The sequence below is a fragment of the Dysidea avara genome, chromosome 2 (genome assembly GCF_963678975.1).
Source record: "Dysidea avara chromosome 2, odDysAvar1.4, whole genome shotgun sequence".
NCBI classification, from domain to species: domain Eukaryota; kingdom Metazoa; phylum Porifera; class Demospongiae; order Dictyoceratida; family Dysideidae; genus Dysidea; species Dysidea avara.
Genome location: NC_089273.1, coordinates 51,135,111 through 51,207,199, shown reverse-complemented (window position 1 = coordinate 51,207,199; position 72,089 = coordinate 51,135,111). Strand labels below are relative to the sequence as shown.

Below are 72,089 nucleotides of genomic sequence, written 5' to 3'. Positions count from 1 at the left end.
GGCACCAGTATTAATGCCCAATGCTGCTGCTCAAGCTTTTTTGAAGGTACAGGTCACTCAAAAGTAGTAAGGTATGCTTCTATGTCATCTGCTGCTGTTAACTTCCTAAAACAGATATTAGGTTGTGATTGTGTCTGGGAATAGGGTTCGAGGTTGCTCCTTCAAGTAGGGCTTTCATCATAATTATCTATTTGTACTTAACCTCTCTTCCTGGCACTGAGCCAATTCTTACTCCTGGCACGCCCTTTCCCAATGTTTCTCATTGTTAACAGAGCCTTTAACAGCTGGACCAGACCAGGTTCTTCGCTGATCTTATTGGCTTGCTCTGTCTCACTCATGGTTTGTCCATAAATTGATTACTCTCAACCAGAATGCGTTGTCATAGAATACAATTAACTATCTCTCTAGAGCACTCACAGATTTAATACTCAGGATCCTTACGTGGGTCTCTGTGCTTTCCTTGTAAATATGTGTCCAAAGCACTCCTGTCACCAATTGTGATAGATTGGTCATAATATCACTCAAAGTTCAAGTTTTTGAACTGATATAACAAAGTACATCATTGTACTTATACAGTCAGGATCTAGAACCAGTAAGACTGTTTTTACAAGTTACTATAATTAGTTTTACAAAAATCAATGAACATGAATAACTGCTTTCCTAGGTATTAAATACCTAAAAGAGTATTATTGCTATTGTCAGCTGTTGCTACAGTAGTTCTCTTAGTCTGTCACACACGAGGAAGCTTACACAGCATTCAGAAATGGTTAAATACTAGTATTTTAAAAATTGTTAATTTTAAAAATGAAGTAGGGATCCAGTGTGATAAAAAGTAGTGAAACAAGAGATGAATGATGGTGTTACAGCATACAGTAGCTCAGTGGGAAATCCCTACTTTGGCAAAATAGTAATAGCTAATTTGCCAAAGTAGGGACTTTCCTACTGAGCTATGCTGTAACACCATCATTCATCTCTTGTTTCTCTACTTTTTATTGCACTGGATCCCTACTTCATTTTTAAATTAACAATTTTTAAAATACTATTTTGTTTAGTCTTTTTTCTTATGGCACAGCTAGCTACAGTGTAACTTGTATTAGTCCACTTGTTCTCCACATCTGTAGGTATGGGAAAGGCAGATACCATCACTTATAAACATCTTGCCCATTTGCTCGGTGAGAAGTGGAGTTACTCATATTCTGTGGTTATGCTGTAGCTTGGGATTCTCCTTGCTGCACTCTTCAATAATGAGCATCAGGGGATTGCTTATTCTGGATGCAAGCATCCCTGTATGCCTCCAGCCGTCGACCTTGCTGTTGCTGAGGGGTACCTATCTCATATATTATACTAATTTTATATTGTGTTTGCTTCTTTTTCTTATAAAAATAACTATGTCTTCCAGAGCAATATAACTTGTAATTGTTCCATCATACATGGCTGTGTGTATTAGAGTGACTGTTGTATTAGAGTATATCTGCAGTCAGCCGAGGGGTATGCAGCTAGCTAGATGAATAAGGAGTGAGGTGATCTTGTTTATTGTTAAGTAAACAGCTAGATTGTTAAGTGATCGGCTATTCTTTTGCTATTATCTTTATTTGGGGCGTGGTCACGGACCGGATCCCAATTGTGAAGTTGCAGATATCTAGCAACTGTAACTCTTATAGTAGTGCTGGCACTGAAGTGCTTCTGAATCCAGTTCTGAAATAATTCTGTAGCATCTAAATATGTGACCAGGCCTGCACAAACAGGGAATGTGGGCACGAACTACACCCTGTTACACTACAGGTCATATCTCAGTACTGGAACAGAATATTTACACTCTGTAAATTGAATCATAAAGCCAATTAAATGCTGATTAAGAGCTGAAATTGCATTTCCATAGCATAATGATATAAAATGTAATGAGTGATGGAAGTTTGAAAAAGTAGGCAAAAATCATGTGCCCACATGCCCTATATTTGCAGGCCCGGTCACATATGCTGTTGAAAGAAAGTGTTAATGCGGAAAATTAATGCCTCGATATGGTTTCGTTGGATGAAGAAGAGGACAAGCAGTCTGATTGAAGATAAAAGAAAAGATAAGTTGCAGAGGGCCTACACTGATTCGTCACAACCCCAAAAGGCACATCCCACTGGTGAGTTTGTTATCATGGCGTAAAATGGTGGCCTTGTGCTGCTTCGTTTGACCTCTAGCCTTGCGACTGTATTCAGTGAGGCAGTCAGGTAGTCAGTGAGACTAAACTTTGAATTTTGGTAATTTTTAAAATTTTATATCTGGCCACCTGTAAATGTTTTTTTTTTCATAGTTAATGCTGTAGTATGTATTATATGGACTAGTACTATTCTGTAAAGGTGGTTTTTGTCACGTAAAATGCCTCTAGGGTGATTTTTGAAAGTGGAATTTTGGGTAGCGCATGAAAGTTTCACCACAATCCTTACTTAAACGGTATGACCGTACCATTTGATACTGTTTAAGCACTATGGAGCTACGGATACATGAATTTTTTTATTTTAGATTTTTTTTATTCCTGGGTTTACCAGCACCCCTTGCCACCACCCCAGCACTAAAGATATTAAAGGTGCTAGATAACTACAAAGATCAAATTTTCAATCAATGAGCTGGAGCCACTTGACCCTCATAATACAAGGTCAAGTGCTCCTAGTTAAAGTGGACAGCCCTGATGTGATTTCGCTCTTCTCAAATACATAACAGTGGGACGTAACAAAGAATAACTAATCCTGCAATGCAGCCATGATATCACAGAACTATAACAACTCCTTCTGAACACAGATAAGGAAAGCAAGTCTTCTGTGAAATACAGCAGCAGCATTACTCATACCACCCTTAATATTGTTAATAAAAATGGGTTAAAAGAACCCATCTCAACTTCCCTAATACATTATTCATACTTCTGTTGTTTCTCACATTCCAAATGTCAATAAAGTGAGGATATTTGGATACCACGATAAGGAGTGTGCATTAATAGCATTAAACACTTTTACATCAAAAATGTCTTCTGATGTTTACTTCCCCAGAATCATGAAGCAGAAAAATCTATCTACACAAGCTCCATCCTCATTATTACTGTAGCTGTTGCATTTCGAAGGGTCTTACCTGTAAGAGGCTGAAACAGATGCATAAAACTTGTTCCATATAACGAGCATGTCGTCCGCCTACTTGGCTGCCTATACACTTGATATATGTAGGCTATTTTCACAATTTTTGTAGTACTCTATTAGAACACACATTTTTTCTGAGTACTTCAATACAATGCATATAGAATGCTCTAGAATATCTATGGATAGTTCTACGAGTTATCATTCTAGTGTAAAGCCAAAACTTTCATCTATTACGTAGAAATTAAGTGAGGTGAGCAACTGCAGCAGTGGCATAGGGCTTGGGTATTTAGGTGTAGCAGTCCCTGGTTCAAACCCTCCTATTTTTTTTTACACATGTTTTTTACTTCTCAGTGACTATTCTACAAGAGTATCTCAATCACGTACTGTACATGTACTGCATTATGCTCTTACTGCCTTCTTAAGAAGAAAAATACAAAAAAAATAAGACAAACTTTGAAGGCACATATCTCAGTGATGGCTGGCCATATTCAGTTCAAATTTGGAATAAGAGGTATTCTTCTCCTGGGGAATTTTTGCAACAAAATTTGTTAATCTCTGTTTAGTCACAATTGAGCTAAAAATACATGAAAACAGCATTTTCTTGGTTCCTGTAAAATACTTACTTCTCTTTTGTGTGTCCACACTTGCTGCACTTGGCCGCATGACACACTATTGTGTGTCCTGATAACAATAAAGTGCAGAATCGCTGATAGATATACTTGAAGATTTTGATGATGATCAGCAGCAGTGAACATTTTTACTAACTTTTGTTCACCTAAATGGACTAGTTCTACATATATATTAAAAATATATGACTATTTCCTGTATTGGAGAGGATTTAGCTGGTTGTTGGAACCTGGAGCATGTGTATATGCTGGATGCAAAATAAACTGCTACATTAACATACTTGTTTATATGTAAAGTGGCCTCTGACTCTCCTACAATCACTCCATGGATGGTCACTATTCTTCTCATTCGCGTTATCTGGAATTAGCATGTAGAATTACACATCCATTAAAGTCATCAGCATTAAAAGGCATAATCGCTGTACATTTGTGCTCAGTGAATTCATCTCCAGTAAGCCCTACCCTACATGTCTGTAGGGTAGGGCTTGCAGTTTCGAGAACATTATTTACAGTACCACTCTAATAAAACTTCACCACACGTAGTGCAAAAATGCATAGTAATAACCATAACACATGTGAGCTTCTAAAATCCACATGTGTGAGTAAAAATACATGTGGCTAGCTGCTGCATGTGAGTATGCTAGGTTGCAATTCGCATGTACAAACGTGTATGCAAGATAGCAACCCGTGTGTAGCTACACACATGTAAGCTGGCACAGCAGTGATGGATTGTCCAACAACCTATAGCTAAGTTTACTTGTTAAACCATTTCTTACATTAGCTATGTACATTTTTTTTAATTTTATTTTTATTGTGAGTATATGTTCATCTCACTGGAGCCATGGAAGTAATGATCCAGATTTTGCAAAGTGCTATCATCGCTAGACTTCAGTTGTAGCTACAATAGAATATCACTAGAGCGTGCTGCAGTCAAGCATTATACACTCTCCACTGTTACTAAAAGTTTTGTCACCAAGCAGTCAGCATAGTGGTTACATGATAGAAAAGATTTGGAAAGGTGTGAAAAACAGCTTTGATGGGATGAACCAATAATTCTTTAGAAAGATGGGTTGCTTTACAGAATGGTTGATGCCACTACAGAAGAATTCTAATGAGATGGAAATCGAACAAGTGGTGCTGTCTGAAGAATGTCACCCAGGAGTGCTAAAATTGGCTCATACCATACCCTTAGTGGGTCATCTGGTAAAGACAAGACAACACAGTGAATATTACATCGGTTCTACTGACCATCAATTTACAAAGATGTAGCAGAATACTGCCGCCAGTGTGATATTTGTCAAAAATTGTCCCGTCATCATGGCCAACAAGTACCACTGATACCTTTGCCAATTTTGTCTGAACTATTCAATACATATTGCAATCATAGATATCGTTGGACTAGGGATATACCAATTTTGCCAGCAAATTTTTGGAAAAATATGTTGGTAAAAGTGAACAGCAAAATGCTGGAAAAATAGGTGGAAAGTTGGAGAAATGGGCACCTAGGAATGGCAACTTAGCACATTTTGTATGAAAAAGATTGAGATACTGTAATAGATAGTATAGTATTAGGACAACATATGCTAATAGGAAATGGTGACTAAAGATTGAGGTACTCTAATAGAGCAGTCACTATGTACGAAATGTTCTAATAGAGCAGTCACACATGCTTGTAAGCTTGAGATATTGCAGTTAATTTTTACTGATGCTCAGCAAAATAGAAAATATATTGAGCAAATTAGGTAAGAAATAAAAGAATTGCTGGAAAGAAAAATAGGTGGAAAAAAAGTAAATTGCATTGGACGATTACCTCACAGTTGCTCAGGTAAGAGGTATGTGCTAGTAATTTGTGGCTATGCCACCAGATACCCAGAGGCCATGCCACTGCATTCAACTGATCTCACATTGCAGAAGCAGTGATTAGTATGTTTTCAAGGGTGGGAATACTTGGGGCAAAATACTTACCGATCAATGCAGTAACTTTTTACATCACAAGTTCAGCTACAAATAAATCACTCTATAGAGATCAGCCAGAAACAAATCACCCTGTAGAGAGTTCAGCTATGAACAGATCACCCTATAGAGAATTCAGCTAGATACAAGTCAACCTGTAGAGAGATCAGTTTATCCTGTAGGATCATCTAGAACACGTCACCTTGTAGAGAGTTCAGCTACAAACAAGTTACCCTATACAGAGATCAGCTAGAAACAAATCACCCTGTAGAGAATTCAGCTACAAACAAATCACCCTGTAGATATTTCAACTACAAACAGATCACCCTGTAGAAGGGTCAGCTAGAAATCAGTGATCTGTAGAGAGTTCAGCTACAAAAAAAAAATTAAAAAATCACCCTTTAGAGAGATCAGCCAGACTAAGTAACCCTGTAGAGAGATCAGCTAGAAACAAATCTCCTTGTTGAGAACAACAAAAATCACCCTGTAGAGTTCAGTTACAAACAAATCGCCCAGATGTCATCTACAAACAAATCACCCTGTAGAGAATTCAACTACAAACAGATAACCCTGTAAAACAAGTCACCTTGTAGAGAGAATCCTGCAGAGAGTTCAGCTACATTTCAAGTCACCCAGTAGAGAGACCACCTGCAAACAAGTTATCCTGTAGTGAATAATTTTTCATGTAGTGAATAATTTTTCATGTAATAAATGTATGTATTACTAGTATTTTAATTTTTTTTACAGGTTTTGGCAATTGAATTTGTCGCTTTGGCAATTGAATTTGTCCCTTTGGCAATTGAATTCATCGCTTTGGCAATTGAATTTGTCATGTTGGCACAAGAATCCGTTATGCTTAAATTGTCTTCAAGAAAATAACCACTCATTATGAAATGAATCATTTTCACCATGGAGAATTATGCTTAGGACACTAGAAGGTAATTGAAGCTGGTTGTACATGAAGCTGTAGCTGCCTGGTAAATTTATTAGCTTGTTCATGAATTACCACACTCATTAATATTGGCGTAGTACAGTTGCGAATGTTGCTGAAGATGTTGCAATGGAAGAATTATCACCTTATAAAGAGTTGTTTACGACAGTTTTACCTGAACAAGATCTTATAGCAGCTGCTACATTTGGTTTTCATGTTTTCTCCAGCTGCCACTTTTGTTACGAATGAATTTTCATGCCATAGCAACGAATTCATTTGCCAAAGTGACGAATTCAATAGCTTAAGTGACGAATTCAGTAGCCAAAGCGACGAATTCGTTTGCCAACAGGATGAATTCAATTGCAAAAGCAACGAATTCAATGCCAAAACCTGTAATTTAAAAATGAAGAGGGGATATATGCAAAAGAAAGTAGTGAAACAAGAGATGAATAATGGTATTACCGCATAGCTCAGTGGGAAATTCCCTGCTTTGACGTTGAGCAAAATTCTAGCCAAAGTAGGGACTTTCCCATCAAGCTGTACTGTAATACCATCGTTCATCTCTTGTTTCACTACTTTTTATTGCATAGATCCCTACTTCATTTTTAAATTAACAATTTTTTAAATTAGTAGTTTTTTGTTGTAGCACAGTTAGCTAGTTACAGCTTATTAAAGTACACACTGCACCAAAATTAGAAGCACATAGGCCCTTAGTAGCGTGCATAGCTTATGTACCTTTGATCGTAGTAGCAGTAGTGCTCAGATCTATGACCTGTCTCAGTGCGATGGTCCACGTTCTATTCACTCTGGCCAGAAGTTGTTTGAACCAACAGGCCCTTTCAGTTGTCTGGAGCTTAGTCTCGACTAACAGGATGAAGTAACACAATTTCCACTCGAGTACTCGCATGAATCACTCATTGATCTCACCGTCCGGCAGTGAGTGACTGAGTCAGTGAGTTCAGAGGAACAAGCCATTGAGTATCAGTCCATCTCAAATTTCTTCGTCGATTACAGTCCAAATGTTGGCAAAAAGTCGAAGTGACAACTCGGCAGCCTTAATGTTTCATGTGCAACACTTGAATTTTTATTTTATTTTTTTATGAGCACCCCGCTTTTTCAGCAGCATAAGCACTTTCTGAAATAATTTTGTGGTGTCTACAGAAAAGTGTTGATATGGAAAATTAATGCCTCAGTATGGTTTTGATGCTTGAAGAAGAAGACAACCAACCTGATTGAAGATAAAAGGAAAGATAAGGTGCACAGGGCGTACACTTGTCGGAACCCCAAAAGGCACATCTCACTGGTGAGTCTGTTGTTGTGGCGTAAAATGGTGACCGTGCACTGTTTCGTTTGGGCTCTAGGCTTGTGACTGTGGTCAGGCAGTGTGTGAGGCAGTGAGGCTGTGAGACTAAAATTGGAGTTTTTGACAATCTTTAAAACTTTATATCCGGCCACCTGTAAGTGTTTTGTTGTATTTAATACAGTTTTATGTATTATATGGACTAGTACTACAGTAGGACCTCCATTATCTGAACACCTTTGTGTCACAAAAGTGTTTGGATAACTGAATTTGTTTGGATAACTGAAGCCCATACATTTATATACAGAGCACTATTGAAATACTCTAATAGAACATACACCTGTTGACAAAATACCCTAATAGAACAGTCACTGCTACTGTTCGGATTATCAAGAGTTTGGATAATCGAGGTCCTACTGTATTCTGTAAAGGTGATTTTCACTGTGTAAAATGTCTGTAGGATGATTTTTAAAGGCAAAAATTTGGGCGGCACGCAAAAATTCACCACAATCCCTACTTAAATGGTACCACTGTACCATTTGATATACACATATATATATATATATATACTACACTTGTGGTTGAGATCAAAAGTGCCGTGCTGTGGTATATAACTGAATATACCACGGAAAACTGTGGTATATAATTGATATACTGTACCACACTTTGTGGCTACGCTTACCATATATGGTGTAACTTCACACATTTGGCAAAATCCTATCTAAATGGTAACAAGTCTCTAACAACAATTATTCACCTCAAGAATTAGAACAAGTTTTGATGAACTCTTGTCTCCTTCATGGATAACTCACTAATCGTGACTATGTGGGAGTGGCACCATTAAAAGTGTAATACGTCTGATCCATCAAGAATTTATATTGATTTCCATCTCCAGGAGGTGCTGTTTCATACTATCTATAATCGTTTTTATCTACTGGGGTGTAGAATACAACAGTTATAACACGAGTACTCGGGATATGACTAAATATACGCACTCTCACTTGAGCGCTGCGCGCTCTCATGAATCATGTGTATATTTTAGTCATATCCCTCGTAAGTGTGTTATAACTATAATTTATAGGACTTTACGTGGGCGAGATAAAAGGAAAAGTGCACTTCAAATTTTATTATTATGATTAAAGTACCTGGTAAAGGCAGAGCCTTTATACCAGAAGGCCTTATAAGGGCCTAAGATGTTTATATTAACTGCACTAAGTATGTTTGAAAAGTAGGAGAAAGAAGAAAAAAATCCATGACTGGACCTGGGCAGCCTCGAACCTGCAGCCATCCGTTAACGCTTGAACGCTTACAGGAGTCTGTCAGGCGGTCAAGATATTTTCTTCTTACTATTTTCATGTATTTGTATCCATAGGAACCCTAGAGAGTGACTTATTATCTCTAAGTACCCCAAGTGGAACCAAATGGACATTGTTTTATTATGATTAAAGGACCTGGTAAATGCAGAGCCTGTATACCAGAAGGCCTTATAATGGCCTAAGATGTTTATATTAACTGCACTAAGTATGTTTGAAAAGTATGACTGGACCTGGGCAGCCTCGAACCTGCAGCCATCCAATTAAATTTTATAAAGTACACTCTCAACCGGTCAACTACTTCATCAACCACAAAGAGTGCTTTATTGCACTGCAAAGAGTGCTTTATTCATTCAATCTAATCCAAAACAGCCAAGCTGTAAAACAAGAGTGCGGCCCTCAGAAAGGCAATGGTGAAAAAAGATGTGAAATCCAAGGTGGCGGCCAAGAAATGGCTGTGATGGTAGGTTAATGGTAAAAATTTTAATAACAACAATTCAGGTGAATTTAGTGCCGCTTGGTCTTGGCACAAAATTCACCTGAATTGTCATTATTAAAATTTTTGCCATTAACCTACCATCACAGCCATTTCTTGGCCGCCACCTTGGATTTCACATCTTTTTTCACCATAGCCTTTTTGAGGGCCACACTCTTTTTTTACAGCTTGGCTGTTTTGGATTAGATTTCACTTCTTTTTGTATTTGTATACCCCAAAGCCGGCCTGTGGCCGGCTTTGGGGCATTTTTAACCTATGTTTTTTTCTTTACCACAGGAAGAGGAGAAAGATGAAGAAGTTTTTAAATACTTTAACTAATTCTGATTTTATCAGTAAATGTTCAAATTATATATGTGACCTGGCCTGCAAAAATAGGGCATGTGGGCACACAATTTTTGCCAACTTTTTCAAACTTTCATTACTCATAACATTTTACAACATTATGCTATTACAATGTAATTTTCAGCTCTTGTCAAGTATTTAATTGGCTATATGATGCAAGTTACAGAGTGCAGATATTATGTTCCACTACTGAGATATAATCTGTTGTGTGATGGAGTGTAGTTTGTGCCCACATGCCCTATTTTTGTAGGCCCAGTCACATATATAATAATACACTCATTATATGTTAATTATTCCCTACAGATAACTTGTTTGCAACTCTCTACAAGGTGGTTTGTTTGTAGCTAAACTCCCTACAAGGTAACTTCTTCTAGCTGATCTTTCTACAGGGCGATTTGTTTGTAGCTGAGTACTCTACAGGGTGATTTGTTTGCAGCTGAACTCTCTACATGGTAGTTTCTTTGTAGCTGAACTCTCTACAATGTGACTTCTTCTAGCTGAACTCTCTACAGGGTGACTTGTATCTAGCTGATCTCTCTACAGGGTGACTTGTTTCTAGCTGAATTCTCTACAGGTGATTTGTTTGCAGCTGAACTCTGTACATGGTGGTTTCTTTATAGCTGAACTCTCTACAAGGTGACTTCTTCTAGCTAATCTCTCTACAGGGTGATTTGTTTGTAGCTGAACTCTCTACAAGGTGATACTTCTAGCTGATCTCTCTACAGGATGACTTGTTTCTACCTGAACTCTCTACAGGGTGATCTGTCCATAGCTGAACTTTCTACTGGGTGATTTGTTTGCAGCTGAACTCTCTACATGGTGGTTTCTTTGTAGCTGAACTATCTACAAGGTAATTTCTTCTAGCTGATCTCTCTACAGGGTGATTTGTTTGCAGCTGAGCTCTTTACAGAATGGTTTCTTTGTAGTTGAACTCTCTACAAGGTAACTTGATGTATCTACAGGGTCACTAGTTTGTAGCTGAATTCTCTACATGGTGATTTCTTTGTAACTGAACTATCTACAATGTGACTACTTCTAGCTGATCTTTCTACAGGGTGATTTGTTTGTAGCTGAACTCTCTACAAGAAAACTTCTTCTAACTGATCTCTGAACAGGGTGAATTGTTTGTAGCTGAACTCTCTACAAGGTAATTTCTTCCAGCTGATGTCTCTACAAGGTCACTAGTTTGTAGCTGAACTCTCTACATGGTGGTTTCTTTTTAACCGAACTCTCTACAAGGTGACTTCTTCTAGCTGATCTCTCTACAAGGAGATTTGTTTGTAGCTGAACTCTCTAGAGGTGATTTGCTTGCAGCTGAACTCTCTACATGATGGTTTCTTTGTAGCTGAACTCTCTACAAGGTAACTTCTTCTAGCTGACATCTCTACAAGGCGATTTGTTTGTAGCTGAACTCTCACATGATGGTTTCTTTGGAGCTGAACTCTCTACAAGGAAACTTCTTGTAGCTGATCTCTCTACAGGGAGATTTGTTTGTAGCCGATCTCTCTACAGGGTGATTTGGTTGTAGTTGATCTCTCTACAGTGGGTGATTTGTTTGTAACTGAAATCTCTACAGGTTGATTTGTTTGTAGCTGAAGTCTCTACATGGTGTTTTGTTTGTAGCTGAACTCACTGCAAGGTGATTTGTTTGTAGCTGATCTCTTTACAGGGTGATTTGCTTGTAACCAAATTCCCTATATTGTGTCTAGTTTCTAGCTGATCTCTCTACAGGTTGATTTGTTTGTAGCTGAACTCTCTACAGGGTGATTTGTTTGTAGCTGAACTCTCTACAGGATTGTTTCTTTATCACTGAACTCTCTACAAGGTGACTTGTTTCTAGCTGATCTCTCTACAGGGTGACTTGTATAGCTGAACTCTCTACAGGGTGATCTGTTCATAGCTGAACTCCCTACAGGGTGATTGTTTGTAGCTGAAATCTCTTGTTTCAAACTGATTTCACTGTAGGGTAACTTTTTTGTAGCTGAACTCTCTACGGGATGGTTTCTTTGTAGCTAAACTCTACATAGGGTGATTGGTATGTACCTGAACTTTCTACATGGTAATTTGTTTTTAGCTGAACACTCTGCAGGGTGATTTGTTTGTAGTTGATCTCTCTACAGGGTTTCTTTGCAGCTGAGATCTCTACAGGGCAACTTCTTCTAACTGAGTTCTCTCTTGTTTCTACAGAGTAACTTGTTTGTATAGCTGAACTCTTTACAGGTGGTTTTTTGGTTGCTGAACTCTCTACACTGTGACTTGTTTGTAGCAAAATTCTCTACAGAGCGACTTGTGTGTAGCTGAATTCTCTACAGAGTGACTTACTTGTAGCTGAGCATTGTATAAACTATAAAGTGACTTGTCTGTAGCTGAAATCTCTACAGGGTTACTTGTTTGCAGCTGGTCTCTATAGGTTAACTTGTTTGTATAGATGAACTCTCTACAGGGTAGTTTCTTTGTAGCTGAACTCTCTCCACAGTGACTTGTTTGTAGCTGAACTCTCTAGAGAGTGTAGCCGAACTCTCCACAGGATGCATGACTTGTTTATAGCTGAACTCTCTTCAGTGTGACTTGTAATGTTCTGATTCTTCTGAATCACTACAGCGATATATCTGTAGCTGAACTCTCTATAGTGTGACTTGCTTCTTGCTGAATTGTCTATAAGATTAACTGTTTGCAGCTAAACTTCCTACAGAATAACTTGCAATGTAATAGAATTCTATAATAGAGTAAATAAATTAACTGAATGCTCTATTAGGGTGACTGTTCTATTAGAGTATCTCGATCTCGCATATGTTACACGTAGTTGGCTTTGGAATCATAACTCAGTGGTTTGTAATCCGATTCTTCTGTACTACTGCACGGTTTGCCTAGTAGGCGTGAAAACTAATAGTTTTTTATTCATAAAAATCGATCGCGTAATTGTGACACAGGTTGGATTTTGTGGCATATCTCGATGGCCTTTAACTGGATTCCTTTCAAACCACAAAAAGGCACTCCTACAATAGTTACTCCATCTACATAGCAATTTTCAGCTCATTCCTTCAAGCAAAATAATCGGTCATAACTCCGTGAACGTTTATTGGATTCCTACCGAACTTGGTACTGAGATTCGCCTTAATGAGCCCTTTAAGTGTGCCAAATTTCAGCCCGATTGGAGCACGCATTTGTGTTTTATGGCGGATTTTGCAAAGTGTGCGAAAAGAAGAAGTAGAAGAAGAAGAAAAAACGAAGAAAAAAACCCAAACTTTGACCGCTTGTATCTCGGAAATGGATGGAGCGATGTTCTTCAAATTTGAAATGTGGACTCCCCTACCTAGCCGGCACTTGTGTAGCAACTTTGGTTTCAATTGGACAAGGAATCACGGAGCTACAAAGGTGTGAAAATCGCGTTTACTTTCTTCCTGTAAATATACTCACGGTGTGGCGCGCCGGCTTCTTGGGCCGCACGACACACTACCGTGTGTCTTGATAAAGCATTCTTTGCGGTGCAATAAAGCACTCTTTGTGGGCAATACAGCACAGTTGCCCACGTGCCTTAATGCAGGCTAATATCCTGCTGGGTTCACGCTAGTACCACTAATCACCCATGCCGGTGAAGGCTGATAGCCTCGCCACGCTGAGTGATCAATCACCCCAGCAGATACGAGTTCCACCACTGGATTGCTTTTATAGACATACCTAAATGCTTCGATGATGGGTGGGAGAAGATAACGTTGCTGTTATGTTTGTTAATGTAAACGGACAAGTCCTGGAGATATCACGGAAATACTTCACCATGTGACTCACAATAGAATCGATTGTGGGTTGCGAGCAAAACCTGCTAAAAGATGCGATGAACGTCTACCATGCCAAACTATGGTGAACTACACGTGAGTTACTTTGTTAAACTGGTTTGTGTGTGTTCAGGCTGCTAATAGTTCGTGCGATGTGTGTTAATTACAAGTCTTAGTGTATGGTGAAGCTACACGAGTAGAAAGTTCCATAAATCATTTAAAGTACAGCCTTGCTCGTGCTGTATGAAAAATAAAGTACTTGGCCGCACGCCTCGAACTTTATTTTTCATATAGCACTCACGGCTATGCTTTAACATATGTATATATATAACTTGTATATTTACCAAGAAATATTAAAAATTTGCTTTTATCTTTTCCTTCTTCCTGTGGTAAAGAAAAAAAAAAGATAGGTTAAAAAATCCAAAGCAGGTCTATATTTGGAGAATACAATGTGGGTCTATTTGGGGAATACAAATACAAAAGGAAGTGACCAAAACAGCCAAGCTGTAAAATAAAGAGTGTGGCCCTCAAAAAGGAGATGTGAAATCCAAGGTGGCGGCCAGGAAATAGCTGTGATGGTAGGTTAATGGTAAAAATTTTAATAACTATTCAGGTGAATTTTGTGCCAAGAACAAGCAGCACCCAATTCACCTGAAATGTTGTTATTAAAATTTTTACCATCAACCTACCATCACAGCCATTTCTTGGCAGCCAACTTGGATTTCACATCTTTTTTCACCATAGCCTTTCTGAGGGCCACACTCTTTTCTTACAGCTTGGCTGTTTTGGATTAGTCTAAGATATAAAATACTAGCACATTTTGACTGCTATATAGCAATACTACACAGGTGGTAATCAATCCTGTACATTGTGAATTAACATATTTATTATAGTTCTATGAAGATAATCCACACTTCAATAAGTATGTGCATTTTCTGTTTTAGCTGCACATGAAGAAAGCAGATCAAAATTACTTAACTCTGTTGTGACCAATTTTGCATCCAAGTGGAGAATATTTGGTACTTTGCTTGGATTAAGTAATGAAAAACTTTGTACAATTGAGCATGACAACCAACATCAAGCTGAAAATTGCTGTCATGCTATGTTAGCTGAGTGGAACAAATATGACCCCACAGCATCTCATGAAGAGATACAAAGGACAAAGGGATTGCTTTCAAGGATTGCAAAGCTTCAACCATTTGTACAAAGGAGATCTCTGGATGAAGTAGGAGCTGTAAAACCAAGCTTATTTTACAAACCAAGCTTACCTCGCAAACCTGGTTCAACACATCAAGCATCTCCATCTGCTAAACCGCACCAATTTATAAAGTTAGTATTAATGCTTCACAAAAGTAATGACATCACTAAAGAAGATGCATTATCTGTAGCTAGTGTAATGTACACTGGCAATATAGCCATGACCTATGCTAATAATATACAACCAGTAGCTGCACAGGTTTTGCCTGACGCTCAGACCTCTAGTAACTATTATTCAAGGTGTAATAAATACACAGATATCATGGATATATTTGTAGAATTACACCATTCTGAAACTCAAAAGCCACTTACATTACTATTGGAGGGAGGTCCTGGAATGGGAAAAACAACTCTTTGCAAAGAAGCATATTACAAGCTAAGTGAGGGCAATAAATATGAACTGGCTTTTCTGGTGTCTTTGCATAATCCAAAATTTCAAGAAATCAATTCATTTGAAGCATTTTTTGAGTTGTATTGCTGTAAAACCTCCCAAAAGTCACTACAAGATGTTAAGAACTATCTTGATAAGACAAATGGTAAAAATGTTTTGATTGTAGTAGATGGTTATGATGAGTTAGTCAATGGCCAACACGCAAACACTAGTTCATTTACAGATGATATTGTGTATCGTAGATATTATCCACTAGTATCATGTGATCTGATAATATCTTCACGCCAACCTGAATCAGCTCAACTCTCACAGTACCACTGCACTAATTGTACCAGAGTGGAAATACTAGGGTTTACTGATGATCTTAAGCACCGGTACATTACACAATGCTGTGCAGAAAAAGATAATGTTCTAAGAGAGTTTCTTAAAAAAAGGTCCTTCCTACACTCTGTTTGTTGTTTTCCATTTTTTTTAGCAAATCTGGTATCTTTGTTTAAAGCATCAAAACTGCCAAGTAGTGAAACAGAAGTAATTGACAGGTTAGTTTGCTCAATGATCTCATGGTGTTTGCAAGTACAACCTCCCAGTAATAACGTATCCATCACTACATGGTATGAGGAGTTGCCATCTGAGTGTCAGTGTCTACTAAAAGAGGTGAGCAAGTGTGCCTATACTGCATACCAAAACAATACCTTTATTTTGGATCTTGATGGTTTGTCATGCAACCTCCAATACAATGGATTAGGATTGTTAAGGGCATTTGATTTTGTATTTTCTGATGTGTATGAAAAGTGTTTTGCATTTGCCCATCATTCAATCCAAGAATTTCTTGTTTCATTTCATCTTTTTACATTACCTAATGGTGAACAAGAATATTTTAGGGACCAGAACATGTGGAGTAGCAAATATATGAACATTTGGTTTCATTATTGTGGTTTAGTTATAGACAACCACAATATTATTAAAATGTTGTTTACTGGTAGTTGGTATGGCAGACTCTTTGGAGGAGATGCTTTGGCTATGAGTGACATTCTGCAGGATAGGATCAAATGTTTATACCTAGCATATTGTTTTATGCAATCACCAGATGATTCAATATATCGGAAAGTTTCAACCATAGTCAAGGTAGATGATAAAGTTTTGGATGTTTCTAACAGCAATTTGGCCATTGAAGATTTAACAATAATATATTTGTTTTTGTCCAGATGTTCACTTAAAGAGTGGAAATGTTTTAATCTTTCCAAATGTAATCTGGATAATAACAAATTAACTGAAGTCTTACTAAAGCTGCCAGATTTATGTAATGGCAACACAGTACATGTTGCTGAACTAAATTTTGCAGAAAACAACATTAAACTAAGTAACGGTACTTTTTTCACTTTCATGTCCATGCACAGTGCCCATCACTGTATCTTAACACACAACAACATCACTAATGATCAGATTACTACTGCTATACTGTCCATGACAGAAAAGCAGAGGAGAATATTGGTTGATCAACACCTACAGAGCATTCAAAACTCTAATAGTCAGTTTCTGTTTCACACATGTGTTCTGACATATCTTGACAATTCTTGGGCAACTATTCCTCTTGTAGAATTGTATCTCATCAGGTGTCAGTTTAGTGGTGAGGTAGTAGATCATCTTTGTAGTGCTTTAAGAAGACATTTTACACTTTCTCTACTTTTCCTTTATGACAATGGACTACTTTGCAGTTATTTGGTTAAAATAGTTGATAGCTTAAAGGTGTCTAGCAAATTAAGTAGTTTCTTACTTCATGAGAAGTCTTTGCTAGATAAAGTCTTAGATGATATAAACCAAACCTTGTCTATCATGTCCTCCATTTCTCAACTGTTGTTGGTAAATGCTGGCAAACTTATAGCACTCCAGATGACTGACTATCAAATAATTCTTGCCTTAAAGTATAGTAATTCGATAGTATGTTTTCAATTGGGGAAGTGTCACATTACACACAAAGTGATGGCAGAAGTTGCTACTCTGTTCAACAACTCTTCTACTCCATGTAATGTACTTGACATGTCTGATAGTAGAGTGGATGATTCTCATTTGGAGATTCTCGTTAATGTATTAGATCCTGAAGTTACAATCACTTCATTGTCTTTGCCAGTAACTGTGTCTTCATTGACTCTTGCTGAGTTGATCTGCTGTGTCTACCCATCATCAGTTAATATTTCTAGTTCACTGACTGATGATAACAACCAGTCAGTTGGTATGGTAGTAGCTGAGAACTTGTTCACTTCACAGAGACAGTCAACTGTGATGTTGTCATGTGACAATGAGAAGGTTGGTATTTTCCATAAACTAGACTACTCATCTTGTATAGTAGAGAACACTTCACAGTTGACTCAGTTGTTCATCGACAATTGTACTATTGATGGTGAAGTGTTAGCTAACTCACTGGATAATAGTGAATCAGTTGTGTTGTTACATTTATCAAATATAAAATGGGATGCGGAAGTGTTCTATACTACTAACAGCTTTATCAAGAATAAGAGGGTTACAATATCTGTGTGTGAAAACAGTTTACCAGGGATTGTAAAACAGAACCTTCTGAACACTATTGATGCAGATGGTAACCTATCCCGGATCATATCTACTGATGATATTTTCATAGCTCATAGTTGTAGTTATGAACTAGTAAGGTGGCACCTCACCCAAGAGGTATCATGTGATCCACAAGAATTATTCTACATGTGTAACTGCCTAATGAAACCTGATCCTGAATTGTTTGAAAATTATTTCAATTACAAAGGGAAAATAAATGAAGTTATTTTGAACAACAATGGGTTTTCAAAACAAACGCTTAATAATATGTTAAGCATCATCAACCAATTATCATTGAAGCAAATCTGTATTTGTGAAAATACATTGAACTGCAATTGGGCAGTAAATCTGCTGTCCAACATTCCCTACTTCACCATAGTTGGCAGTAACATGGTTATATCTGTCAGGGATAGTAGTGAGCATATCACTAGAGCAATAAATCTTATATCAGAGGCGTCGCGTGTAATCAGATTGATCAATTGTGAGATTGATTTACAATGTCTTGAATCATTAGCTGATGCGATCTGTAAATGTAAAAAACTTCAGCAATTTACTTTAAGTGGTGGAATATTTAGTGCAATTCATGGATCAATTTGTGCCACATTACTGGAGGCTTTATCAAAGATTGAGTCACTTACGCATCTCAGTTTTGATAATCATAAGCTAACTTTTGAATTAATGAAAAACTTACGCACAGTTATTAGCAACAATTCTCAACTTGAAGAAGTCAGGTTGAATAACCTTGATCTTAAAGCAGCCATTGTTTTGAACATCTGTCCAGCAATAGCTAGTTTAAACAATATAAAAATACTCAGTTTAAATGGCAATATCATGTCAGAGAAAGCAGCAGTACATTTAGCAGCTGCATTAAGCAAAAAGCTATCTCTTCATTCCTTGTGTCTTGCAAACACCAACCTACGAACTGAAGGTGCCATTAAAATTGCAAATGCATTGCAAACCATCAAAACACTGAAAATATTAATGTTAAATAATAACGAAATAACTGAAGCAGCATCAGAAAGTATTGCTGCTGCTATTGCCAGCAATACCGGACTGGAGAAGTTGTACTTAGACAATAATTTTCTGGGAGCACAAGGCTATACAAATATTGTTAGTGCTTTGAAACACCTAGAAAACTTAAAAGTGTTGCATTTAAAGAACAACAAACTCCAGTATCAAATAGAAGATATTATGCAGGATGTAATTTGCACTAACGTACATCTTGAAACAATGTGTTTTGATAGCAATTATTTGTATACAAAAGGTGGGGAAAAAATGACGTACAGTTCTGTAAAAACACAGATTAAATCAATTGGTCTAAGTGGCAATAAACTTACCAGTGAGGCAGCAGACCACATTGCAGATATCATCTCTAAAAGTACTAAGATAGAGAAAGTACAAGTATATGATAATTACCTAGGAACTGAAGGTTGCAATATTATTACAGTTGCACTAAAGAACATTTCTACTTTGACCAAACTTTACATCAGTAATAATAATATTACTGAACAAGCAGCAGACGGTATAGCAGAAGTGATTAGTAGAAATATGTCATTACAAGTTCTTGATATTGGTAGTAATTTTTTGCTTACTACTGGCATTGTTAAAATAGCAAAAGTGTTAAGGATATTACACAATGTGAAGGAATTATGTGTAAATAAAAACTTTATCACTGAAGAAGCGGCAGATGATATTGCAGCTGTTATTACTAGTAATGCCAAACTGGAGAAACTGCAATTGAGTGATAACCTTTTAAAGACAGCAGGTGCTAATAAAATTTGTAGTGCATTGAAGCAAATCTCTTGTGTTAGGGTTTTTCTATTTTGCAATAATAACATTTCTCAGCATTCAGCTGGTTCCATAGCATCAGTCATCATGAATAATCCATTTATCGAGACTCTAGCACTAGGACACAATAAATTACAGTCTGCAGGAGCAACTATTATTGCAAAAGCTCTTCAACACAATTGTAACTTAAAATCATTACATTTGGAGAAGAATCAAATTGATTTTGAAGCTGCAAGTGATATAGCAGCAGCAATTACTTGTAATTCTGGTTTGGAGAAGCTATGGCTACATGATAATATCCTGAGAACAGAAGGAGTTATTTGTGTTAACGAATCACTGGAAAAGGTTACAAAGCTGAAACTGTACCAGATTGAGAACAACAACATTACAGATGAAGTTGTTAATTCAATGATTATGGTGATTAGTAAACACTCTTCTTTTCTTGAAACTGTATGGATCAGTGAGGACAGTATTTCACCATCTGTCATAGGGAAATTTACAAGCCAACTTAAATCGCTTTCGACATTAAAGACATTGACATTAAATAATAATCACATTAGTTATGAAGCTGCAGGAAATATAGCAAATGCAATTGCCAACAACACTGGGCTAGAGAAATTAAGGCTGCATAACACAGATTTAATGGACAGTGGTTTGACTAGGATTGCCAAAGTTTTCAATTGTATCAGTTCACTGAGAATTCTGCATTTAGGGAACAATCACATCACTGCATCATCAGCAGATAATTTGGCTGTACTGATAGCGAGCAACCCTCTGCTTGAGTGTGTGCATCTAGGTAACAATAAATTGCAATCAGCTGGAGTAAAGGAACTAGTATGTGCTTTTAAGAAATTGTATTATTTAAAGGAATTGAAATTAAATGATAATTATCTTAGAGAAAATGCAGCCTCAGATATAGCAGAAATAGTAAATTGCAAAACTAAATTAGAGAAATTATGGGTAAACAACAACAACTTAAAATCTGTTGGAATTAAGGAAATGTGCAAGGTTTTAAATGAACTTTCAAGCTTAAAACTTCTCCACCTGGAAAATAATCACATTTGTGATGATGCAGCCAGTGATATAGCCAGTGTTATTAGGAATAATATGTTGCTAGAAAATGTGTATTTGAGAAGCAATAATTTTCAAATGGCTGGTGTACTTGTGTTTGCCAAGGAATTTGCACAATTATATTGCCTGAAAGATTTCAGCTTACATAATGAACAGGTAACTGATGAAACTGCTGCAAAAATAGCTGACATTTATACTAATAACACAAGATTGAACAAATTTAGCTTGTTCAATTCTATTTTGACAAATAAAGGTGTTAATAAAGCCACATCTGCTCTCTGTCTGCAAAGAATTAATCTTTTAAAATGTCTTCATTTAGGAGGCTATTGCATCACTGAAAGTGTAGTAGATACTATAAGTGCTGCAATTATTTGTAATCCATTGCTTGAGGAAATTGCTGTGATAAGTAGCAAATTAGGTACTGTAGGAATTACTGCACTGATGAATGCCCTGAAAAGATTATTTTATCTTAAAGTATTAACTTTAAATGATAATGAAATTGAAGAAGATGCAGGAAAGAATATTGCAGAAGTGATAAATAATAACACTGGATTAGAAAAATTATATTTGAACAACAATAACCTTAAAGGAGTTGGAGTGAAACAACTTTGTGAGGGTATCACACAACATACAAGTTTTAAACTGCTACAATTAGAGGACAATGATATTACCGGAGAAGCAGCAGATGCCCTCGGATCTTTAATTAGAAAAAGTAAACTTCTTGAAATAATTTGTTTGGGAAATAATCGTCTGGAAACTGCTGACGTAGACAAGCTGTCTAATGCATTGAAGTGTTTAAGAAATTTGAAAATTTTAACTATGTTTAATAATCATTTTAGTGAACTTGCTTCTAATGGGATGGCAGAAGTTTGTATGAAGAACTCATCATTGCAGATGTTATGGCTATGGAATAACAGTTTAAATGACACAGGTATATGCAGAATAGCTTGTGCATTAAGAACAATTCATACACTAAATGTACTCTATATGAGTGACAATAATTTTACTGACAAAACAGCAGATGATATAACAGCAGTAATTGCTAGCAATCCATTACTGGAACATATCAATTTGGGAGATAACAGACTGGGTAGTAGAGGTGTTATTAAACTAGCAGGTTATTTGAAAATATTACATTACCTGAAAACCTTAAGTTTAACTGGCACTGAAATTAAAAAAGATACAGCCAGGCACATTGCAGAAGTGATTTGTAACAATCCTGGATTAGAGAAGTTATATTTGAATAATAATCAACTCCGAGGACTTGGAATGAAACGACTTTGTGAGGGTATAAAACAGCACTCAAGCTTTAAAGTTCTGCAGTTAGAAAATAATGATATAACTGAAGAAGCTGCAAATGGTCTAGCAGTGGTAATTAGCAATAATCGATTACTTGAAGAACTATATTTAGGGAAAAATCTATTACAAACCTCAGGACTTAAGATGCTAAAAAATGGAATATAATACCTCAACCATTTGCAAGTTTTTAGCATCAATGACAACCATTTAACTGAAGATGCTGGAGATGTTATAGCAGATATTGTTACAAATTGTACACAGCTCCAAAAACTTCTATTACAAAATAATTGTCTTAACGATGCAGGAATTGTTCAACTATCCAATGGACTAATAAATCTGAATAGTTTAAAAATTCTTTGTTTAGGTAATAATGATATTACTAAAGAAGCAGCAGATTATATAGCAAAAGCAATTGCTAACAATCCGTTACTGGAATATATTGATTTGGGAGGTAACAAACTGGGTAGTAAGGGTAGTATAAAAATCTTATTGCAATTGAAACAGCTACACTGTTTGAAAAGTTTGGCATTAAATGGCAATCAGATCAGAGAAGATGCAGCTAGATATATTGCAGAAGTCATCAACAGCAATGCTGGATTGGAAAAATTATATTTGAATAACAATGAACTTAAAGGAGGTGGAGTACGCCATCTATGTGAAGGCTTAACTCAACATTCAAACTTTAGAATTATGCAGCTAGAGGGTAATAATATCACTGAAGAAGCAGCAGATTATCTAGCAGCAATAATCAATAATAATATGTCACTGGAGGTATTCTGTCTAGGACATAACAAGCTGTTAACAAAAGGTATGAACAAAGTGGCAAATGCTCTTAAAAATCTAAATCAGTTAAAGACATTAAGCATTCACAGCAATCTAATCACACAAGAAGCAGCTGATGGTTTAAGTGCTGTCATAGCGAACAACACAAAGTTAGAAACAGTGTTAATGTATAACAATGATTTAAGTGATGAAGGAATATGTAAAGTCACTAATGCATTGACACATTCTTCTATAAAACGTTTGCATTTAAGTGCTACCAGTTTAACTGAGGAAAGAATAGGAGAATTAATAAAAGCAATTACTAGGAGTCAGTCATTGGAAGTAATTGATTTTGGGGATAATAGACTAGGTAGCAAGTTACTAGGCGCTCTGAAGTCATTGCATAAAATTAAAGTATTAGGATTGTACAATAATAATTTCAGGGAAGATTCAGCAAAGGATATTGCAGATGTTATTATTTCTAATCCCAAATTAGGTATACTATATTTAGCTAATAACAGTCTTAAAGGAATTGGTATGAAAAAACTTTGTGAGAGAATAAAACAGCATACAGGTTTTGAAATTCTAAGATTGGAAAATAATGATATTACTGTAGAAGCTGCAGATGGCTTAGCATCAGTGATTAGTAGTAATAAACATCTAATCAATCTCAATTTGGGAAACAATAAATTAAGAACAGAAGGCACAATCATAATAACCAGTGGACTAAAGACTTTGAATAATTTGAAAGTGTTGTGTATTTCAAGTAATGGTATAACTGAAGAAGCAGCTGATGACTTAGCAGGAGCAATTGCTAACAATTCACTACTGGAAAATGTTGCCTTGGGAGATAACAGACTGGGTAGTAGAGGTGTTGTTAAACTAGCAGATGGTCTCAAAAGTTTACATCATCTTAAAATACTAAGATTGAATGATAATGAAATTGAAGAAGATGCAGCCATACATATTGCAGAAGTGATTAATAACAATACTGGATTAGAAGAGTTATATTTAAGTGATAACAGACTAAAAGGAGCTGGAGTAAAGAAACTTTGTGAGGGTATAAAGGGGCACTTCAGTTTTAAAGTCATACGATTGAATAAAAATGGTATTACTAAAGATGCAGTAGATAGCCTAGTATCTGTAATTAATAAAAATATACTACTTGAAGACATTTCTTTTGGAAAGAATATCCTGACCACGGAAGGTGTTATTGAACTATCACTGGCACTCAAAAACTTACGCAGTTTAAAGGTTTTGAACCTTAATGATACATGTGCTACTGAAGAAGCTGCTGATAGCATTGCTGATGTTATTTCCAGGAACATTCATTTAGAGAAATTGTGTTTACAGTGTAATTATTTCAAAGACAAGGGTATTATAAAGATTTCTCATGCCATAAAAAAATTAAATTTTTTAAAAGTTCTACACTTAGAAGATAATGACATTACTGAAGATGCATTGGATAGTTTAGTTGAAGTGATTACCAGCAATCCATTGCTTGAAATTGTATCAGTTGGAAGTGACAGCCTAGGTGACAAAGGTTTGCTCAAGATGACCTGTGCTCTTAAAGGATTGCATAAACTTAAACAGTTAGATTTAGATAATAATAACGTTATTAAACAAATTGCTGCTACGCACATTGCAGAGGTGATTAATAACAATGCTGAATTGCAAACATTGGTTTTGAATAATACCTTGTTTCAGTTAGCTGAAATTAAACAACTTTTTGATTGCATAAAGTACCATTCAAAATTTAAAATACTGTATTTAGAGTATAATGATATCACTGAAGAGGCTGCAGAAGATCTGGCAGCAGTAGTCAAAACTAATAAGTCACTTGAGGAGTTGCATTTAAGCAGTAATCTTTTACATGATGTAGGTGCTAATATATTTTCAAAGGCAGTAAGCACATTGCGAAATTTGAAGGTACTAAAGCTAGACAATAACCAATTACAGAACATGCTGCTGATGGTGTAGCTGAAATAATAATCAGCAACAAAGGATTAGAAGTGTTATCATTAGATAATAATTCTATTAAAAATAAAGGGGTTGACGAAATTGCATGTGCATTAAAGGAGCTTCATACTCTAAAATTCCTTTCACTGCAGAATAATAATATCACTGAAGAAGCCGCTGATAATCTAGGATCTATTATAACTAGCAACAATCTAATTAAAGTGGTTCAGTTGGGTGACAATAGGTTACAAGATGTTAGTGTCATTAGTCTGGTAAATGCCTTTAAACAAACTCATTATTTGGATACTTTGAACTTCGATCACAATCATATTACTGAACATGGAACTGATGCATTAGTGGAAATAATTGTTTCTAATAACAAATTGAGAGTTTTATCTTTGCATAATAACTACTTGAAAGCGGCAGCAGCCACAAAACTTGCCAAAGCAGTAAATCACCATGGTTCAATTGAGTTATTGTTTATGCTAAGTATTTACTTGTCCATCACTGATGAAATAGAGATAAAGCAAATTATTGAACAAAACACTGGACTTGTCAACTCTCATATCAGCTTTGTTAAACCATCTTGTCATAGGGATGTTACTGATTATATACCTAAACACGTCATCGATATTTCATTTGGTGCTTCTCCAACTACAGTAAATGAAATTGCTTTGCTTTTAACTCCAAGTGCATCACATGATAGAATCCTTTGTGTAAGTCCCACTGCTCATTTAGCAAGTGTAGATTTTAAATTTTTGCAAAGCTATCATACTCTAATGTTACATAAAGAAAAATCATCTATGTTACAAATTTATGTAACAGATGATGTAAAAGATGCTATCAATCTGTCTTGGTCAAAACCCAGTCAAATAGAGCAATTGCAATACGTTATGCATACTCTATTCAGCAACATATCTACTGTTATGGTGGATTTTAACAAAAATTCACAGATCACTATATCTGATATTGGTTTTGTTACAAGTCTGATTACTCACTGTGGCAATTTAGAGTTTTTACGTTTTGGTCGCTTAGATGCAGGACTGTTAACACATGCAATGATAAAAGAATACAGAAGTACTAGAAAAATTGCTTACCTTGAAATGACAGCAACATTCTATCCTCAGTTATCATCTCAACAGTTGTTAAATATTGTTACATCATTGAGGCAGGTTTCCACCATTAAATCAATAAACTTATCTGGTAATCTTTTCACTTTTGAAATAGCACAGGCATTAGCAGTTGCACTAAAAAACTTCACTGCCTTAAATACACTGCTGTTAGAAAGCTGCTCCTTGCAAAATACAATGGTGCAAGCTATTACTAGTGGTTGTCATAGAGCTAAATTGTGGACACTTGATTTATCTTTAAACAGTATTACATCAAAAGTTCTTAATAACATAGCTCTTTTGATTAATACAAACAGCAGTTTATATTTAGATGGAAATGATATGAAGGCATTATCAAATGTGAACTCTAGCATTGCATTAGCAGGTCTAGCAGTTCTTAGCATTGACAGTAATATATTTCAAGATGTGATGTATCTGTATGAAACAGCATCAGCTAATGGGATACAGCCTTGTCTTGAACTGATGATAGTGTGCAATCATTCATTTAAGGTGAAAGCAGAAATATATTTAAAATCTCCTCTACAAGGAAACAATATAAAACTAAATAAGTGCACTTACTTTTTAGAACCTCCTGACATATATATTCCACTGCGTTTACACCTATTAACTCTTGCAGTATTAATGCAGATGGATTCCGAAACAACTAGTGTATCATGGCAGCATGGTAACACATTGCATGAGACAGGAATGTTTAACTACCTTGGCTCCATAAATAATATGGAAACAATTCAATTCTCTAACATGACTAATAATTCTGTAACTCAAGTGGAAGCTGATTTTATTTCAGTTGTCATTAAACATAATAGCAAACTCAAGATGATTTGTCTCAGTAATCACAATTTCCTAATGCCTTTATGTGAAGAATTCACAGTGTTTCAACAGCAAATTAACTCTTGTAATATATCATCTGCAAAAATGAAACAAATATTATGTTCTTTAGAGAGTACAGTATGCCTAACAGTTCTCAATTTATCTGGTAACAGTATTGGTGAGGAGACAGCTGAAATTTTATCTAATGCAATTACTTATTGTGCCACTTTAGAAACAGTATTGTTGCAAAGTTGTTCTTTACAGGCAAAATGCATGCAAATATTTGGTGATTCATTAGCCCAAATTAAAACTTTGAGAATCCTGAATTTATCAGATAACAAATTAACTGATGAAGCAGCTGAATCTATAATAAGTATCATTAATGGCATCACAGTGCTAAAAGAATTGCATCTTGATAACAATATGCTTTCACATCAAACATTGAATAGAATTGGTATAGGTTCTAAGTTTACCAGTTTGTCATTCTTGGTTATTGACGCTGTTATGGTGACCAAGAATGCAGTAAAATGTCTAGAAAACTCAGCTGTTAATGGAAGCAAAATAAATTGTTTGACTCTGAAAAATCACACTTTGAAGTTGGCTGGGTTGATATACCTTCGTAAATGTATGTCATGCTTCTCTTTGGTATTGCTAAAAGCATCTTGCTGTGAAGCTTCACCAGTAATTACAGATGTAAAAGATGGACACATAAAAGTGAATTGGAACTCCCATGATAAGCTAGCTGCAACTGGTATGCTAAATTTGATTAGTGCCTTTACACATGTAACAAATTTACAGTGTTATAATTTAACTAACAGATATATCAGTGAGCAAGATGTTGATACAATTGCTACATTAGTTGCTAATTTTAGTAGGCTGGAGCAAGTTACTTTTCACTGTATGAGTTCTGAAGCTATGTTAAGTGTACTTAATTCATTGAAGAATTGTACTGTACTAAAAGTACTCAATGTGTACTGTTCCAACTTTACTGTGGTAGTGTCTAGATCTCTAGCTTTGTTTCTGAATGGAAGAAAAGAAATTTCCCACCTGTCATTATTCAGTTGTTTGCTTGTGGCGTCTGATATAACTCACATTTTATCAAGTTTGAACTACACAGTAACAGTTTATGAGATATAATTAATAAGAAGCTAAATTAAGTGCTCCGAGTAACTCCAAGGATTTGCAAACACTTCGTGTTGGTGATAACCATTTTCAATCAAATGGAGTTAACATAATAGCCAAAGCACTTTGTACTTTAGAAGGATTAAAAGAACTTGATATGATGAATACTGGCATCTCCTCTCAAGTAGGAAACAGCATTGCTGATGTCATAAAGAGGAACGCTTTATTAGAGACACTGCAAATTGGGGCGGATGTGTAAAAGCAACAACTAAAGAACCAGAAAGGTTGTTTATGGAGGAATACATATTACAAGATAAGTAGCTTATTAAAATGATGGTAAAATATTGTTACTTTTACAGCGTGGATAAAACTTCAGTCATCATAAAATGTTGTAAACTTTTAAATCAAAAAATGGCCACTAAGATTTCTAAACTGCAAACATACAGCAGCAACAAACTGCAAACAGAAGGAATTATTAATGTTTGCTTAGCTTTTAAATGCAACAATAATTTACAATGCTTTAACATAGAGAATAATGATGTGGGTAATGAAGCAGCAGATGCTATAGCTGAAGTGCTTGCTAGTAATACTACAGTCAAGCAGCTGTGGATTGGAAGTAACAAGTTTTCACCTACTGCAATAACAAAAATATTGAAGCCAATTGAAAAGTTTTCAAGTTTAGAAGTGCTGGATTTGAGTTACAGCGATTTGTCAATGGATGTAGCATCCAGTATGGAAAAAGTTAAACATAACAATAAAATAAAATAACGACAACTGTGGTTGGAAGGTATTGACATTCCTAATGATGGAATTGTAAAAATAATTCATTCACTTTGGATTTGCCCTCTATTTGCTGTACTTAATTTGCAAAGTAATAATCTTACTGAACAATTAGCTAACAACCTATCTCAGGTTTTATCAAACAAAACTAATGTAGAGCAACTTTTTCTTGGTAATAACAATTTAACTGATAATGGTGTAATGCAGATAATGTTGTCACTCACAAAAGCACATGGCCTACAAACTCTTGACTTATCCAATACTAATATTACTGAAGTATCAGTTGATAGTATAGTAGAAGTGATTACTAGTAGTAGTCAACTACAACAACTATTCCTTGGTGACAACAAGTTGTGCTCATCAGCACTATGAAAAAAGAGGAATATAAGATGGTATATCTAATGGCTTAAACTATACAAATAATCTCAGTATAGTCTTGCATTATACTAACTATCTTATACTTTAGTATCAACCCCATCTTATATTGTGGGAAACAGATTATACTTTAGTTTAATACACATTCTTTATATGGCTTTGTTTACTTAACTAAATGTGATAACTTTTTAGAATCACTATCAGATCTCATTTTTAGCTTCACCATCTCATGCGACTTAAGATTTTTTCTACTGTACCAAACAAAGTCATGATGATTTTACAATAAGTAACTACACTTCTGTTAATCACTATAGCTAGCTAACTAGCTTCAGTTTGTTGTGATAATTTCATACGCACACATTTTCATACGGTAATGCATATAATACCAGAAAAAATAATTATTCAATCTAAGAGTCATACAAATCTAGATTTTCTTGCACAGTTAGCACACCTGCAAAAGTTCGTAGTAATGCCTGTTTAAAATTGAAGGGGTCAGTGGTGTGCGCATGCGTATTAGATGCAATTAAGTCGCCATCTTTGTCGCTATTGTTGTACAGCAGTTGTAAATGTGAGTGATATGACGGTGTATCTCGCGGAAAGAGTGTGCGCGATCGGCGCCATCGGCGCCATCGTCCAATGAGCCACGATGATAGTTATGGACCACAATTGTACATCCCTGCTGGCTGTAGTGGTGAAGTGGCGCGGCCAAGTGGACAATTCCTTCGATGGCAGCAATCAAAAACAGCTCTAGATGAGTAAGTATTAGACTAAAATGATAGCTTGTACGATAGGTTTAGCCGTATTAAATTGTTTATTGTGTATTGTATGACAATGGCCTGCATATGCCGGATTCAACTTTGGTGTTGCTGTGTACGTATTACATGTTTTATATCCTGTTATCTCAGCTTATGGCGGATGACGAGTGGACACAGTTCATCAGCCATCAATGGTAAGAGTATGCATGGTCCGCTGTTATGATTTTGTATATTATATAACTCTTCAGAGGTACAGTTTCTTGTCAGACCTCTTAGTTCTACAGGATGTCAGTGTACAACATCTGCAGTGTTAGTTTCCTTCAATGGCAGCTGCTTCCTTTAAAGAATCTGGTAGCGACCATATGTGGACAGTTTTGTTCTTTTTTCATGGAGTTGTTCAACGTCATCTTCTAATTACTTACAGCTGTAAGTGCATTAAGCCTGATTGTGTTTTTATTCATTTTCTTTTCAATAGGGTAGGAATTATAGACTTTGTCTCAGTTCTAGGAGATTCTTCTTATTGCTAACATCTGTAAGTAAGTACACTGAGAGTGTCCAGTATACAATTTATATTTACCCGTTTAGGTTTGTGGAAACTGGTCTCATTTCTTCTGGGAACCGGTCTCATTTCTTCATGTTTTTCACTACTTTTTATCAACAGCTGACGGCTGCTACCTTGTCTGGCACTGTAAATGAGTTGAGTGCTTTCAAGAACCTGTTCCGTCTTGTTTGTCCTTATTTCACTGACCATGCTCGTATTGCAAACAAAAGTAATTTCACTGAGAGTACGTTAATTATATTATATTTAGTCTTGTTTCAGTTGTACTTAGTGATTACAAGATTCTTGGACTTGGTTATCAGTGTATCAGATGCTTCTTGTGAGCTTACGTAACACGTTAGCCCAACAAGTCACATACTAAGTGGCTGTTTTATGTCTGGTTAGACTCACTGATAACACCTGTAAGTACACCAAATAATCCAGAATATGAATTATGTTTGCCTCCATTTAGGGTTGTGAGACCTAGTCTTATCAGACTTGTCTTAGTTGTACATGGATTGTCGGTCTCAGACTCGGTTTCAGTTTTAAAAGATTGTTACAAACTGTAAGTACAATGATTGTTCAGTATACGCATTATATTTACCATCTTTAATAGAGTTGTGGGACCTAGCTGCCGTTCTACGTGGTAATACTAGGTTTCCAGGCAAGGTCTCGGTTTTATGAGATTCATATTGTTACAAACTGTAAGTCCAACGATTGTCCAGAATACAAATTATATTTACTATCTTTGTATTAGAGCTGTGGGACAGTTCTACCAGACGACTAACAGATTGTCACAGAGTTCTACATAGTGATGATAATACTGGTAATTTGTAATGGAACTTGTGAATTGTATTTACTGTCTTACCTGCTGCAGTTGGATAAAGACTGATATATGACGAAATTGATTTGATACTGTCATGGCCAAGGAGACATTGATTTACTAGCTGTACCTATTGTGGTTTTAACATATTTACAGAATTAAATTCATTACAAATATAATTATAGAAAAATATTTAATTAAGGTTATGGAAAGTAAAAAAGTACAGTAGTATAGTAGCCAATATATGGTTGAAATAGGTTTAGTATAGTCTGATAATACACCGCACTATACTAGTGATTTAATCTCTAATATATGACTGTCTTAAATGTATTCAATAAGCTTGTTATAGTAAAGTCCTAATCTATTAATATATGCTGTACTATTTCATTCCAGTACTAACATAATAAGACTGTTATAGACCTTATTATTCTGGGCTTTTTTCACAGTGCAGGAGCCATAAAGATAGTCACAGCTCTACAAGGCTCCCACACTATATAGGTACTGGGATTAAGCCATAATCATATCATATGTGAGGCAGCTGGTGAAATATCTACACAGTGTCCAGTATGCCATATTTATCCACCTTGATGTTGGATGGTAATATACTAGAAGTGGATGGAGTATGTACCATCATAGAAGGTGTACAGGAGCTGAACTGGTTGATGATACTGATTGTGACTGATAATGTGAACAGTGAAGAGGAGGAAGAATCTGTGAGGAAGAAGTTTATTCACAAGACCAAGTTCACGTTATATGTGTAGTAATGTTAGGTAGTTATTTTTGTAGTTTTAGGTACATATAAGATTTGCTCACAGTATTAAAGTCATTTAGATGCTGTATAGGTATAATAGTTAGCTACTTTGACAATAATATTCTTTTATCAATACCTTGCTTATTCCCCCCTTTGATCTATGTTAAGTTAATGCTGTTTATTGAGTAGGTTAGGTTACTTACAAACTTCTGTTGTATATACGTTTTACTAGTTTGCTCACACCCTTGATTTTTGTTCTATTATTTCACACAAAATTGTGAATTGTATGGCACTTTAATATGTGACCCGGTCTGCGAAAAGGGGTCTTATAGCCTTTCCAATTATCCATGTTTGGCTAATCATAACTCCTAATCTACTAAAGCTATTACCATGTAATTACACCCACAGCTACTGCCAGGTTAGGGTTGTTGAGTGACTAAATTGTAGGTTTGTACCATATTCACCAGTCAAGTTATGGGTTACCATATATATGCAATTGAAAAGGCTATAAGACCCCTTTTTGCAGACCGGGTCACATATTATATTTGCTGTTGATCTTTATGCTGATGTACTTTTAATCTTTCCTTATTTTATATTTTATACAATTTTTGTGCAATTTCAGCTTGTAAATAAGACTGGGCCTATGAAAACATGGCATGTTGGTGCATAACATCTGCCTACTTTATCATACTTTTATTGTTGTTGTGCTATGGTAATGCAATTTTCAGCCTTTAAAAACATTAATTGGCAAGTTAAAATTCCAATACTAAGATATGACATGCGTATCGTGGTGTAGTTTGCATACTGATGCACTGTTTTAAAGGCTTGGTCACGTATATATTTCTTATAGTTATGAAGTACCATTTGCAACTCAGATTTTATAGCTAGCTACCTTAATTAATTTACTGATAATTACTATCTAATCCAAAACAGCCAAGCTGTAAAAAAGTGTGCGGCCCTCAAAAAGGCTATGGTGAAAAAAGATGTGACATCCAAGGTGGCGGCCAAGAAATGGCTGTGATGATAGGTTAATGGTAAAAATTTTAATAACAACAATTCAGGTGAATTTTTGTGCCGCTTGGTCTTGGCACAAAATTCACCTGAATTGTCATCATTAAAATTTTTACCATTAACCTACCATCACAGCCATTTCTTGGCCGCCACCTTGGATTTCACATCTTCTTTCACCATAGCCTTTTTGAGGGCTGCACACTTTTTTTTACAGCTTGGTTGTTTTGGATTAGATTTCATTTCTTTTTGTATTTGTATACTCCAAAGCCAGCCTATGGCCGACTTTGGGACATTTTTAACCTATCTTTTTTTCTTTACCATAGGAAGAAGAAAAGATGAAGTAAATGTACTTTAAATATTTTATCAGTAAATGTACAAATTATATATATAATACATATATTGATTACAGAAATCTCCATGGTGGTTTTTTTTGTAACTGAACACTCTACAAGGTGACTTCTTCTAGATGTTCTCTCTACAGGGTGAATTGTTTGTAGCTGAACAATCTACAAGGTAACTTCTTCTAGATGATCTCTCTACAGGGTGATTTGTGTGTAGCTGAATTCTGTACAGGTGATTTGTTTGCAGCTGAGCTCATTACAGGATGATTAGATTTCTTTGTAGCTGAATGCTCTACAAGGTAACTTCTTCTAACTGATCTTTCTACAGGGCAATTTGTTTGTGGCAGAATTTTATACAGGGTGATTGCATTGCAGCTGAACTCTCTACATGGTGGTTTCTTTGTAGCTGAACTCTCTACAAGGTAACTTCTTCTAGCTGATCTCTCTACAGTGTGATTTGTTCGTAGCTGAATTCTGTACAGGTGATTTGTATGCAGCTGAGCTCTTTACAAAATGGTTTCTTTGTAGCTGAACTCTCTACAAGGTAACTTCTTCTAATTGATCTTTCTACAAGGTAATTTGTTTGTAGCTATACTATCTGCAAGGTAATTTTTTCTAGCTGATCTCTCTACAGGGTGATTTGTTTGTAGCTGAATTCTGTACAGTTGATTTGTTTGCAGCTGAGCTCTTTACAGGATGGTTTCTTTGTAGCTGAACTCTCTACAAGGTAACTTTTCTAGCTGATGTCTCTACAAGGTCACTAGTTTGTAGCTGAATTCTCTACATGGTGGTTTCTTTGTAGCTGAACTCTCTACAAGGTAACTTCTTCTAGCTGATCTTTCTGCAAGGTGATTTGTTTGTAGCTGAATTCTGTACAGGTGATTTGTTTGCAGCTGAGCTCTTTAAAGAATGTTTTCTTTGTAGCTGAACTCTCTACAAGGTAACTTCTTCTAGCTGATGTCTCTACAAGGACATTAGTTTGTAGCTGAGCTCTCTACATGGTGGTTTCTTTGTAACTGAAGTCTCTACAAGGTGACTTCTTCTAACTGATCTTTCTACAGGGTGATTTGTTTGAAGCTGAACTCTCTACAAGGAAATTTCTTCTAGCTGATCTCTCTACAGGGAGATTTGTTTGTAGCTGAACTCTCTACAGGTGATTTGTTTGCAGCTGAGTTCTTTAAAGAATGTTTTCTTTGTAGCTGAACTCTCTACAAGGTAACTTCTTCTAGTTGATGTCTCTACAAGGTCATTAGTTTGTAGCTGAGCTCTCTACATGGTGGTTTCTTTGTAACTGAACTCTCTACAAGGTGACTTCTTCTAGCTGATCTTTCTACACAGTGATTTGTTTGAAGCTGAACTCTCTACAAGGAAATTTCTTCTAGCTGATCTCTCGACAGAGAGATTTGTTTGTACCTGAACTCTCTACATGATGGTTTCTTTGTAGCTGAACTCTTTGCTAGGTAACTGCTTCTATTGATCTCTCTACAGGGTGATTTGTTTGTAGCTGAACTCTCTACATGGTGGTTTCTTTGTAGCTGAACTCATGCGCCTTTATACCCCACTTCTGTGTGCCAAATGTCAAGGCAATCGGATATGGCGTTCGTGTTTTATAGCAGTTTTTGTAAGTGTGCGTCAAGAGGAAGAAAAATACACCTGTAAGAAGGAAAAAAATGAAGAAACTAAGCCAATTATTTTTTTTTTATTAAATATATTAAATACAAAATTCTAACTAGCTTAACTACCAAACTAAGTGCTTTAACTATTTACCTTAACTACAAAACAACCTTAATTAATAACTTAGTTCAACAAGTCTATACCATCTTCTGGGCATAAGCCATAATGCCTCAGGATCATTTTGGCATTATATCGCCAGAGAGTAACTGACAATCGCTGAAGCAATTGTTTCCTTGCAAACTGTCTTGGAATACCACTTTTAACAGTGGTACGGTCGGAAATCGTGGATAAGGTTGATAAAGCAAAGGGTGTCCAAACACCAAACGACTCGAAAACCAGGGGAAAAAATTCACCACTATGGTTAGTAACAGTTTCCAAATAATGGTCATCCTTAGCCTCCTCACCGGCAGCAGCAGCTACCCCAGCCTTAGATGCAGCAGCGGAATAAAGGAAGGCTGAGTTGTGCACCTGACGGTGGGGACTATTCTACGGAACGGAACGGAACGGAACGGAACGGAACGGAACGGAACGGAATGATGGACTAAACCACGGAACGGAACGCTTTCTCAAATTGAAGCTTGCAACTTACCATTGCTGAAACTTCCCTTATAAGTTAGCAGTGGCATCTCCAGTGGGTGATTAAACATAAGATAAAAAGAATTAACGGATCGATTGTGGGTTTTTGTTGGTTGTCATTAGTAACGAAGTATTATTGTGGGATGAGCTGTATCAGTGATGTTCATCCATACGGAAGGGAACTTTATGCGAGCTGTTTTTCTTATTTAGACTTTAGAAAACAGTCTGGGCCGGTCTTTCAAGTCATAAGTCAGTGTGTAAATAAAGCAAGCAGGAAGATACTGTTAAGCAAGCAGGAAGATACTGTTAATGTTACGGGACGTATCAGCAGAAATGCTCATCGCTTGTTTGTTCCACAGCTACGGACTAATTATGGGAAAAGAAGCCTATATTACAGAGGTACTATATTGTGGAACGCTCTGCCAGCTGCTTTGTATCACGTATCAACTTTATTTCAATTCAGGAGTAGCTATTTAGAACAATATAATTGTAGTTAATATTAATTTGTAAATGTATGTAATTTTATACATGTATGCTGTATACAGGGCGTAGCTGAAAAACAGCTTTGCTGATGCTACCTTCCCTGTTTAAATAAATTAAAAAAAAAACAAAAAACAGGAAAGAGCCAGCTGAATTAAAACTTGAAGAATTTTGTGCAGTGTGTGAGGAGCAAATATTTTGGCAGACCGCAAGGAAGGTATATTCTGAAAACATCACTGAAGTGTATGCATGGAGTTATTTATATATTAACAGCTGGTGCAATGGACTAATGCCGTATTCAATAGTGAGCTGATTTTACCTGTTGCACAATTCAAGGATGTGTATGACTGCTAGCCTTGAATCAGGCTAAATGCCAAAACTCCAAGATCAGCCAAATCTCTATTATAAGCCGCATGTGAAACCATGCCCGTAGCCACCAGGCAAACGTGATTTGGACCAGGATGTGTGTGTAATTTCAATGTATCTAGTCAGACCTGAAATGGAACACTCACATTAATTACATGCCACCTAAGAATCCTAGGATTTCTTAAGTGTAACATTTCACATGCTTCACTTCAAACAAAACAGGTTAAATTTGTTCGTCTATTTTCAAGTGATTCCCAGTCCAGCTGGTCCATGAAATTACAATGGGATCACATGTATTTGTTACAGTGCGGGCTGTCCTGTGTTGGATCTACTCTAGAGTTGAGATTTCAAGGTAGACTCACTGCCAATGTACTGACACTAGTACTGTTGTAGCATGTTTAAGTGGAGGACAAATGAAATAGTAATGCTAGATTATTTATGTATACAAATTTTTCATAATGAAATTGATATCCCATTTTGATTTGTACTTCCACTTAGCAACATATTCAAGAACAAGAAGCTACCACACTTAATCTCCAACCACTGTCATTAATTAACCAAGATCTCACTAGTCTGTAATTCACCTTACTGTAGTGATTTTATTGATTCATCTGTATGTTTTCTTCATTTTCCTTTGAAGTTGTACCAAGAGTTCATAATAAGGTGGAGAGTGTCTAACTTGAACGCATTCACCAAACACCCTGCTTAAAGTAACACCTCGGTCTTATTTCAGAACAAAGGCTTTACCTTCTTCAGCAACACTAATCAACAGTTTTCTATCCCCCAGTAAAGGTGTTGATTTGATGAAAGGTGAACTTTACGCAGGGTGTTTGTACAGGCCATACTGAGAGTTAGACACTCTCCCCCATACAAATCAGTATTACGAACTCTTGGTTGTACAGTATAGGTAAACAAAGATAAGTTTCTCTCCCATCTTATTCTAGGATTTCTATTGACAAGGAAAATTCAATTATTTGTATACAGGCTCAAAATTGAGAAAATATAAAGAAAGTGAATTAATATTAATATTATACAGTCAGTTTGCTTTTGGATATTTAATGCCTCCAACCACAACAAAAATTCGATGAATCCATGCATCTCATCACTGGTCGTCTGAACATTCTGAAAGTGATACCTCACTCAATCAACCATATATTCTGTTTATTAGACTGAATAAAGTCATGATTACCTAAACAATCACTTAATTAATGTTTTATAATTATCCTATTCCATTTTTTCCTGGAGGTTCCACTGATAAAATGCAATTTCAGCAATGATAGCAGCTAGCCAAGCTGCAAGTTGATTCAGAAAGCATTCCATTCTGTAAAATAGACCCCATCCAGAATTCAACTCAGTACTCAGGCTGAGATATCTGACAATAGTCCACTACTCTGTTAATGAATCATTGATGTTCACACAATATAGCCTCCTTGATGTATCTGAATGTTTGCTCCTCACACACTGCACAAAATTCCTTTAGATTCTGCTTAGACTGAGCTTGTCACCATACTTGTTTCCTTTGTAGTGTAGCTATACACATACTGATTTATGCCGATTAGAAAGGCTGGGCCTCAGACTGTACATTCTAAAGTCAAGTAAGTAAAATTAACTCACATACTAGTAAAAAAAAGTCATGCATTAAGTTCCCTACTTGATATATCCGAAGATGAACACACTGAGTCAGCTATTCCCACAATTAGTACTTCGTTACTAATGACAACCAACAAGAACCCACAATCGATCCTTTAATTCGTTTTATCTTTCTTGGGGTACGTTTGATTACCTGCTGGAAGTGCCACTGATAACTTGTACAGCAATGGTAAGCTGCAAGCTTCAATCTGAGAAAGCATTCCGTTCCGCAGTTTAGTCCATCGTTCCGTTCCGTTCCGTTCCGTTCCGTAGAATAGTCCCCACCGCACCTGACAGAGAGGTCAAAGTAAGCAGGACGGCTTAGAGTAAAATCAGGATGGTAAATGTCCCCAGGACGAGATTGATCAGAGGCAATGCTTTGCTCACGGAGAACACCAGGGTGATCTTGCAGTAGAGCATGATATACTATAGAAACAAGAGCATCATGGCGTTGGATACGTAGTGGGCCATGAGAGCAACCAAGAAGATGGTCGCCAAACTGATCTATGACAGACAAATATGTACAAAGTGGTAACAATGGGAAAAGAGGAACACCCAACCATAAACGGACAGCGATAACAAACTCATGTGGAGAAAAGGCCAAACCCAATGTTGGTTGAGGGATGGCCTTCAGCCAGCCACTGCTGACACCAGAGGAGTGAGCAACAGCACGTAAACGAGCGTGGTCACGGATTGTGGAGGTGTTGAAAATGCTTGCAAATAATTGATCATCTAGGGAAGCCTGTAAGTCATTTTGGGAAGATAAGTTAGAAGGCAAGATGGATAGACTTTGGAAATAGGAGATAGCACAATTTTCACCTGGAAAAAGGAAGTCACATCAAAATTTGGTGCTAAACGGGACACCAAAATCTGGGCTGAGTTACAGGAACCCAAAAAGGCTGGATGTGAAGAGCATTGGGACTCACGCAAACCCAAGCCTCCTAAACGGAATGGCAAAGTAGCTTGAGACCAAGCATTATCGGAGATGCTACAGCACAAAATTCTACTAAGACAGTTGCGTAGGTTAGAGTCAAACACAGATGGAAAGCAGCCTAATGATGAAGAAGGGACACAGCGCAATATGTGAGTGATCTTACAAACACTGAGACAGCTCCTAAGCAAATTCAATTCAATTTGAGGATCTCCAAGTTCTGCAAGCTTATCCTGAATAGATGCAGTTTTTTCAAGTTTACTAGACAAAAAAGAATCAAAAAAAGTAGGTGGTCCCCACACAGGAGACCCTAAAAGCTCCAAACCACTGCTTTCAGCGTTTTATTGCATGAGGAAATTCAGGGAAAGAGCTATCTCCGGAAGGCCAATACAACTCACATTTGGATAGATTGATATGCAAGCCAAAACTTGGCCCAGACTGAGTAAAGCATGATAGTAAAGCAAGGAGAGAAGACCTAGACCCAATAAAAGTGCCATCATCTAAATACCACAAACTTAGGAGACAATTTTCACTAAGAGGATTGGAACCAAGAAACTGAAGCAAAACTGATGAGAATAAAAGAGGACCAAGTGGATCACCCTGCTGTACACCTGTGGAAGCAAGAATACGACAGTGGCCAAAACGTAATTCTGCAGGCTGGTTATAACACCAGTACACCCAACGAGATATTTCAGGAAAATCCTTATAAACACGGCTGAGAAAAGCAGTGCGGCTGCATTCATTAAAAGCATTTTTCATACGTATCTTCAGAAGAGCTAGTGATTCATCACTGTTCTTATCGCCCAAGACAGGAAGTTTGATTTTTTCACACAAACACAAGGCTTAAGGCCAATGAAACTTGATTACCAGTTTCTTGCTCAGATTTTTTAAAATTTGATGAGGGCGGGCGGTTATTATTCATTATTTTCCAAAAGCACAACACACATCCCAAACATGAAAATTTCTGCCAAAAAAAAACAGTGAGATCTACATTGGTTACTCTTAAAGTACGTTACTAATCCATATAAGATTATTTAGCTATTTTTGTAACTCCTAAACAAGTGATTTTTCCATTAGAGTATAGCTGATTGCTCTATTAGAATAAAAGTGACTGCTCTATTAGAGTATTTCGATCTGAAATACCAATAATGAAATTCCATGCGGGTATACCAAAAGCATGCTGGTGATGACGCGAAACTGCTAATCAAGTTTCATTGGCCTAATGAATGCACTATCAAGTTTCACTGCCACAGTCGACCAGAGTAAAGTGGTCTGCTTTTGCTGGCTGCTTTTTTAGAGCACAGTGGCGAGCCGTACGAGTGGTCTGGGGTTTTGATGGAATCCTGGCCAACCAGGTGATGCCTGTGTGTGGCTGTATAGCTCCGTGGTGTTGGACAATGACCTGTGCTGCAAATTTCCTTTCATTTTAGCCAGTTCTGAGCCCTGAATGGCCTATAACGTGGCCTAATTCATCTTAACACGTTTCTTTTCAATTTTTGAAGACCATCTTGCCCGCCTTCCAGGGCCCCGCCTCCCACCCTTCTGGAGCTCGCCTGATGCAGAAACTATCTAAAATGGCGGGAAACTTAGCTGTTGACTACTTCTTCAGTGGATGATCAGGAAGGTAAGAAATTGTTGTGAAACGTGTGAAAATTTGGTATGCACCATTGGCCAGCTACAACACACTGAATATCTAAAACCGACGTTTCTCGATACTTTTAAATGGGCAATAAGACCGGTTTTCCCAGAGACAGTCACAATTATGCTAGCATTTTGAGGTGATTATAAAGCTTTGAAGTTGGAAAAACTGTAGATTGCACAATGCTGTTAAAAAAGATCGAAATAATATTATTCTAATAGAGCAATCAGAAACTCTAATAGAACGGTCACTGAATACCACTTACTCTAGTAAAGCAGTCATATTGAATGAAATACTCTAATACAGCAACCAGCTAAAGAATTTAAGACTATCTGAAGCTTAAACATCAATGAAAATGGCCTGATACAGCAATAAACTGGCATTATTAGCCAATTATGGTGGCATAATGTGGAAATAATTGGCAATTCTCAAAAGCATAATAGGTGATTTTTTGAGCATTACTCAAAAGCACAATGCTCAAATTTTGGAGCATAATAGCCTCATGCCTAATATTGCTTCATGTCTGAAATTAGGACTGATTTCCCAAAATCTGGTCAGTCTTGCCCTTATGAACTTTTCAGATATCCAAGTTTGACAACATAACTCCCCATGTCTTAACAGATCTACATGAAACAAACTGTTTCATGTGACCCAGTCTGACAAAACCAGTTTTATAGCCTTTACAGACATTTACGTTTAGATACCAACCTATTATGCTGGCATAATAGGGGTCTGAAGTATGAAGCATAATAAGCAGATTAATAACTGTATTATTGTAAGTTCTAGCCATGAAACAATGCTTGGTATGGAAAAAATTAATATGGATAATAGAGAGAACAGTCAGTGACCAGTTGACATAGAATAGTTGTAACGTGGGAATCTTTGGAGATATAGTGCAAAGACTGTCCTCCACTATTGGGCCCTTCATCCAGTTGTGGAGGAAGATATTAGACTTGTGTGTTTTTGTGTGTGTATATAATCATTAATAGATTGAGCCATTTGTGGTGAAGTGGTAATTAAAACATTAAACTCGCGTAACCGAAATTCTCCGTGATACAGTATCTCTATAGGATATGTCCGCTCATCGTAACTGAATGTAACTAGAATGTACTTGCTGCTGAACCATAATCAAAATTTTAGGTATGCATACCTGTATAAATACAATGGCTGCACTCTATTGGCTTGGGTGATTGATCACCCTGTACAGGCTATCAGCCTGATGAGTGTACATATTAGCTGTAACACGGGACATTCGGGCTTTGCCTGATATGTAAATCACCGCATTTGTAAGTTGATTGGTGTCCCACTTATTGTTAAATCACTACATGGTCTGATAAAATCATCCATATCTCCTAGCAGAAAGACGTTTTGGATGTGAAAATTTACAGCAAGAAGGTTTAATAGTTGCTTTACCAAATGTGCAAAAACTATAATTTTAAAAAAAATTGATGAAACTTTCAATTGAGTTTTCCTGCAATTTTTGCATGTGCCTGAACGGATGGTTTTCCAAAATTGGGTCGCATATGGACTGTTGTTGTAAACCTTAGCTATGAATAAACCATTTCTTTGGCAGCATTATAATGATTATGTAACACTTTCACACCTCAGATCAAAGGAGCCGCCCGGGTTACATATCATATGTAGCCCAGCTATCTCCAAAAAGGCTTTCAGGAATCAAATCCAGCAACTTTAGCGCTTCCAAAGAAATAGTTTATCCATAGCTAAGTTTTACAACAACAGTTTGAAAGTTACTGATATCTTTTCACATAAATTATATAGTACAAATTATTAACAAACCATAGAAACTTAGGCATAAATATTGAGCATAATCATGAACATATCAAGTTAAATTTTTGAGCACTGCAGCATAACATAATTGGTGAAGTTAAAACATAATACATTGGTGCCTATCCCGGTTTGAAAATCCCATGACTTTTTCATGCCTTCAATCAATCTATTTGAAACTTTGTCACATTATTGTGCTAAGAAACAGCTTTAGATGACAAAGTTTTTAAGTTGCTACTTTCCTCACAAGATAAGTTACGATTTACAAAGTCAAGAAAGGCTATAATACTGCTTTTATCAGACAGAGTCACATAATACAGTATGTACCACTCTGCGTGGGCAGTTCAAAGGCACCGCCAGTGCCATAATTTGTATATTGCACTGCTGCAGATCGCAGCGAGTGCATTATAAATTATAACGCACTGGTTGCGGTTTTGTAGACCACAACGAGTGCATTATAAGTTATAATGCACCAACCGCAGTGCAATATACAGATATTGCACTGGCTGCAGTTTTGTGCAGCATAGCACAAGTGCCAGTGGCGAAGACCACTACAACACCTCACCTAATAGGTGGAAAGACGCTTCACAGATCACTCGAATTCTTTTATAGCCTGACATGTAAAGGTCGATTGTGGGCCATAACGTCACCAATACGTATAATGTTTACAAGCAACCAATGGCGATCGAAAAAGCCAACGCGGGTGGCCACAACTCTAGTCTGCATATATATAAACGTACTTATACACCTTACTAGTCTGGTGCCATCTTAGCTCAGATTAAACTGTAGTCCACTTCAACAATGACTCAATAAAACAAATATATTCTAAATAATACTAACCTTTACGTTCGATTGTGGTAACCAGTTTTGTCATGCCAACAGATTCGAGTTTAGCCAGTGTGAATAGTAAGAATTAGACTAGTATCGTTTATTAGTTAGGTTTTGTTTACTTAAACCGTCTATTTAGCTGCTTTTTTTCGCTCGAGAGAATCACTATGGCGATTAGTCTGGTGCTTAGTCTATATGGCACGCTGGCATGCTGAGCACTACATGATGAGAGTCGAATAGCGAATGCAGGTTAGTGATATAACCCATAACGTACTAGCTTTCAATATCTCAGGTGGCTGCAGTACTGCAGGGGGGACGTCATCGCAACGTCCGGCTTGGTTACCCACAATCGATGTTAGAAACCTGGCCTTTATAAGTGTTACAGCTGTCTTGTGAGACTCTCCCCACCTATTAGGTGAGTGGTACATAACAGTTATACAACGTGTACTCGTGCTCTGCCTGTATAAACGCACTTGCCTTCGGGCCTAACGGCCCTCAGGCTCGTGCGTTTATATCAGGCAGAGCACTTGTGGCCGTTGTATAACTATATAATAAATTCAACCTTATATAATTTATATTAATTACTTTAATTATGCCCACTCATATTATACAAATTACTACATATTATTACAGTTATATATACAAGAAAAAGTCAGTATCTAAATAAAATTTTATTTACTCAACTAGTCCAACACTAGCTACTATGATATTAATAAATGAAATGCTGCATGCATTTATATAGTACATCTTTAGTAGTAAATACAAAATCAAAGTTATGTCAGTAACAAAAATGTGGTCACTTCACATCAACTAATTATAATACATACCAACCTAGATAACAAGCCCTAATTCAAACTAAGTAGCTACAACTATACACACTATTTGCTGTGTCAAAACAATGTATTGTACGTTACACACAAGTTAAACGCTAGTCACTATGATACACTATAAGTTATAATAGTTACTGTATCACACAATAATATTGTTGATCACTGTTCTCATTAGCTGAAGTATCATCATATATATAAACCACATCTGGTTTTGAACTTCCTGAAATAAACACCATAATAATAATAATAATGAAAAATCACATAACACATCTATAAAATAACACCAAATTGTCACAGGGATATTGTACTCAATAATTAGTAAATGTATCAGGATAATTTCAGCAAATTGAACACTTTGAAAAATGGGTTTGCACAACAATAATTACAGAGAAGATAGTTCTCTTAACTGGGTATGAGCAACTAATGATTAAGGTACTCTAATTTATCAGTCACTATCATTCTATAATAGGAGAAATATCCTAATAAGACAGTCACACTACACATTTAATGTGACTGTCTTATTATGATAATGTATTTTGGATAATGTCTAATAAAGCAGTTCAGTCTAGGAAAATTTTTTGATAGGTAATAATAGCTCCTCCGTAAGAAATATTATCTGGGTTGATGGAGCATATAATTATTTTGAGTACAGTAGTGTACCTTTGCTTATCCGAACCCCAATGTGTCTCAGGCAATGGTAAATGTGTTCAGATAAGTGAGCCACACAAAAATAGCCAAGCTATGAAAAAATGGTGTGGGAAAAGCCTGGCTGAGAAAAGTTGTGAAATCAAAGGTAGTGGCCAAGGAATGGCTGCAATGATGTTAATGCTAATAAATTTTAACAATGCATACAGCCACTAGTAAAATTTTTTAGCATTAACATCATTGCAGCCATTTCTTGGCCGCCACCTTTGATTTCACAACTTTTTCACCCAAGATTTTTAAAGCCGCACCATTTTTCACAGCTTTACTGTTTTTGTGTGGATTTCACTTCTTTTTGTACTTTATAAGGCCCCAAAACCAGCTTATGGCTGACTTTGAGGTTTGTTTTCACTAATTTCTTCTTTTCTATGCAAATAAAATGATGATTATTGAAGACAGATGTATTTCATTGCATGATTTAATTCATATTTGATAATACTATTGTAATACTCTAATAGAGTGCACATTTTTTGAGGGCTTCTAGTATAACATACATAGAATGTTCTAGAGCAATCTAGATCTATGAAATTACAAACGTTTGATTATAAGTAGATTTCAACTAGAAATTTCATTTGTAAAGTAGAAATTAAGTGAGGTGATCAGTCAAGGGAGGAGTGGTTCATTGGTTAAGGATGCAGGTGTTAGGTATGGAGGTCCCTGGTTCGAACTCTGGTAATGTTTTTTTCGACATTTCTGTAGCCCGTGGTGACTGCTCTATTAGAGTATCTCGCGATTTTACATTTGTTTGGTTTTTGCTTTATAAGGATTCATTGTTTCCTGTCACCACCTGCATCAATTTTTTGGTGCCCATACCAAATTTTAATTATTTGTGACCGGATCTGCGAAAACCCGACATAATGGCGCATTTTTCAAATCCTTTATTGTTGAATATTTATAATCTACTTAGCCGAGTGTATGCTCTGGCCAAGTTTCAGCCTTGTATGCCAACAACTTTTGGAGTTACAGCCCTACAAAGTAGCAGCAACAGAAAGATCGATTTGTACATCAAGTATTGGGAAAAAAATTTTTTTTTCATTTACGCAAATAGCTATTTTACCCATTGCAATCAATAGCCTATACTGAAAATTTAGGCTTGCGCCATTATGTCGGGTTTTCGTCACATTTGGTTATAGATCACGTGAATGCACCATTTATTGATAGAAGGATGCACAGAGTGACCAAGCTTTAAGGTAAAATTGTACAATCATTACAATTTCTATATTTGTACAATCATTTTAATTCTGTAATCTTGAATCTGGTGCTGTAAAGCAATAATAAATAAATAAATAAATAAATGCATTAACTGTACATCTTGCTGTGCATATGAACACAGCAGACGGGTAGAAGTTCCTCCACTCTTGTTCAACAGGCTGCATGGCTGGCAGCCTTCAAGATCAAGATACTCTAATAGAGCAGTCAGAGACTTATTTAAGTGTATAATTATTAATCAATAATCACCTCCCGCCCGCATCCATTGGGTGACGGGAAACAAGGAATATAATAATGATTTGTTGCTGTAACTATATTGCTATTCTAACTATCAAGAGGCACTGCTACGATGATCAGTCTATCTACACACCAACTTTCAAGTTATTCCTATACTCGGTTTACCCTGTAGCCGCGACAAGTTTGATCCTTTTTTACTTGGATAAACGTTCATAACTCCTTGAATATTCCTCAGATACACAGCAAACTTGGTGCATGAATCCACCGTTAAAATAAAATGCTCTTCATTTTTGCCAATGATCAAGGCAATCGAGTTAGAAATTTGCATTTTATAGCAATTTTTGCAAAGTGTGCAAAACGAAATTGAAGCACCCATAGCCCCCCATACGGCATAACAAGAAGAAAAAAACGAAGAAAATAAAATGAAACTTTGAATGTCCATATCTCGCAAATGGCTGTTGCATTCTAATTTGCTGTGTGGGCGTACCCTATAGCTACCTGGCAGACAGCTATAATGCAAAAATGGTGTGCTTTGGAGAAGGGACCATGGAACTATGCACTTGTGAAAAAGCTGTTTTCTTTCTTCCTGTCAATATACTCACAGTGGTGTGCCGGCTTTCTTGGCAGCACGACACACTACCATGTGTCTTGATTGTTTAGATAACTGAAGCCCTTAAGATTATTTATATACAAAGTTCTGTTGAAATACTGTAATAGAACATACATTTTTACTCAAACTACTCTAATAAAACAGTCATTTCCAATTTCGGATAAACGAGGGTACGGATAAACGATAGTCGGATAGCTGAGGGTCTACTGTATATGACGTCCTGGAGAATCACTATAATTATTATATTAAAAGCATATAAATTATAATAACCCAGGCCAGTATACTGCGGTAAGGAATAAGAAGCACTTAAAATAATTTTATATGTACTAGGTATTAAATGAATATGTGACCCGGTTAGTTTTATATATCTAAGTATATATGATAACTCAAACCTTCCCATATCTGTATGAATTTACTTGAAACTTTGCCACACTATTGAACAGCAATTAAGCTGACCAAAGTTCAAGTTGTTACCTTGTTCACAAGTCAACTTACGATTTGTTTAGTTGTATGTACATTTCATTCTATAATCATGTGATTAATTCTTTGAAGTTTACAGTATACAGCCACAATGAAGTGTTATTCACATTCAGTACAGTTCATACTTACCTGTATTATTTACCACGACTAATGCTTTACTAGATTCAATAGGATTGTGACCATTAATACTGGCCACACAATAGTACTCTCCTGCATCACTACTTAGGATTTTATTAATTACAAGAGTGTTGGTATCTTTTCCTTCAACATCATCCCTGATAACACCTCCTTCTCTTCTCCACTCATACTTTGATGCTCCCTTGGCATCACACTTTAGTGTTACACTTTCATTGGTGTTCACTGTCACATCCATTGGATGGGTAACAAAACATGGTTTCACATCTAAATAGAAGAATGTTATTAAGAAAATGTAGTAAAATCCTTAATTATTTTGTTTGTAGATGTGGGTAAGATTATGTAAGCACATTTAAGTAGGCATTAAATTGACAACTTAAAATGATTTTTCAACAAAATAATATTATTATGCTTTAAGATACAGTATGATGAAAGTTGTGTATAGAGGTTACAAATATGTGTTCTATCTTTACATGTGGCAATCACAAAGGACAACCAGTATAACACAGTTTGCAGTTGTTTCAGAGGTTAAGCGTTGCCATGGTAAATTCATATAAACATAACATTATTATGTAAGGACTCTTTCTGGTCTGAATACACAGCAAAATAATTTTAACATCACAAATTTGTACATATTAAACTTAGATACCAGCTATAGGTTCCTTAGTAGTTATCAAACACTAGGATGAGGTTTTTGCTCGGACATTGTTAATGACCAAGGAGGAGCAGAGATCATTAAATAATCACTGTGCATCTTCTGTAGGGAGGTAAGTACCATGATAATTTGATCCACAGTCAAGCTGTGAAAAAATGGTGCAGTCTTAAAACACCTGGGTGCAAAAAGTTGTGAAATCAAAGGTGATCATGATGTTAATGCTAATAAATGTTTAACAATGCACACAGCCATTATTAATTTTTTTTAGCATTAACATCACTGCAGCCATTTCTTGGCCGCCACCTTTGATTTCACAACTTTTTCACCCAGGCTTTTTACGGCCACACCATTTTTCACAGCTTGGCTGTTTTGTGTGGATTTCACTTCTTTTTGCACCTTATAAGACCCCAAACCAGCCTATGGCTGACTTTGAGGTTTGTTTTTACTCACTTTTCTTCTTTTATATGCAGATACAATGATGATTATTGAAGACAGACTTATAAATGTATCGCATTGCATAATTTATTTTATAATATTATTGTAATACTCCAATAGAGTGCACATTTTTTGAGGACTTCTAATTGAACATACATAGAATGTTCTAGAACAATCTAGAACTTCTATTGGTAGATCTATGAAATTACAAACGTTTGATTATAAGCAGATTTAATAAAGCAGAAATTAAGTGAGGTGACCAGCCAAGGTAGCAGTGGTTCAGTGGTTAAGGATGCAGGTATTAGATATGGAGGTCCCTGGCTCAAAGAATTTTTCTCGACATTTTTGTACACCTTTTTTACCCCGTGAGACTGCAATAGTAGTCTAAGAGTAACACTCATAACTCCTTGGATATTCCTCAGATTCACAGCAAACGTGGTACGTCAATCCACCATTACATGCTCTTCATTTGTGCCAGTGATCAAGGCAATTAAGTTACAAGTTTGTGTTTTATAGTGATTTTGGCAAAGTGTATGAAAATAAATCAAAGCCCCCATAGCCCCCCGTAAGGCATAAGAAAAAACGAAGAAATTACAAATGAAACTTTGAATGCCCATATCTCGCAAATAGCCATTGCAAATTTAATCAAATTTGGTGTGTGGCCTACCCTACCTGGTGGACAGCTATATAATGCAAAAATGGTGTGCTTTGGAGAAGGGGCCATGGAGCTATGCAAAGCTGTTTTCTTTCTTCCTGTCAATATACTCACGTTGTGGTTCACCGGCTTTCTTGCATGGCCGCACGACACACTACCATGTGTCTTGATTGTTGCCATGAAAAAATTATGTTGAAAACTTTCATGTAGTAATATTGTTGTACAGTTTTATTCTAAAATGAACTTATTTGTGATTGGATCTGCAAAAGGGGTCTTATAACTTTTGTACATGGTAACCCATTAATTTGACTGATGACTTGTGAATGAGGTACCATCCTGAAATTTGGTCACATTATACTTCTAACATAACAACATTGCTTGTGGCACACTTTTAAGATGATAGGTCAGAACAGGAGGAGAAAGGCTATAAGGCCAATTTTCCTGACTTGGCCACATTTAATGTGACTGTTCTATTAGAGTATCAGCTGCTTTCTTGATGTCTTTTGTAGCTGAAAGGTATCCATTTTAGCTACTGTACAGTATCAGCTAAATCCAGTGGTAACTATCAAGTCACACAGCTAATTCACACTAGCAGGATTCTACTGAGTAACTTATCAGCATAAATAGCTAATCACTGACTCAGAATAAGCTGTTACATAAGTCAATTTGTGTGCACACTCTCAGTTCTTTTTTGCTTTAGTCAGCTGAATCAGTGTTTTAGTATGGTCATGTTAGTGATCATGCAGGGAGACTACTATTGATCTCAAATCTGGTTCCTTTCAAGTGTACAGTAAATGTGACCTGGTCTGCACAAAAGGGTCTTATAACCTTTTCAAATTGTCAATTGTGACTAATCATAACTCCTCATGTTTTCAACCTATCACCTTCATATTACACCATGTTAGTGGTATAAGGGAACCAAATTTCAGGGTGATACCACATTTACAAGTCAAGTGACAGGTTGCCAAGTACATGCAATTGAAAAGACTATAATACCCCTTTTCGCAGACTGGGTCACAAATAATCATATTGCAGGTAAATTGACATAACATGCATTTTGCAGAAAACATAGTCGACCTATACCATTGCATTTACAAAATATTCTTTTACTAAATTTAAGTCTTCACCTATTTTGGGTTAGACGCATTTTCTGAAAATATTTTGAACATCCAATTCACTAACCTAGTTTAGAATCATTAGAGGTAGTCCAATCTCCATACTGATTGCATACTGTACAGCTATACAGTCCACTGCTGTTCTCAGCAGCAGAAAGAATAGTAAGATTGCTGCCTGTCATGTCATCAATATCCACTCCATTGTGTCTCCACTGGTAACTGAAGTTCTCCTTCCCTACACCATTTACTGTGGTAGTGAACGTGACAGTTTGTGTAACCTCTACACTTTGATTGGGTGGATCCACAGTCACCTCTGGTAGACCTTTAGACCAAATACACATTATTACACAGCTAACTTAATATACATACATACATACCAGTAACTGTTAGTTGAGCTGGATTTGATGTGAGTGTACCAAACTCATTACTAATTGTACAAGTGTAGGTGTTGTCATCAGATGATCTCACGTCTGGGATCACAAGACGTTTGGTGTTTATACCAGTAACTTTACTAGGAAATGATCTTGATCCGATTGCCCACTTGTACTTTACATCAGAATCAGCAGCAACAGCAGCACATGTGAGTGTGGCAGATTGTGAAAGATCAACTGCTAGTGGTGAGGGCTTTGTAGTGAAATATGGTGCTGTGAGTAAAGAAAAAATATATGATAAAACTGCTATCGTGGTAATATTATAAAGGCTATTTCTGTTCAAAAATATCACTCATTTGCAAAATGCCAACCTCACTTCATTAACAAAAACAAACAAACAGATGCTAATATTACATAATTTATCCAGGAAATTAAGAAGGCTGATTATGAACTGTACATGTGCTATTGATGTAGTACATTATCACATTAGCTATATATACCACATTAGCTATATATACCACATGTACCATGACAAGTAGACACTAATTACTCAAAGTACAAATGTGACTGAGTCTGTGAAAATGGGGCATTTTTGGCAACATATTAGGCATTGGATAACAAAGAATTAAAGTTGTACAGTAATGAAAAGATCGGGGTATGTTTGCATAATTTTCCAATATTGTATAATATTATTATGTTGAATTCCTAGAATCATTGTGGAATGTGTCATATAGTAAGAAAACAGATGAGATTTCATCCACAAGATCTAATAATAATAGATGCACTATCTACTGTTACAGTAGATACGTAACTAGCATTGTGTTAAAGACCTGATTTTGTCATTGCCATTGCTATAATTCCTAGCTGTTGGCTGTGCACAAAATTGAGTGTTGTTTTAGGTAACTAAAACTAAAACTAAAAGTGGTTTTAGTTGAGGCTTTTACTTCTAATTATCTAAAACTAAAACTAAAACTGATTTTTTTATGATTTTTCAAAAGACTAAAACTAAAGCTCAAAGTGCCTCAAATTTTAAAACTTATGCTAGACTAAAACATTACTTAATGTTGAAACTAAACTAAAAGTCCTTACCACGAATATAACTAAAAGTACTTACACCTACAATTATAAAACTTGTTGTTTATTTAAAACTAAAGGTACTGTACTTTACTATGCTGTATTGTAGTAACAGTACATGCATAATAGCTAATTATTCACAATACACATACTATCAATATAAAAGCAACTAAAAAGTGTTTTGTTATGAAGATATCTAGTAATCATCAACTTTAATACTAAAAAGTTACTACTACGATGTTTTTAAGCAGAGCATAGCTAACTTAAACTATCACATAATCTAAATCATACAGTACAGTAGTACTGTATATTAGGGATCATGGAGGTTTGAGTTTGACCAAAATATATCACCCAAAAACCAGCTTCACTAGTAATACTATCCTGGCACCTTGGCAGGTATAAACAGTGTTGGGGGTAATGTGTTACTTATGTAACGCATTATATAATACTTCTTACTTTTGTGGTAACAAAGTAATAAAACAAAATATGCTATAAAAACTGGTGACAACTTACAAATATAATGCATTACCTAAGTAATAAAGCTACTCATCACTTTTAAGTCAGTAATTGATAGCTGGGGTGCATGTTCAGATGAAACCGTGTTACATTCTAGGATTTTTCCTTTTGGGGGAATCAAGAATTTTGGGGTCACCAGGTGAAAGTCTGCTACCTGTATAGTTCACAACTTTGTAAAACAGTTGAAATTGTCACTGTTGCCGAACACTGGTTAGTAATTTAAGGCTGTGTCATGAGCGTTGATTTTGAGTTTTGTGATTGGATGAAGCCAGATTGTATGGTTGTTAGAACTTAATGCATCAACGTATATCAATGTAATATCTAGTACACTTGAGTATTGAATCTTTTGAATAAACAATTTGTGTGTATGTATGATAACAAATAACCACTAACATATTAAAAGATCTGCATAGTTGGGTATCTTTGAAGAAAATAATATGTAATTTAAAACCTAGGGTGTTTGAAATTGAATACTATGCATTTCATGGTTTTAGCATAACAAGAAGTTTTTAAAATCAGGCTTTCTGAAATTAAATTTGGGGATATTAGTTCTGGCTGTGCATGCCATTTTGAAAGTGGAAAATTACACTTTCTGAGATTGAATTTAAGACAATTTTGAGTTTTGTTCCATTTGCTAGACATTTTGGTAACACCTTTTTTGAATTGTAAAACAGTGTGGTGCTGATCAACATGTTCGTAATATGGTGAGTTAAGATGCTATTTAGAAAAAAAACTGAGTAAACTGGGGCTCTCAGACATACTATATGGCATATGCATGAAATTTTGTTAGTTGTATATGTACCCTAGGAGATTTTTAAAAATTAATTGATCTGATGCTGATTGAATCTGTAAGGTTGCATTTGTGATTTAACTGGGAAATTTTTACATATTAACCACTGTGAGATTGAATCTGAGAGCATTTTTGATAAGTTTAGTGTGTGCCATTTTAAAAATAAGCTTACATGTAACCTAACGTTCACAATTTTAGGGGGTGAGTCTGAGATTGTAGGGGGGGGAAGTTCCCCTTAGAATAAGCACTGCCGCATTACCTCTGGTGCATCCTTTCTTTTGAAGCAGTATGCACGGGTTCACCAGTCATAATGAAGTTGCAAAAAAGTACACAAATAAATTTAAGGAAAATTAGGAATTTTTAGGTCAAGTAGGGATCATAGAAAACAGTAGGGAAACAAGGGAGGTCGCCTACACCTGCAGGTATACTAGAATCCCTAATTCAGTGCTGGGTATAGACTGAAGTGGGGATTAATTTAATGTTTACTAGTATATGTGTAGGCAACCTCCCTCTTGTTTCTCTTTCTATGATCCCTAATCAACCTTAACATTCCTAATTTATAGCTCTTTATAGTGAAATCATATGTACTGTATTTTACTTTGAAAAAGAATCATTTAGGTACATAGCTACATTCATTGTTCATGAACCAAACATGGTGGGTTGAAAGTATGTAACTGTGCATCAAATTATTGAAGGGTTACATGCACTGACTGCTAAATTGGCCTTCATATTCACTGCAATTGTTTTGGCACTTGAACTTTTGATTTTGGTGCATTCTGTTGGTCTTGTGTTTACTATATTATCTTGGCAACTTAATTGTCACATTGTGTGTCTTGTAAATGCTAATTGAAACATTTAGTATACGTTTTGCCACAACAATTAAACAATGTAATTGTGACCGGGCCTGCGAGAATAGGGCATGTGGGCACATATATTTGCCTAATTTTTCAGGTTTTCATGGCTCATACCTTTTGATACCATTAAGTTATGGCCATGAAAAGTTTAGCACATATTACTCATTTAATTGGCTTTATCATACAAGTTATAGAATGCAGATATTCTATTCCAATACTGAGATATGACTCGTTGTGTGACAGGGTATAGTTTGTGCTCATACCGTAGAGTCAGGTTGTTAAATGCATGCATCTATTAAGTGCATATTATCTGTTAAGCACATACAAATTTCTTGTAATTAACCATGGATGATAAGCGCACATGGCCAAATGTAACGATAAAGCTACACACAGCAAGAAATGACAAGAAGGGTTGAAAGTACTGAAACATGTCTCCTCAAGTGCTTACGTCTCTCTTGAGGTCTCCCTTCGCTATGTATACAGCAAATCAGCCATGTGGATAGTGACAATCTTGTGTATCATGAGGATTTCACTCAGAAATGGAGTAAAATATTCTTACACACTGGTGTGGTGACTATTAACTACTCTCACAATGAGGTGATACTGTGTAACACTCACTACAATTATTTATTAGGCATATTCGCCTAACAGATATTATGACTTTTACAAAGTTTTCTCCGAAAATTATTAGCATATACGCTTAACAACCCAACCTAATGATATTCCCTATTTTTGAAGGCCTGGTCACAATTATGGTTTTCAACCTGCAGCTGTGTAACTTGTAGCGCTTATATTACATGCAACTATACCACATGGCTTTAGGATCTAATTAGAGTTAAGGTGTAAATATGTAAGTTGAATTTTAGTTGCAATGGAGCAATTTTGTTGCTAGAGAATCCCAAATGTTCATCCCTATTACACAATACTATCATAACTGAAACTAAAACTCTTGAAATGTAACATCTAAAATTATAGCTAAGTAAAATGTATTAAAGATGGCAACCATAACTAAAACTTTTAAACATCTAGCATCTAAAACTATAACTAAAATATAGTAATTATGGTAACTAAAACTAAAACTTTAACTAAAGAATTTTTCTCTTTACAGCTATAACTAAAACTAAAAGTCAAATCCATTACTACAACAACACTACACAAAATGCTATTCTATAATGCTGGAAAATGTAGAGGGTTAATCTTGTTTAGAAATGTTATAAGTGAAAATTCAATTCTGTAAATGGCTACTGAACCACATTAATTATATATATATATCAAGACACACGGTAGTGTGTCGTGCGGCCCAAGAAGCCGGCGCGCAACCCCCGTGAGTATATTGACCTGAAGAAAGAAAACGCAATTTTCGTACATCCGTAGCTCTGTGCTGCCTTGATGAAACAAGACGATTTGTGCTGTGGACACTCCCTCCAACTTCAGCACTCCACATTCCAAATTTGAGCGAAATCGCTTCTGGCGTTCCCGAGATATGCGACTTCAAAAATTGGCTTAGTTTCTTCGTTTTCTTCTTCTTATTTCTCTTCCTCTTTTCGCACACTTACAAAAACTGCTATAAAACGCGAACGCCATATCCGATTGCCTTGAAATTTGGCACACAGAAGAGGGGGTATAAAGGCGCATCTCGGCACCAACTTTGGCTGGAATACGATAAACAGGCAAAGAGTTATGAGCGATTATTCACTAAAAATAACACCAATATGTTGTCACGCCTACAGGGTAAACCGCGTATGGGAAGAAGCTGAAAATCGGTGGGTGAATAGGTTAACTATTAAACCTCAAACCTTTTGTGGTTTGAAAGGAATCGAGCTAAAAACCAGGAAGATACAACGAAAAAACCAACAGTGTGTAACAATTACGCCATCGAGATTAGCTAACAAAAAACGACTGTTTGCCACGCCTACCAGATAAACCGCTTGGGCTAATGCTTTGAAAATTGCTGTACAGATGGAGTAATCATCTTAGAAAGGATTTTCAATGGTGTAGAAGAATTAGACTTAAAGCCACGGAGTTATAATATGAAATCCAACTTGGTGTAGCAAGTGAGAGATCGATATACTCTAATAGAGCAGTCATCCTAATAGAGCAGTTACCCTGAAGAGAATTCAAGAGATCAGCTAGAAACAAGTAACCTGTATAGAGATCAGCTACAAACAAGTCACCCTGTAGAGAGATCAGCTATAAACAATTCACCCTGTAGAGAGATCAGCTAGAAGTAGGGAGTTCATGCAACTATGGAAAGAGGTAGTTCAGCTAGAAGAAATCACCTTGTAGAGTTCAGCTACAAAGAAACCAACAGGTAGAGAGTTCAGCTACAAACAAATCTCCCTGTAGAGAGATCAGCTAGAAGAAGTTACCTTGTAGAGAGTTCAGCTAAAAAGAAACCTTCACGTAGAGAGTTCAGCTGCAAACAAATCACCTATAGAGAGATCAGCTAGAAGAAGTTACCTTGTAGAGAGTTCAGCTACAAAGAAACCATCATGTAGAGAGTTCAGCTGCAAACAAATCACCTGTAGAGAGTTCAGCTACAAACAAATCTCCCTGTAGAGAGATCAGCTAGAAGAAGTTACCTTGTAGAGAGTTCAGCTGAAAAGAAACCATCATGTAGAGAGTTCAGCTGCAAACAAATCACCTGTAGAGAGATCAGCTAGAAGAAGTTACCTTTCAGTTAAAAAGAAACCATCATGTAAAGAGTTCAGCTGCAAACAAATCACCAGTACAGAGTTCAGCTACAAACAAATCTCCCTGTAGAGAGATCAGCTAGAAGAAGTTACCTTGTAGAGAGTTCAGCTACAAAGAAATCATCATGTAGAGAGTTCAGCTGCAAACAAATCACCTGTAGAGAGTTCAGCTACAAACAAATCTCCCTGTAGAAAGATCAGCTAGAAGAAGTTACCTTGTAGAGAGTTCAGCTAAAAAGAAACCATCATGTAGAGAGTTCAGCTGCAAACAAATCACCTGTAGAGAGATCAGCTAGAAGAAGTTACCTTTCAGTTAAAAAGAAACCATCATGTAAAGAGTTCAGCTGCCAACAAATCACCAGTACAGAGTTCAGCTACAAACAAATCTCCCTGTAGAGAGATCAGCTAGAAGAAGTTACCTTGTAGAGAGTTTAGCTAAAAAGAAACCATCATGTAGAGAGTTCAGCTGCAAACAAATCACCTGTAGAGAGTTCAGCTACACACAAATCTCCAAGTAGAGAGATCAGCTAGAAGAAGTTACCTTGTAGAGAGTTCAGCTGAAAAGAAACCATCATGTAGAGAGTTCAGCTGCAAACAAATCACCTGTAGAGAGATCAGCTAGAAGAAGTTACCTTTCAGTTAAAAAGAAACCATCATGTAAAGAGTTCAGCTGCAAAAAAATCACCTGTAGAGAGTTCAGCTACAAACAAATCTCCCTGTAGAGAGATCAGCTAGTAGAAGTTACCTTGTAGAGAGTTCAGCTACAAAGAAACCATTCTGTAAAGAGCTCAGCTGCAAGCAAATCACCTGTACAGAATTCAGCTACAAACAAATTACCCTGTAGAAAGATCAGCTAGAAAAGTTACCTTGTAGATAGTTTAGCTACAAACAAATCACCCTGTAGAGAGATCAGCTAGAAGAAGTTACCTTGTAGATCGTTCAGCTACAAATAATTCACCCTGTAGAGAGAGCAGCTAGAAGAAGTCTCCTTGTAGAGTGTTCAGTTACAAAGAAACCACCATGAAGAGTTATGTGATAAATATATGTATTATATATCCCATCCAAAAACAGCTTATAGCTGTAAAAAAGTGCGCATCCAAGTAAAGCAGAGTTAACTGCGACAAAAAGTAATGATATCATAATGTGGCCATGTGCGAGGTGTGCAAGTTGTAAAATTAATATTAGCTAATCAGATAATACAATGTTATTGTTAAAGTGTTAATGAGAACTATGTGATGCTGCTAGTTTTTAAGTGTGTGAGCATGTTCATAAATGCCACATAAATTTAATTCTCAATAAAGCAATGTGTATAGATTCTCTGATAGTAATAAATAGTTTGAATTTGGCCACCTTTCCTTTGTTCGTAGCATTGCTGTATACAGGAAAGGCGGCCAACTCAAACTATTTATTACTATCAGAGAATCTATACACATTGCTTTATTGAGAATTAAATTTATGTGGCATTTATGAAGATGCTCACACACTTAAAAACTAGCAGCATCACATAGTTCTCATTAACACTTTAACAATAACATTGTATTATCTGATTAGCTAATATTAATTTTACAACTTGCACACCTCGCACATGGCCGCATTATGATATCATTACTTTTTGTCGCAGTTAACTCTGCTTTACTTGGACGCACACTTTTTTACAGCTATAAGCTGTTTTTGGATGGAATTTCAATACTTTTTGTTAGAATAAGCAATGCACTGTTGATAACAGTAGGTGAGTTTCCATGGTTTTGACAGAAACCCCAGATTACAGTGACAGAATATTAAAATATAACTGTAATTTTAGTAGCCAGGGCCGCCAACATTGGGGGTAACTGAGGTATTTTGCCCCCTACCATAGCCCGAAAGGGGCCACTTGAATACCTGTTTAAAGAAAGATCGATATACTCTAATAGAGCAGTCAGGATCTAGACCCTTCCTTGCCCCTGGGCCCCTCTTTAACTCTTTTCCCTGGGCCCTCTAATTTCTCTGGACGGCCCTGTTAGTGGCATGTAACTGCAGTCAACTAGTACCCATTTTAACTAGTAAACCCTTAACAACACTTTGCCTTTCATCTTGTACTGCATTGAAACGATCAAGATACTCTATTAGAGCAGTCACAAAACAGCTGTAACACAACAATCAATATTTAGCATAGTTACAACTTCTGCTTAGCATCGGATTGTATAGTTCTAGCTACTTACAGACTTTACAATTTAAAAATATGGCACTTGTAGAAATGTGACTGTTCTATTAGAGTATCTCGATCTACTTCAAGCATTGACTAATTCAAGTGAAGAAGCTACGCCCCTGCCAAGAGATCTTGTGAAATGAAATGAGAACAGTAAAGAAAAGGCAAGTATGTACAGAGACAATAGAGGGACGCGTAATTATGTCCTGTTGTAAATAAACGCCTTTAAAATTTATATTACTACTAAATAAACGCACCAGAATAGGCTTGTGTGGCTGTTGTCTCCAAGGTTGTCTCATTACTTGTTTTTTCGTGTTGAAGGGATTTAGTCGGTTTAACTATACATGTATTTGTGTTGTAAAACTTAATTGTAAAAAGGCGATTAGCATATATCATGATAAACATGTATTTGTCACAGTAGAGTCTCTCACGAAGTCACGATTATTACGAGACATTGGACCAAGGTAAAAAATTTACTGCTATATTTAGAGGTTGTAGCGTTTGTATATCTTAGTATCTTAATAAATAATTCCCCATGATCACTAATCACTAATAGTACAGTGAAAACTGGTCATTATTCAGGCCGTAGGGACAAAATTTTCTGACCTTGCCTTTTAAAGAGGTGGCTGCATTATGCGGCCTTAAAAAAAGGTAAGAAGCATGCTGTTCTAACTGGCTATAGAGATGGATTTAGTGTATGACAGCGTATGAGACAGTGAGTGCTGGCAGCAAGGAGGCAGCCAATCTGTTAGAGCACCAAAAGCACTGCTTCAGACATAGGCAGTTGACTGTCCGCCCCAAGTGTAAAAAGTTTCACTATTGGTCCTTATAAGCTCCTGATGAAGAAAGTGATGAAGTCATTATCCATAGGATATATTTTTCAGAGTATCCATTTCAGTTCTACAATATAGTAGCCAAGCATAAGATGAACATAACACAGCATTCCAGTAGTTTAGTGGTGACCACAACACTGCCTGAGTTAAACTGTGGTGAGATTTGAGACTATCAGAAGCCCTGGAATGTCTTCAACACATGAAATACCAAATATCTAATGCCTGGCTTTCATCCACAGTGGACCTGTCTTGGTGGCCACTTGTACAGAAGGGAAACAGCTGCCATACAGTCTTGCGAGCGAAACAGCTAGTTGCCACACCCCTTAATTATCAATTTGTAAAATCTTTAGCAAATTTGTGTGTGCGAGCAAGTGCGATGTGGCAGTGCCGTGTATATGGTTGCTGCCTAGCACTGACACATCATGAGTATTGAAGTCACAATGCGTTACTTCTAAATACAATCTCTGAATGTGTCATTTTGTGTAGAGAGCAATCTTCCACAAGAAGCGACCTGCAGGTTTCAGTGTATATTGTTAACCATTAATATTGTTCACAATATTGTGAACTGTATGTACAGTGAAACCTCACTTAGTGCCCACCTCTTTAATAAGACCACCTGATTATATTGGCCACCTCTAGTAGGTCCCAAATATAGCTAAGCATTACTTATGACCTCATTAATAAGGCCACCTTGTTATTCAGGCCAAATTTTTTGGTCCCACAGCTGGCCATATTAATGAGGTTTCATTGTACTTATGTGAATTTTTATTTTTCGTAACTTTTCTTCAGGTTTACTGATGGGCACTATGAGGCATTGTTGACTGGTACGTGTATAATGTGGTGACTTGAAATGCTAAAACAGTACGTAGCATGTCTTGTATGTACATGTAATGTGTTTTAATGTGTCCACACATCTTAGAAATAAATATAATTGTATTCTCTATAAATAGTCAGTTCCATTGTGCCACTGGATCATAAGTTGGTTGAGTATGGATCATCCAGGACACTTGAGTCACATTTTGTCCTGGCCAAGTGGATCTCATCCACTGACAGAATATACAGGATCAGATCACGTGTATAAATTACGGTGGAACTTGTTTATTGCCACCTTCACTCATTCAGCAGGTAATAGTGTATAAATTCTCAATTGTAATTGGCTTTTCAAGAGTGGTTGTCTTTCTATACTAGTGGCCATTAAGACAGGTTGTACTGATAGAGTGTACATACTAGAGATGCAACAATATCCTCCACTTAGTGTTGTTTGATAGTGATGCAATGGAGACTATGTATTATTGCATTTAAATACTATACTATTATATTGCATCTCTAGCATGTATTTATAACAGGAATGTTTGCTAACTGTTTAGACATACTGGAGCCACACCCACTCATCTGGATTCTACAAATGGAGTCATACCAACTTGTTGTCATCATACTTACTTGTTACTCCCATTGTGTTTGGATGAATATACATGCCGTCATGTGAGACTTGCTACCATGGCGGGCCACTGGAAAACATTTGCATAGCAGTTATATTACAGTCATTATTGTACAATTCTTACATTATTGTTGTGAAAAGTGTTTGGTATTCATATATCTCCTCTGTATGTTGTAATTACATGTGCAATTTTGTGTGGGGGTGCTATAAAATGCAATAATGCATGGTGACAATTGTATTAGGCGATTTTGCACACTTCCTTTTAAGCTAGCTACATGTGCTAATTACTCACAGCTTGTGTCAACAACTGGTAACCGCAGTTGTACTCTTGTGTCATTCTTTAAGCCGCGCCCTTAGAGGACAAATTATGTGGGGGCAACTAATTTCAAAACGAAGGATGGTATACAGCACCATAGATTATATCTATAGACTATAATCTATGGCAGCACACTTCTTGGTGGCTACAGAAAATTGCGTTGTCTTTGCAACAACCGGCCATGCGCGGTTTGAGCATGCGCGTGTTTTGAATAATAAAATGCGTGCAATACAGGGTTTTGGTATTTGCTAACTAGTGATGATCCTACCATTCCTGGTATACTTGCCGTAAAAGTGTGTATAATTCCGGTTATACAATAGGGTTTCCACTCAAAATACGAAAATGCTCATTTATATTATTTGTAGCGATTTTCACATAGGCCAACCTTTAAGATATAACAAACAAGTGTTAATTTTTTGTTAAAATATCTTTAGCGCTTGGTAACAACATAGTTTTAGAATGCGTAAATGCTCAAAAAGTGGTCACGTGACCAAAGATCCCACAATAGTTCGAGTTACACACTTTGTGCATGCTAAGGAACTACAAGATGTAGAAAATGTTACTGAGGTAAGAAACATGACAATTGTGTCCTAGTTCACCCTATGAACTGGCTTTAGCCATAATTATTGTTTGAATATCGCCTATTGAATTGCTGGTCACGGGACCACTTTTTGAGTATTTACGCATGCTAAAAACTACACTAATACCAAGTGCTAAAGCATTTTAACAACAAATAAATGGTTGTTTGTTATATCTTAAAGGTCAGCCTGTGTGAAAATCGCCAAAAACAACAAAAAGAGACACTTTCATATTTTGAGTTGGAAACCCTATATCCAAATCTTCCAACTATTCGGATAGATCTTCCAGTTTGCGTACCCACTTAGATCCCTCCTCTCAACGCGCTTTAGATCTAGCCTCAGCCAAAGGGGCCTCCAACTGGCTTACCACCCGGCCCCTACAGGAACATGGCTTTGCACTGCATAAGTCCGCGTTTCACGATGCCGTGGCACTACGTTATGGGTGGTCTCCTCAGCGGACTCCTGCTCACTGTGCATGTGGGACTTCCTTTTCAGTGGAGCATGCTTTATCCTGTCCCAAGGGTGGCTTACCTTCTATCCGACACCATGAGATCAGAGATCTAACTGCTACCCTGTTGACTGAAGTATGCTCTCAGGTAGCTGTTGAACCAGAGCTCCAGCCGGTTTCACAGCAGGACTACCCTGCTTCTGCCAATATCCAAGATGGTGCCCGTCTTGACATCGCCATGAATGGTTTTTGGGGTGGAAGAAGTGAAAGATGTTTTGTGGATGTGCGGGTGTTCAACCCTCTGGCTGCTTCTAATGCGTCCTCATCACTAACCTCCTGTTATCGGAGGCACGAGAACATTAAGAAACGTGCGTATGCTCAGAGAATTCGTGAGGAGGAGCATGCCTCTTTTACCCCCCTGGTAATGTCTGCCTCTGGTGGTCTGGCTCATGAGGCTTCTGTTTTTTATCAACGCTTGGCTCATCAACTTTCAAACAAGTGGGGCGATGATTACTCTGTTGTCATGGGGTGGTTAAGGTGCTGTCTATCTTTTTCTCTCTTGCGGTCCTCCATACAATGCATCCGCGGAGCCCGCTCATCCATCGGTCACTATGTTAAGACTCCCCCAATTGTGGAGCTGATTCGGGCAGAGTCTCAGTTTGCCGTGGACTAAGAAAGTCCCGGTTTGTCCAGCACAGGCCATTTATGTGCTGGGGGTGGTAGGCAAGGGCAGTCCATCAAGCCCGGGTAAAAAAAAAATATATATATATATATATATATACAATGATTTAACTGACACGGAATTGAACGGCTTCGATACCTGCGTACTGTTATACACGGTATTGCTCGCGTTTTATTATTGTGAAAAAATGTATAAAAATATATTAAATACAAAATTCTGACTAGCTTAACTACCAAACTAAGTACTTTAACTACAAAACTAGCTACCTTAACTACAAAACAACCTTAATTAATAACTTAGTTCAACAAGTCTATGCCATCTTCTGGGCATAAGCCATAATTCCTCAGGATCATTTTGGCATTATATCGCCAGAGAGTAACTGACAAGCGCTGAAGCAATTGTTTCCTTGATAACTGTCTGGGAATACCACTTTTAACAGTGGTACGGTCGGCAATCGTAGATAAGGTTGATAAAGCAAAGGGTGTCCAAACACCAAACGACTCGCAAACCAGGGGAAAAAATTAAAACACGCGCATGCTCAAACCGCGCATGGCTGGTTGTTGCAAAGACAATGCAATTTTCTGTGTATGTACTGATTAACTACATAGAGCGCCAGTTCATCAATACCCAGTGACCGCAGTTGTGCTCTGCGTCATTCTTTAAATTCCGAGTAAAATTCTTAGAGAGCAAATGACGTGGGGGCGACTAAATTCAAATTTCAAACTAGCCATTCTCGAAAACAAATGTTTCAATCTGAACGAAACTTTTAGAACAGTTTAAAGACACATTTCCCTACATGCCAAGCGAGTATTGCAGAAAACAACAATCTGGGATTTGTATTTGGCCTCTAGGTCGACTGAGGACGACTGAAACTTCGTTTGGTGCTGAAATCACGACTGTAGGGTAATCATGTATGGTGAAATCGATGATGTGAATCTTGAGGTGATTGAGTGAATACTGAAGCGATAACAGGGCGATGAATGCACAAAGGAATGCAAGGCATACACCTGCGGTTGCGTCTAACCGCATGCGATAAAAAAATGAAAACTTCCCCTTTGATGTCGGCAACCTCGATCACGAAACAATCGGCATGGATTTGCTTCACTGCTTGTGTGGTATTTACTAGTGACACGATGAGTTCAGCTCCAGATTTTCAGAGGGATAGCGTAAGTGACGGGTGGATTACAGGAAGGCCGAATTTGACAACGTTCGTTCTTGTAAAATCCTCACGTATAGTGGTCGCGTTATTTATTGTCTGCGGCGCGCGTTTCTGCTTTACCGTGAGTCTTGATATCAAACAGTACGATAGTACTGTTTAAGTAGGGATCCGGGTGGATTTGGCGCGCGCCTCAAATTTCAATCCCTCAAAAATCATCCTAGAAATATCTCACGCAGCAAATAAACCTTTTACTAAAAAGTCTTCAAGTTTCTAACTTTATTTCTAGCGTTATATATCAGGAAACGACTAGAAAAGTGCTGGAATTTTATTTCTAAAAAATCGCTAAAACAGAAATTTTCGTCTGCCTGCCTGCCTGCCTGCCTGCCTGCCTGCCTGCCTGACCACATTCGCAAGGCTACAGGCCAAACGAAGCAGCGAAGGGTCACCATTCTTTGCCACAATATTTAACTCGCTGCTGGGATGTGCCTTTTCGGGTTCCGACGAGTATCTGCCTTCTGCGCTTTGCCTTTCCTTTTATCTTCAATTACGGATCGTCTTCTTCTTTTCCAGTCACGGAGGCGTTAATAATTCGTATCGACACTTTCCTTAGAGCAGCCGTATTCGGACGCCACAAAACTAATAACGGATTCCGTACTGTAAGGGCAAGTAGATGCCTGTATAGCAACAGTTGCAAAGCGATCAAACAGCCTAGCGAAGTATGCGCAATAATAACACATTGCCACGCCCTTATCAATCAGAGCGCGCGCTCGTACTTAACGATCAGTGGACCACGCCCATTATTAATGGTCCAGCTGTAACTAATTGTAGAAAACAGGATATAGAAATCCTGCATGCCTTTCAATTTAGTAATTGAGCAGCTTGCATAAAGCAAGCAGCAAGATCGAGATACTCTAATAGAGCAGTCAGTGCCAAAGATCAATAATAGCTATATACCTATACCAAAAAAAGTTAACAAACTAGTGAATTAAAAAAAATTGTTAATTTAGAATTGGAAGTAGGGATCAAGCCATAAAAACTACTGAAACAAGTGATTTGAATGATGGCAACTATTACAACATAGCTTTGTGGGGAAATTCCTACTTTGGCATTGAATATATATGGTGAGGTGGTGAGATGTCAATGTAAGGATTTCCCCACAAAGCTATGTTGTAATAGTTGCCATCATTCAAATCACTTGTTTCAGTAGTTTTTATGGCTTGATCCCTACTTCCATTTCTAAATTAACAATTTTTTTAAAATTCACTAGTAATTTGTAAATTTACTGATAAAATCAGAAATATCTAAAGTACATCTGCTTCATATTTTCTTCTTCCTGTGGCAAAGAAAATAATACAGTTTAAAAAAGTCCCAAAGCCGGCCATAGGCCGGCTTTGGGGTATGCAAATACAAAAAGAAGTGAAATCTAATCCAAAACAGCCAAGCTGTAAAAAAAGTGTGCGGCCCTCAAAAAGGCTATGGTGAAAAAAGATGTGAAATCCAAGGTGGCGGCCAAGAAATGGCTGTGATGGTAGGTTAATGGTAAAATTTTAATAACGACAATTCAGGTGAATTTTGTGCCAATTGACCAAGCGGCACTAAAATTCACCTGAATTGTCGTTATTAAAATTTTTACCATTAACCTACCATCACAGCCATTTCTTGGCTGCCACCTTGGATTTCACATCTTTTTTAACCATAGCCTTTTTGAGGGCCGCACACTTTTTTTACAGCTTGGCTGTTTTGGATTAGATTACATTTATTACCAGATACTTTTGACAAACCAGGCAGTTTTGCAATAATAATGTCTGATTGCAGTAGTTATAAACAAAGTAACTAAGTGTATTTTCAGTGTGTTTTAGAATTTTATATTTTACCTGTTTGCACTTCATAGTCAATGTCCAACTCATCTTCAGACTCTTCAAAGTCAAAGTAGCCAACAATTTTAATATCCTTTCCAATTTTGATGCAGAGTACAGGAGAAGGCATCAACTCATTATAGCGTAAATATTGTATCCGGTTCTTCATAACAATATCTAGTTGTGAAGCAATTACACTAACTCCATCTGTTAGATTTTCATCCAACATAAGTAGTTCTAATGTGTTGTTTTTCTTTAAAGCTTTCATGATGTGTGGCAATGTTTCTAGAGTAACAATTTTTGTGCTGGTCATATACAGCTCCTTTAAAGTAGTGTTGCAATGTAGAACTTTGCATATAACATTGCACAAATTTTCTGTTGCTTGCATAGTATTTTTGTAAAACACAAAGGTTATAAGTGATTTATTTTTTCTGAGTGAGCTAAATATTTGCATGGCTACTGCATCTGTGGTATAAGTGTTGTAGCTCAGTCGTAAATCTTGTAAACAAGTGGATGGATGTGACAAAACAGTAAAGTTTTTAGATTCCCCTAATGTTGATGAATTGTAATTAAGATTCATTTGTTTTACTTGGCAGGCAATAGCAATGTCACTCACAAGACCATCTGATGATGAGGTAAGACCATTATTATATAATCCCAGTGCATGAATTATAACACTACTTTCTACCAGGCTTTTGTGTAGTAGTTTGAGACCAAAGTCTTGGATGCCACCAGCACCTAACTCTAGTTGGTTCCACTCCTTAATTGATGACTGTGTAACCATGGTAATAACATATAATAACTCAGTAAGCGTCAATGCAGTCTCAAATAAATTGATTGCTCGATCATCCTCAAAGCTCTCTTCAATTATATTTGACACATATGTTCATCACCTGCTTCAAGGAAGCATGTATAAAGGCAAAGACACATTAACTTTTCTTTCAAGAACTTATCATCAATAGCAACCGTATTATCACCATTGCAAAGAAACTGTTTAAAGCAATGTTGTTGTCCATTGGTAAGTGTTATATACATATTAAACATGTTGCGATACTCATCATTCCAGAATTTTGCTTTAAGAATAGGATGCTGCTCATCTAGAGGAAGGTGTGTAAAATAGTAACAAGCAAGATACTCTTGTACAGAAAGATGAATAAAATTAAAGGATTGTGTTGTTCTAGTTCTACTTGGATACTCTACAGCTTGTAGCAGACCAAAGCCATTGGGACATTGTGCAATTCCTGGACAGAATTTCTCCATTTCGTCTCTTGAAAAGACTAGTTTATTTTCACCTAAAGCAAAGAAAGCAAATTTACAGAGCTGTTTGATGATTTCATTGTAGGGATTTGGAATATCGTAAAGTTCAATATCTTCAGGTAGATGAATTTTTAACTTCTCAAAATATTTTGTAATTGCAAAGATTACAAACTGCTCATACAACCCAGTTGACACACGAGGGAGATTTTGTTGTATATACAAGTACATAAGGACACACATGATGAAAGGGATAAAGCAGGCACTATAAATAAACTGGTGAATATTCAGATAGTCGGTGATCTCCTTAATTTTGTCTTTTTCTCCATCGAGTGCTTGGTGAATGTATTCTGTTCGATCTTCTTCAGAGAATCCCAGTACATCTACACAACGTTTCACTTTGTTATGGAGCAGCTTTGAGGCATGAGGTCGAGAAGAGATGAATACTGCTCTGGCAGGTAAAACCTTGCAGTCTAATATCTTTGCTATGTAACTATCCTTCCGCAATTCTGGGGGAAATTCATCATAACCATCAAGAAGGAAAGCCACAGATATTCCCGAACCTTTATTTAGGTTGTGGGTACAACAGTAAGCAATTTCTTCTGTATTTCCTTCATAGCCATAAAAGTATTGCACAAGATCAGTAAGGTTTTTCATTTCCTGCACAGCAGGATTTCTTAGGTAAAGAAGAAAGAGAAAATCAATACCTTGTAACAGCTGACCAGTAGCCCATAGATATGAAATTTGCTTCAACAACACTGTTTTTCCTATCCCAGGTGATCCCTCCAGTAAAATGGTACGTGACTCTGTAGTGTTGACAGATGGCTCATCTAATAGGGAGACGAGTGCTTGCATATCCTTGTTGACGGGGTTACCACATTTTGAAGCATAATGATCGATGTTACCTTTCATTGTATCTGAAGCCATATCCATATTATCTTTCATAGACTTGTGGATCTTTTGATGCACCATCACAAGAGGAATGAACTCTTTACAAGGTTGTAGTGGTAACCAATCCTCCGTTGAAGTTATGCAACTTCCATTCTTGTAATAAAGCTTGAGGTGGGAAGAAACAATGTTGTTTCCTGCAGTTATGTAAGTACAATAATAACTAATTAAGTAGCATCGATTGAAGTCAAACTATGTAATCTTATAGCAAAATTCAGCGCAGACATGCACCAAATTAAAACAGGTGCAATAACACACAAAGGTTCTGTCAAAATGGATACAAAAGTAAAAAAAGTGGTGCAAATGGCTTTGTACTGTAGGGTGCAACTGTAATATTAATAGGCTACAGGCTGAAATCAAGAACACATATTATATGCATGTACATACACAAAGCAATCAATAATTACACAGATCAAAATCATAATTATAAAATGCACAGCTTTCAGTAATCAAAATGTTATGTCAAAGTGATGGTCAAACAACAATTCATTAACATCAAATCATTTAAATCAAACTATTTTTGTCACATTTGTTTAAAATTAGACTGTTTTGATTGATTAATGAAATAGATAGCAACATACCTTTACACTGCTCCTTGACAACTTTACTACAGCTTGTAGTCAATGTCTCCCTGATATCCTCAGCTAAGCTTTGGGTAGCCTTTGTGCCATGATCTTTCATAATCTTTAACATGATATAAAATCCATCTTTATTTCCTGCTTGCAAAGGTCCTGAGATGTTTAATAGCAACTTCTTGACTTTTTCTGCCTTTGTAACACAGGACTTGATCACTTCATCTTCATCAATATTAATGATCCTTTCTGCCACAAAGTATTTTAGAAGGTTTTCAATATCTGTCATTGTACTGCAAAGCTTCGCATAGTTTTCTTGTAGTACTGACAATTCATTATTATCAGAAGACATGGTGAAAATTGCCTGGATAAAGTTCAAAACATGTTATCTATGTGGTTATGATGTGTAACAACTAAAATTAAGGCATGGGTTAGCAATATATGTAAAAGACAATGGTCTTACTGTAATTAAATTTGGAGTACTATCCAGTGAAAGAATTAATTTTGGCAAATATGGCAAATGAGGAACAATCAAAATCTCAAACGTGTTTCATCTGATACAGATGTGTTTACCATTATATCCATGCAAAAACAGCCAAGCTGTATAAAAAGGTGCAGCCTTTAAAAAGCCTGGATGAAAAAGTTGTGAAATCAAAGGTGGCAGCCATGAAATGGCTACAATGATGTTGATGATTATAAATTTATTAATACAGACAAAGCCACTATTAAAATTAATTTTAATGTCATCAACATCATTGCAGCCATTTCATGGCTGCCACCATTGATTTCACAATGTTTTCACCCAGGCTTATTGAAGGACGCACCCTTTTTATACAAAACTCAGAGGCCTAGACCTGTGTGCAACACACATAAATTTACACATACATAAACCATTGTCTCCTTTTTTCACCTGGCATTACGTTACTGCATCATAATATTAGGCCTGGCAGAGAAACTTGGAAAGATAACCTCATTATCCTTTAACAGCTTTACTTAGGACGTAGCCATTATTACAGGTCCATAGCCAGGGGGTTCTAAAGAACCACCCTCTTCGAAAAAAGGTCCACAATTTCAGTAAAAAGGTCCACAAGTTTAGCAAAAAGGTTCATAATTTAACCAAAAAGGTCCACAATTTTAGTATACAAGTCCAAATTTTCAGGAGCAAAAGTCCATTAGCTACAGTTTACTAGATACCACTAATAAGAAACTAAATTAAGTGCCCCGAGTAACTCATTTCAGTGCTTGTATTAAATGCAATGCAAGATCGATATACTCTAATAGAACAGTCAACCACTCTAATAGAACATACACTCTAATAGAACAGTCACAATTACATTTTCTTTAAAAGCTACTCAGTTTACATGTAGATTGTCTAAACCAAGCTTTCAATAAAATATGTGACCCGGTCTGCGAAAAGGGCTCTTATAGCCTTTCCAATTGCATATATATGGTAACCCATAACTTGACTGGTGAATATGGTACAAGCCTACAATTTGGTCACTCATCAACCCTAACATGGCAGTAGCTGTGGGTGTAATTACATGGTGATAGCTTTAGTAGATTAGGAGTTATGATTAGCCAAACATGGATAATTGGAAAGGCTATAAGAGCCCTTTTTGCAGACCGGGTCACATATAAGATTTTTGTGGACAAGCCCCTTCATGCAGAACCCACGAATAGCATCCATGCTTCAACTCCATAGTACAATGTCTAAATTTCATTGTTTAAGACACCCTTTGTTCTGCTCCACTGCCCATGTTGATCATGACAGAGTGCTCAATCTTTCCCATTCTTATTAACTGTGTCATTCCAATATATTATCCATACAGCTGATCTTCAGCTTACCTAAAAATTGTTATTTTTATTGACTGAAATGCCACTAAATTCAACCTTAGAGTATCTATTTTCAAAACATTTCCTGGGGGGCATGCCCCCAGATCCCCTAGTTTCAGCATGCTTCACATGCTGAATGCGCACACCCTAATATAATCTGAATCATGTCATATAAAAAGGTCCACTTTTCTTCTAAAAGAACCTACCCAGACAAAAGTCTGGCTACGGCCCTGTATTATCTATGTGCACAAAGTGACCAGATCACAAGCACTTACCCAGCTAATCTTCTATATTGCAAGTGTTTCCGAAAGGAGTACAGAACACACATGCGGCTTCCCAAAAAATCCCTCCTAGAATACTGTGGGCTTCATCTTGAGCACATGATTAGCAGTATAGGATGTTGTTGCTCTTAAGTAGGGTTTCCACTCAAAAGGAAGATTATTTTAATTGTTTCTGGAGATTTTCACACAGACTGACCTTTCAGATAAAGCAAACAAGTGTTAATTAATATTATTGGTTTGTTTGTAACATTAATTTTTGATATCATCATATCTTTAACACACCTAATTTTAATAATATCCAAAGTGTTCATGTGACCAAAACCTTTACTGTAACTACATTAGACAGCCTATTCAAAATCATTGTTTTGCGGTAATGTAAGACACAACAATAATGTCTACGTGGTTCTTACTCTTCTACTGGTAGATTTGCTCGTGAGAACCCAAAAGTTACCCATTAGCTGTAGTTGACTTGGTACAAGAGCAAAATGGGCTTTCCCCTTTACATGTCTATTTATTATGTCATTATTTCTATGTACAGTATATAAAAAAAGACACAACAATAATGCCGTACTCCTTTTATATGTACCTAAATGAAATCTTCTTGTAGTGCTATAGCATGCACGAACACATCCAATATAGTCATGTGACCACTTTATGGATATTTATGCATATTAAACTACACTGGCATTGAAATAGGCAGAGTTGTAATAAAATAATTAGAGCACTTGTTTGTTTTATCTTGAAGGTCAGTCAGTGTGAAAAATCGAGATGCCGAACCTAATGCACACAAACTGATTGTCACTTGATTCCAAGTGATATTAAGGTCATTGGAATAGATTATGGTTGTATTTTCCAAGATTTGAATATCGATCACGTGAGTGCCTATTTCATGCATTGGATTGCTGAGTTGGGGAAGTTACTTCATGAAAGTAATATATTACATATTACTTTTATATCAGTATAATATATTACAGTTACATATTACTTAGAATAAAGAGTAACTTAATAATATTACATATTAAGTTACTAACTTAATAATATTACATATTAAGTTACTAA

At 36.6% G+C, this 72,089-nt stretch overlaps 1 protein-coding gene across 1 annotated transcript; it reads right to left on the bottom strand.

The window, feature by feature from the left end:
• Positions 1–44,015: 44,015 nt before the first annotated feature.
• Positions 44,016–66,926, bottom strand: LOC136248213 (protogenin B-like). The gene is made up of 6 exons (XM_066040024.1): positions 66,824–66,926; positions 66,161–66,349; positions 50,727–50,993; positions 50,417–50,671; positions 47,484–47,756; positions 44,016–44,336 (listed from the first exon to the last, which is right to left on the bottom strand). Exons 1-6 carry the CDS (start codon positions 66,924–66,926, stop codon positions 44,248–44,250), a joined length of 1,176 nt encoding a protein of 391 aa, XP_065896096.1. The 3' UTR covers positions 44,016–44,247.
• Between the last annotated feature and the right edge of the window lie 5,163 nt (positions 66,927–72,089).

What these genes read in the sequence shown, in the direction of transcription:
- LOC136248213 (XM_066040024.1), bottom strand. Translation starts at nt 66,926, where the DNA reads ATGGTTACACAGTCATCAATTAAGGAGTGGAACCAACTAGAGTTAGGT. An exon ending in ACACAAAAGCCTGGTAGAAA is followed by an intron (nt 66,350 to 66,823) that starts GTAGTGTTATAA and finishes AAAATCTAACAG; the next exon opens with ATGGAGTTAGTGTAATTGCT. An exon ending in AGCTCAACTAACAGTTACTG is followed by an intron (nt 50,672 to 50,726) that starts GTATGTATGTAT and finishes TTTGGTCTAAAG; the next exon opens with GTCTACCAGAGGTGACTGTG.